This window comes from Eretmochelys imbricata, chromosome 23, assembly GCF_965152235.1.
Source record: "Eretmochelys imbricata isolate rEreImb1 chromosome 23, rEreImb1.hap1, whole genome shotgun sequence".
Lineage (NCBI taxonomy): Eukaryota > Metazoa > Chordata > Testudines > Cheloniidae > Eretmochelys > Eretmochelys imbricata.
The window spans coordinates 1,213,891-1,282,520 of record NC_135594.1 but is presented as its reverse complement, the minus strand read 5'-3'; the positions used below and the strand labels follow the sequence as shown (position 1 = coordinate 1,282,520).

Genomic DNA, 68,630 nt, shown 5'->3' with positions numbered 1-68,630 from the left:
GCTGAACGCTCGGCCGGGGAGCCGCTCGGCCGCTCGCTCCACGATGGAGTGGCGAGGCAGGAAATCAGGGTGCTCCAGGAGAGGCGACTGTACCACTCGAACCCGCGAAAGGGCGCTTCCCTAGGCCAGGCTGGAGCCCGGCGCGGTGTAGGGTCACGAGACCCGCGCAGGAAGGTAAAAACGTACAGGCACAACGCCTGGCTTCCACGGCCCAGCAACAGCACCACCGGCTCCTGGGTCTCCAGTCACTTTGGGCCTGGGCCTTCCTCCCCATGCCATGCCTTGGACATGCCTTTTCAACTCAGCACGACACCGGGCTGGTGGAGCAGAGGGATCCTCTCCCCCCACATCAGCGATCAAAGCGTGACAGGCTCCCTCGCCCCGGACTAGCTACTTCGGTTGAGTGACCACGCAGCGTGAGCCGCCAAAGCCGGGGAGTTCACACGCTCTGCTTCAGTCCTAGCTCCGCCCAAGGTAGCAGCCCCAGCAAACAGCAGGACTGAAGTAGGAAAAGTACGCACGATGGTCATCGGAACGACAGGACTAGAATGAACAGAGACAAGGGTTGAAATAAAACTTCAGGTCACTAGAAAGGCGGCTATCCCAGCGTTGCAGGGTGTAAAGCTGCCCCATCTACCCTGGCTATTTCTGATGCCCTCGCATATCCGTGCTTTCCTGGAACCACTCAGGAATGGCCAATCACAGAACACCCCGCTAATTTTCAACACCCGCTGTGCTGCTCACTGTCCCCTTTCCTTACAACTCAGCTGCTCCTCATACGGGCCTCGCCATCCGGCTTCTCCCATGTCCCTGCTGCCATTTGGGGACGGGAAATTGCAGAGGGAAGTTCATGTGGAGACGCAAAGGGTGAAACGTCACGCTGCTGGCGGTCTGCTTTGGTTCCAGGGCCGCCTGAATAGGAGCAAGTGGAGCCAGGACAGGGCCCCAGAAAGCTCCAGCCCATTCAGCGGAAGAGGTCAGATCGCCTGCCAAGAGTTCCTTGGTGTTGAAGACCTGTTGGAGCTCGGGCATGCTGCCCTCTAGCCAGCTCTCCTATTCAACTCGAGTGCCCTCCAGTGCGCACCCCTCTCGGGAACTGGGGTTCCTCACTCGTGCCCTATCACGGATGCGTTGCCCGCTCTCTGCTGGCCGGGCTGAAGAAGGGATCCTACTTGCCCTGTTTTCCTCGGAGATCTGACCAGCCCAGACGCTTGGCCAGAGCTCTCTCTGCTCCCATCTCTGCAGCCTGTCCTCCCGCTCGGGAGTGAAGCCCACACATCTGGACTCGCCCAGAACAGCCACTGGGGTAACTGAGGTTGGAGACCAGGGGACCAAAGCTCGCCCCGTAAGACCACACTGGCAAATGCCCAAGAGGCAACGTGTAATATTGCGACCCAATGCCAGGCCAGCCTGGGGGCGTACACAGAGCAGGCGGCTGCGCCCATTTGGAAATACCCGACAGGCACTTTAGCAATATTTAGCCCGCGGCATCACAGGGGCTTTTCAAACAGATCTGCCAAACTCCTGAGTGAGGCACCCTGGACACAGGCAAAGAGAGCAGGAGACATGCCAGCGCGTTTGGGAAGGGATTGGCCTAAGGCCTGAGCGGGCGGCGGCCAAAGGGCCGGACTCCAGCGCTCCAAGCTTCCAGTTCGATGCGCCGACTGTCCCCCGGTTTTACAGAACGGAACGTCAGAGAATTATGGTCCACACACCAGCAGACAGCGAGCGGGCCGGGCGCGGGCTGCATGCGGCCACAGAAATGCCACACTTCTCCCTGCGTGCTCCAGGCCTGAGCTAAATAAACCCTGCACAAATAAGGCGATTTAATCTACATGTATTTTCATTGGCAAAACTGAACAGAAACAAGACTGGGAGAAAGACGACATCACTCTGACCCCAGCAGACAAGTTTATACAGAACTATGATTGCAATCCTAGCTAACAAACAAAGCCAGCGTTGCAACTGGATTTCACTCATTTACATAACAGTGCTAAAGGTCCAGCAATAACAGCATCTTCCCGTCTTGTGACCTGTGGCACAGAGGGCCCTGTCTCGGCATAAGACAAGAGAGAGAAGCCACTGCAGCTGCTGACCCCAGATGCTCCCACGCAGCGCAAGTGCGAGGCTGCGAACGCATACCCGGGTCTTCCTCCCGCGCAAGACGAAAGGTATTTGCAATAGGCTAGAATGCAGGTGAATGGATGGCAGCTGGAAAGACAGAGCCATGTGATTAGGGGACAGCAAACAAAGTGAACCTGGTGGCATATGGAGAGAATCGATTTCCAAAAGGAACCATCCCCTTGCCCAGACGACTTCAGAGGATCCTGTTGGCACCAGAACATAACCCTTTCCCTGAGTGACCTCGTTAGAGGCGTCCTGTCGGTCTGCGAGAAACCCCCCGGGGAATAGTTTATAATGAACAATGTGTGGGTGAAACAGGCCAGACCAACAGCCCGGTGGCTTACTGCACCCTTGGCAGAAGAACTGACTTCCTGGAAGCGCCCATTCGCGCCTCTTGTTTTCCCCACCAACGACTTCTTTGGAGCTTGGCAGAGAGGTGGCGTCAAGCCCACAGCCTGGCTGGGCTCGCTTTGATTTAATAAGAACCCCTAGCTTTTCATCCAGAGAGCTCAAAGCTCTTTACAAAGAAGGAAAGTAGCATCATCCCTGTTCGTAGAGGGGAAACTGAGGCACGGGGACAGGAAGTGGCTCGCCCACAGTGATGCAGTGGGCCAACGGCAGAGCTAGAACAGGACCCAGGTCTGCTGAGTCCCAGTCCAGAGCTCCACGCAGCCCTCCTCTTAAATTCCACTAGCAGCGCCGGTCAGACAAACGGCAAACGTGGATCCTCACCTACCAGTAACATGCCCTTCACCTGGCCATCTCCAAGCGCAGGAGGTAACATTACCTCCATCCCAGGGCCGCAGGCCAAGGCAAGGAGAGGCTAAAAAACAATGTTCCTCCGAGAAGAGCCTGGAGCCCAGGACTGAGCAAACGTTGTGGCTCTAGCTAGAGACAAGATGCAGTTCCAGCATAAGCATAAATCTTAGCAGATTAACAACCATATTATCAAGGGCTGGAATTTCTGTAGGGTCCCACAGGTTCTCAGAGTGGCCACAAAGCCTGCAAACTGCCATCTGGCGTGGGTACACCCGCCAAGAGAAACCATTTGGGGAATGCCAACAATTCTGAGGAGTTGAGAGCGATTCTGAGCCCGCAGGTGGAAAGCACTGTGGGACACGGCACAACGGTGAGGATCCACCTTCCGGCGAACATCATATGCCTTTAACAGTGACTAGATCACCTGTATTTGTGACTGCCGCATGCTCAGACCAAGCTGGAGCCAAGAGAACAGCAGAGACAGACCAGGCCTTTGCAGATAAACCATGGCTGGCTCTGACCCAGAGGGAGAAAACTAAACCTTTCTCCAGCTGTCTTTGGTGTAAGGCCACGGGGTCTGGGAATGCCCCCATCAGATGACACAGGGTAAGGTTTTCAGACGGGTCAAAGTCACTTATGAGCCAAAGCACCACTGACCTTCCTGCTGGCTCCTCACTCATTTAGATGCTTCTGAAACGTCTCCCCCAAAGTCTCTTTCCTGAGGAGTTTTCAATCTAAGAGCGGCTCGGATCGACCCGTCACCTGACCCGTCCTCACCGCTCCGCAATAAGTGCCATCAAAGCCCAGGGTTCCACACACGCTCCTCAGGGACAGAACAAGTAGTGGAAAGTGTCGACGTCCGGCAGCATCCTGAGAGCGGAGCTGATCAGCTTACCCCTGGGGAGCATTACGCCCCTTAGCACAAGAAATGCTCGAGGCATTTGGAACCCACCCTGGGATTCGGTGACTTTACTGGGCAGCCAAATGCAATGAGAGAGAGCAAAGTGATGTCCGGGCAGGCAGCGTCCCTGCTCACATGCGCCAGCTCTCGCCTGCCAGGACGGTGGTGAGACTGACCCTGCGACCTTTAGAAATAAGTGAGGAGAAGCCAGGCAGCACGAGCCTTGGAGCCTCAGGGGATGCGATCACTTCACGGTGGCCACTCGAGCACTTCTTCAGACTCCGAACTCAGCGCTGGCCGGGGTTGGCGGGCTCCTGCAGGAGAGCAGGTGAGGAGCCTTTCACCTGGAGGTCACCAGCTGGAAACTGAGTGAGCTCAGCAGCAGCCAGGCCGGCACCGCCATCCAATGGCAGGCTGACAGGCCCCCCCACCCCAGAGGGCCAGACTTGCCAGTCACCTCCTGGAGCGGGGAAGGGCTAAACGGGCTACAGAACCTGAGCTCCTCCTGTCCTTCGCTCTCACTCACACACACACAGCTCTGACCAGCAGATCTCAGAGCGCTTTGGGGGACCCCATCCCGGTGCATGCGTAAGCTTCTCCCTGCTACTATAAGGGCTGTACCCTGAAGATTTTGGGCCCCAGGAGGGTCGATCCAGCACCTTCCATTATCCCTCTGCTCACTTTCACTAGATCAGCTTCCCCTGGCACCCCCAGTTCCTTGCCAGGGAACAGCCAGAGCCCAACGGTGGTTACAGTGCCTCCAGAGATGCCTGGAGTCTTAAGCTGAAAATCCGTCTCGGGGTAGGAGGACTGCCCTCCCTAACCAATCCCTGAGAAAGCCAGGCTGGCTCATGGCACTAGGTGTAGCTCGCCAGAACCAGCACGTGACACTGCTGAGTGAGAGCTCCGCTTCGGGGCCTGCCTTCTGGGTGATCGTAAGTTTCCCTGCTGGCCTGGAGATAGGAATGGGCCAGGTGTGAAAGGACGGCTCTTCTGAGAAGGTTCGCTGCAGCTGCATGACGGAAGGAGCGCCCAGTGGTTAGCACATTAGTCGGGGACTTGGCAGAGCCAGCTTCAAGTCCCTGCTAAGACGCTGTCTTCCTGTCTGACCCCAGCGCACCAGGGTGTCCGTTATTCAGCTGCTTCCCAGGCCCAGTGGGAGAAAAACCCATCTATTAAAGATGGCGAGTTGCAGACTTGCTGGGGCCCCGGGGCCATGTGAGAACACCAGAGAGAGGCAAGGGACAGCAAACAGACAGATGCAGCAGGGACTGGCCTATCGATTTTCTGACTGAGCTTTCAGTACTTTAGACCCTTGCTCTGAATGCTCAGTCCGGCAGGTCACAGGTGCCCGGGTCGGCGTGCATGGACAGCACCTGTCTCCGCAGAGCCCTGCCCTCCAGCAGAGATTCTGCACAGGACTGGAGTGCAAACAGCATAGGTTTGGGGCTGGGGCACTAGGCCTTGCGGGCACGCCCACAGAAAGCTTGGTTCACTGGAAATAAAGCCGTTGCTTCAGCGACTTTGAGGCTGGAGGAACCATTACATTGAAGAGTCTGACCTCCCGCTCAGCGCAGGCCAGAAAACTGCCCCCAGGCATCCCCGCTTCTAGCTGGTTGAGCGGGAGCAGATCTAAATGAGCAGGATTTTCGACACTGCCTCTCTGTGCATTTTCCAAGCTAAGGCCCAGGAGACCAGAGCATCATCCCCTTGGGGAGGTCGGCTCTTCACTCGGGGCCTCAGTTTCTGTCAAATGGGACTTACGTTAGGAACCTAACCTCCCTGAGCAGCACTGGAAGGGTTAAATACTTGCAAAGTGCTCTGAGATCCTCAGCTAGAAGTAAAATATATTCCATTTTCATGGAGAACAGGTCCATCAATGGCTACAAGCCAAGAGGGTTAGAGACAACCCCATGCTCTGGGAGGACCTAAAGCTCTGACGGCCAGAAGCTGGGACTGGACGCCAGGGGATGGAGCAATCGATAATTGCCCTGTTCTGTTCATTCCCTCTGAAGCATCTGGCACTGGATTGATTGGTGGCTTTAATGTCAGAGGTGGGGCGGGAATCAGCTCCCAGCAGCAAAGGGCTAATACTCGGTGGTGCAAGGCGAGATCTCGAAGAGAGACTGACATGCAGTGCTCTATAAAGAGGGGCCAGTGGAGCAGCTCAGATGCAGACAGGTCTGCTACAGACTAGCCAGAAGGGGTCTCTGCTCGGTACCGTCCCACCGGGGCACTGTGGGGAGCGATGCTGCCGCTCAGACCCAGCTCTGGTCCGCCCCCCCACCCCGTCCCCACCCCAGAGGGGGGCAGGGAGGCCAGCCTGTTGACTAGCTGGCTGTGAGACTCAGCTAAGTACACACTAGGTTGTTTACTCCTTTCAGGATGTGCAGAACGGGGAGAAGCAGAGGAGGGGCTAGGATGGAAGTGTATAAATTAAAGCTCCCCGGCAGAGAACAGTCCTAACTTGTCGGGACCCACAAGAGACCCCAGGCTCCCTGCAGAACCTTGGGGTGGCATCCCGTGCCAGGGGAGCGTAAGCGTCCCTGGGAAACAATGCCCCTTCTCTTCTCAGGCACCCGCCCAGCCTGTCTGCGGATTGGCACAGCCCCTCCCCAGGTTTACGTTTGACAGACACGGGAACAAAAGGCTCAATAAACATTAGCTATTCCACTTGGTTGTCTGACATCTGACATCCTTCGGCAAACCGCTCTGGTGGCTCAAGAACTACAAACAAGTGCTTATTGCATCCGATCAAATGCACTTATACACCATGGATTTGGCTTGCTGGGCCACACCGACGTCCCAGCGGGAGCAGGGAGATCATCCGTACCGTTCAGGTACACAGCAGAGTAGAGGGATGGGCGAGCCACGTACACTGGGGCACAACCCCCCGAAAGACCCAACAAGTAGCTCCACCAATCCACACAGCGAGGGATGAGTTTTACCCTGTGCGCGCGCGAGACGGTTCAGTTCACCACACGTCACCACATCCTGTATTTCTGCCGAGTCTAGTATTTTGGCTGGTCAAACATCAACAAGAGAAAAGGAGGCCCCCGAAGTAAGAGAAAACCACATGTGCCGGGGTGACAGAGCTCCAGCCCCGATGTGGCCTTGATTTCACCTTTGAGATACGTGTAACGGGCTGCGTTCACCTGTGTCAAAAGATGCCTGGTGGGGGGGACGAGGGGGTTCCCAGTGACTCATTGCTGGAAAACAAGCTAGAGGGAAATAACACACATCTACAGCTTCTCCACTGAACATGCAGCTCCTCCCGCCTCGGTGCGCTCCCCGCTGCGCCGGCTAGTCTGGCAGACTATGATTTCCCGGAGAACCTAGGTTATTAGCCATGACTTTGGCACTAGGCACGGCATTGTTCAGTCGGGGTGTCTCACTGGCACTACGATCGCACGGCCAAGTCTCAGAGGGGCACTGTACTCATTGTCCCAAAGCACCTACAATCCAAACAGACAAAACAGAAGCAAGATCACGACCCCCCACCCTCCCCCAGTTGCCAGAGGGAGAAGTGAGGCCCAGAGGTTTGAGTGACGTGGGAAGAGCACGGCAGAGTGACGGATGAACCTGCATTTCATTCTGTAGCCAAGTTTTTTTAAAAAACCAACATGTTTTATGTAGGGGCCACGTCCGATCTGAGAGTCAGGACTCCTGTGTTCTATTTCTAAAATCACTACTGGCTTTGGCAAGTCACTGCACCTCCATGCCTCTCTTTCTCCAGCCGTAAAATGGGGATAGCAATTTCCCAAGCTCAGAGGGATTACAAAGTCTCAAGTCAGCCTGGAACAAAGTGCAGGATCGTGGCTTTCAATATCTCTAAAGCACCAGGCTCCTGACATGAAAGGTGCAAAGGAAGTTTTAACTGTCGTGTTGCTTGACTTAACACTCAAGCTGTACCAAACTCATGAGCCCAGTGGATTTTTTTTTAACAGTAAGATAAAGGATAAATAGCCCTGCCAGCACAAAGCATTCTAAAACCCTGAGAAAGGCCCACCAAAAATCATGGAATTGGTTTAAGTCACACAAGTATACAAAATAACAGACATTGGGTTATTTTGATTTGCTTTCTGGGTCACGTTTTCAAGTGCTTCTCCACAGCCACAAGGGCTAGGAACTTATTTTAGTTTAAATGAAGGCCAAGACAATCACCAAATCTTGACTCCAGGAGCTGGGGATTGATGGAACATGGCAAACCTCACAAGAGTTGGCAGCACTGTATGAGAACCCCACACCTTATGGAGACTTCACTACTCCCCAGCGCTGAGTAGGGCTGTTACAGGCACCGCGTGCTGTTCATGGTAATACAGCCAACACGAGATAGAGGTAAACGCCAGCACACGGCCCGGGACAAGCAGAATCTGAGCCTTCCATTCCATCACTGAGCTCCATCAAACATCACTTCCTGGAAGCCTGAAACAAAAATCTTTCATACTTTCATTTTGTAACCCCCCCCGAAAAACCACAGACTAACCCAAGGGAAGAGAAAAACAACAACAGGCCACACTACAGGTTCCCCGGAGGTCCCGATTAACACCTTGCAGAACTGAAAGCCACACTGACTGATGGCTTGTCTGGATGTCACCAAAGCACCGACACTGAGCGTGATCATGAACAGCAGCTTCGAGCGAGACCAGGACGCGCATGCTTCCCCTTCCTCTGTCACGAATCTGAGCATTAGCATCACGACCAGGGAACTAGGAGACAAAGCAATTCCTGCAGCACACCTCCAGAAAGTATACATGCGCCATTTCCAACAGAAATCTGAGCTGCAGACAAAGGGCAGATTTAAGAAACGCTTTAGACATACATATTAATCACCCCATTTATATGGATGGGATAACTGAGGAAGAGATCAAGTGACCTGACAAATTCATAGGAAGAGTTAGGCCTTGTACCTTCAAAGTTGCTTCAGTTTAAAAGCATGATTTTAAACTGGTCCCATTAAATTGACGTGAACTCCAGTGTGGACATTTTTAATTAGATTTAAACCCGGTTTATACAGATTTTGCTTAACTCTATTCCTAAAAATCGAAACAAGCAGAGTTTAAGAGTGTTCACAGAGGGGTTTGCACCCCAGTTCAAAGTCAAAGTGGGGCAACTCTGATACCAGACAAGGCTGCAGAGTCAAAGCCAGCCTTTGAACTTCAGAGTTCACAGCTCTTGGCTCTAGGTTTGCTTCACCACATCATGCATCCAATTAAGGAAAATATATAAATCTGCCTCTGCCAGACAGATTGCAGGGATGGGTGCAGACATGTGCAAAAGCCCGATGGAATCCATGTCAAGCCGTATGCAGGGGCCAAGGAGGATTTCTGTCTCAGAATAAGAAAGAAGGTTCAATACTGAATAAAACGAACCTAACACGGATGCTTTCTTTTGGATACAGAAGCTTGTCACCCAGTGGCACCCCCGGATGCTACACAGCTAATACTTGGCACTTCTGCTTGAGCATGGCATTTCCTTGGTTGGGTTTTAAAGGCTGCTTGGGTTGCTTGAATCGCTGCTCCTCACTTACTGTCAAACAGCCCATGCTCACTTCCAGGCAGTTGTAAAGCCTGGCATGAACTTTACAGAGGGGGAAGATGCTAGGAATAAAGGGATATCTGCTCACTAGCGAGCAGCAAGTCACTGGAGGTCATGGCTGCAGCATCAGCTGAGTCATCGGACATGGGCATGAATGACAGATGCCGACAACTCACAACAGGAAACGGACAATAGGCAGTGAGTTGGGGGCAGGCATGAGAGGGGCTAAGGAAGCACTTTGGCTAACGCAAAGGAGCAGCACCTCCCCTCTCCTTGTCCCTGGGAAGCAGAGGACACTGCTTCGCGGTTTTCTCAAAGTCTGCAAAGAGTCACTTTCCCTGTTCGAACCCTCCTCCGCAGCCCAAGGCAGCTGGACACGCTGCAGAGGGTTGGTTCTGTTTCTTGCCTCAGACAGACAGCGTCAGCACATTTCACCCTAAGGGCTGAGAACACAGGAGCTCAATCCCACAGGTGGGGAGCCACTCCTGGCCATCGGCAACCTGGAATTCCACAAGCAACTTCCATGGGACTCAGAGGTCTCTGGACCCACACGCCTATGTCTGCAAAAAAAGCTTTGATGTTAAACACTCCAAGTGTTACTCCAGGAAGGTGAAGCAAGGCCTAGTTAAAGCATAAGGCTGGGAGCCAGGACTCCCCTGTCCGGCTCACGTCTGGGAGGGCGTGTGGGCTACGAGTCACAACACCGACTGGAACGGTGGCTAGACACTACCAGCAACAGGCAAGATTTGTGGCTTCTGTGATGTCCTGGGTAGTCACTGTGCCTCACGCTCCCCATCTTTAAAGTGGGGCCAGCGACACTGACGCACCTGACGAGGACTCTGAGCGGCTGTTCCAGCTGCAAAGCAGAACGCGCCCTATGCTGGCGAGTTACTGATCAGTCTCGGAGTCGCACTAGGATAGACATCCCCACAGCATTATTCAGCGAGTCCAGTACAAGTGTTAAACACAGGTAAACATGCGGTTACCATCTCCTCCGACTGCACCCGCCCTGTGCACCTGCCCACTTGTTGGTACTGATGACCTAAGAACCCAAGCAATGGCAGGGACCAAACAAGGGCCAGGTCTACCCTCAAACGTTGAGTCGACCGAGCGCTGTCGCTTGGGGGTATGAAGAATCCACACACCCCAGCGATGCAGTTAAGCCGGCCTACCCCCCCCCAGTGCAGACAGCGCTAGGTCAATGGAAGAATTCTTCTCTTGATTTAGCTCCCGCCTTGCAGGGAGGTGGACTTTCTGTGACCACAGGAGAAGCCCTCCCATCACCGCAGTAAGCGTCTACATTGACGTGCTGCTGTAGGGTTTCAAGTCTCGCCAAGCGCCACGTGTCATTTCTGACTGGTCACATCACAGGACAAGTTTGTTTTCTAAGTCAGCTTCTCAGGACCATTAATAGACATGCCTCCTCCTGCACCAGCCCGTCAGATAAAGGGACTTCCACCGGGAAAGCAAGCCACCCACACCTCTCCCTTCGAACAGCGCTGAACAGAACGACAACTGAACTGCCCCAAGAGGATTACCCCACTAACCCATTATTTCAGATCTGCTGGAATGACCACATGTCTCTGCACCTTCGTTCCAAGCTCACTTCCTGATCAAATCCAGAGCCGTGGAGATGGGGATGCCTCACTAGCACTGGCCTGGTAACCCACTGACAGATAACGGTAGGTACAATTCATACCACACACGTAGCAGCCGTGGTTTACATTCCTCTGGAAAGACAATGCTCCTACAGAGCGTCAATAACCCGCAAGCTCAGACCACACAGCATGTGCAGGCTGATATGCAGAGTGCAGGGGCAGGCGAATTCCTGGGGGCGGGGCAGGACAGGTATTTGGAAATGATCCTGTGCACAGACCTGCACAAAGTTCCTACGAACAAAACTGCATCGTTTAGAAAGGGAGGGTCTATTTTCCCATTTACTCCTTGTCCTGAAAATTCACCCACCCTAATCGCCAAGTCTGCTGAGCAGTTCTGGCCCCAAATTGATCACAAGTGGCTCCATGCTGCAACAGGGAACATTTCTGAAAAATGTCGTAATCTGACCTTGAACCTGTTCTCTGATTAAAGCACATTTCTGTTCTCCAGACAGAAACATCTTTCATTACAATTCTTCCTTTGGCTCAGTGCTCCGCCCAAGATCCAGGGCTTCTCAGCAGGTTCCCAGGTATCCGCTAGTTAATGGTAATAAGTAATCACAGCACGTGGCCTTTCTACAGCCCTTGTGTCAAACAATCTCACAGCTTTCCACACATTAAGCAACCCAGGCACCTCTCCTTGGGAAGCAGATGTTAACCCCCGATGGTAAAATTAAGATGGGACAAGCCACGTGACCTTGGGCAAATCAAATCAGTGGCAGAGCTGGAAATAGAACCCAGGAGTCCTGGCCTTTAGACTTCACCATCTAACCATTAGACTTCATTCCTCTCCCAGTGCTGGGGACAGAACCCAGGAGTCCTGGCTCCCAGCCCCCCTGCTTTAACAATTAGACACCACTCGCCTCCCAGAGTGGGGACAGAACCCAGGAGTCCTGACTTCCATTCCCTGTTCTATTAGACCAGACTCATTTCCCGGACAGCTGTCATGCTACCCCATGCTTCAGGAGGAGCGCGGGGAGGTGAGCCTTAGTAAAATGACCATGAAGAAGCTGTACAGATTTCAACAGCTTTACCTGTTCCAGTGGAAAGCCGAGAATCCCCTCGTACATTCCGTCAGGAAGCCCTGACTGCCCGTTTCTCACCAGGCCAGCTCTGGTTACATGCTCAGCTCCTACTGGAAGGGGACAGTCTTGAATGAAAAGCAAACAACCGTAATTGCTTACAACTGAGCCTTGACTAAGTTTGGGGCAGACACTGCATCTGGCAAAGGAGAGCCTCTTCCCCACACGAACAGCCCCGTCACCTGAAATTCGCCTCTACTCTTCTCTGCAAGATTGCACTACACCTCCTTACCCCCTTGCAACTCCAGCCAGCAAAGCCGAAGGCTGGATAATTATCCGGAGAGCGGTGTTTTTAACCACCCTGCAAACACTGACAAAAGAGCGTTTTGCTCAAAAGCGTCCCACTGAAGACATTGCCTTAGAGCAGACAGATGGACACAGTTAATCTTTGAGGCAGTGCAGTCCATTGGTGGCGACGCTGGACCAGCAGTCAGAGAACCTTGCTCCCGTTCCCAGATCTGCCACTGCCCTGCTGCAACTTCAGCTGAGAAGTTATTTCGCCATTCTGGGCCTCAGCCGCCACTTGCACCCTAGGTCTATCTTGTCTTAGCATCTCTGCTGTTTGAGGCAGGGTCTGTCCAGCAGGATGGAGCTCTGACCTCAACTATAATCAAATCATATTGCCTACAAAAGTGATAGCGTTAAAACATTTCTAGAGTGGGAAATCCAAGCAATCGAGTTCCAGGAAGCTAAGATTAAAAGCTCAGTATTAACTTAACCTCCCTCGTATTTTAAGGCCTATGGAAATCTGCTTTTCTATATTTTTCAATGCCAACACAAGCTGGGATTTCTAATACAACCTTACGTACAACGCAGAGCAAGATTGCACCTGCTGCCCAAAGCACAACGGAAGATGGAAACAACAAGGAGAACATCAACTGCCCACTTGCCAATTCTAACTTACCAGCAAGCAAGCAGACAAACCTGTTTTCAAAGCCCCGAATGCTATTCTAAGTTATTTTTAGTATATTGCCTTGTTATTACCCAGCTTTCCCATATTGACAGCAAACCATACTGCTATCGAGGGATTCTGATGACAAGTAAGAATCCACAAGAGTGAAGAGCAAGTGGTTTTCAGCCCTGTCACTGGCATGCAGAGATAAAAATACAGCCCTACAACTTGCACAGTTTGGGTGTATTTTTAAGTGTTTATGGTTTCCAAGTGGCAATGAAAAACAGAAGCCAAACACTAGTTTCAAAGATTTGCATCTCTACGACGTCCTACATCCTGTCCTGTGGATAAAATGGCAAGGAGCAGATGCTTTCAAAGAAGTCTTAGTGACAAACAGCAAGACATTCTCGGTGTTTTGGAGGCACAAGTTACACAGGGATTCTCCAGGAGGAGACGACACCGTTTTGGGTCTCAGCATTGTCCCGTAAAGCACAAGGGTGAAAGCGCTAAGGACAGGTTCGAAACACACATTCCTAACAGGATATGCCCTTCCCCAGGGCCCCCACACTTTGTACCAACCACTGAGATTTTCAAAGGCGATCAGGGGAGGCAAGTGCCTGGGACTGGGGCAGGAGGGTACCGGTGTCACAGACGCTCCAGCCCCGAACCTGCAGGGCGTGGAGCCGCACAAGAGGAAGGGGCGCCCGGTGGCCTTCGGACAGGAAGGTGCCTCCGAGAGCAGCCGGACAGGCAGAAGCTTGCGCTGGAGAAGGGTGACGGCGCAGGGGGGCGGGTGCCCGGAGAGCAGAATCACCTTCCAGAGCCCCCTCCCCCAGATCCTCCCCCTGGAGAGAGAAACCCCAAGCCAGGGTCCCTGCTGAACTTTCAAGGGAGACGCCCCCCAGCCCAGGCCCGCCTCCCAGCCGGTACCCCCGGGGACAGACCCCCCCCAGCCTGGGCCCCCCAGGGACAGACCCCCCCCCCCAACCCGGGCCCCCCCCCCAGCTCGTCCCCATGGGGACAGACCTCCCTCAGCCCTGGGCCCCCCCCAGCTCGTCCCCATGAGGACAGACCCTCCCCAGCCCTGGGCCCCCCCCAGCTCGTCCCCATGAGGACAGACCCTCCCCAGCCCTGGGCCCCCCCCAGCTCGTCCCCATGAGGACAGACCCCCCCCCCCAACCCGGGCCCCCCCCAAGCTCGTCCCCCTGGGGACAGACCCCCCCCCAGCCCGGGCCCCCCTCTCAGCCCGTCCCCCTGGGGACAGACCCCCCCCAGCCCGGGCCCCCCTCCCAGCCCGTCCCTCTGGGGACAGACCCCCCCCAGCCCGGGCCCCCCTCCCAGCCCGTCCCCCTGGGGACAGACCCCTCCCAGCCCGTCCCCCTGGGGACAGACCCCCCCCAGCCCGGGCCCCCCTCCCAGCCCGTCCCCCTGGGGACAGACCCCCCCAGCCCGGGCCCCCCTCCCAGCCCGTCCCCCTGGGGACAGACCCCCCCAGCCCGCGCGCCCCCCCACGCCCCCGGGGAGAGCCCCCCCCGCCCGGCCCGGGGGTTCGGGCCGGTTCCATCAGGGAGAAGGGGAACGGGGGGGGGTCCCGGCAGGTACCATGACGGGGGGGGGTGAGGACAGGGGCCCGGGCGGTACCATCGCGGGAGGAGGCCCGGGCGGAACCGTGGCGGGGGAAGGAAGGCGGGGGGCCCGGGCGGTACCATCGCGCGGGTGCGGGCAGGGGGGCCCGGGCGGTACCATCGCGGGGGGGGCAGGCTGGGGGCTCGGGCGGTACCATCGCGGGGGATCGCTCGGGGGGGGGCCGCCTCCCCACCTGTCACGGGCGCCCCGCGCTCCCTCGGCGGCCGCTGCTCATCCCGGTGCCGTCTCCCTCCCCGCGGGGCCCAGCTCCACCGCCGCGTCAGGCCCCGCAGCACCCGCGCTCCCGGAAACCCCGCCCCCCCGGGTTCCAATACACCGGAAGCGGGGGGCGGGACGGGGCCCGCCCAGGGGCCGCACTGCGCAGAAACGGCGGGACAGGGCGCGCTGCGCATGCGGCCAAGCGGCATCGGCAGGCGGCGCCTGACTGCGCCTGCGCCGGACTGGAGCCCAGTGCGCATGCCCCCCGCCTCTCAGTCTACCACGTCCGCACGCTGGCAGCGCTTTGCAACCGCTGGTGGGCGGGGCGCCCTGAGAGCCCCGCCCCTCTGGCCGCTGCATAGATTTGCATAAATTTCCATAGAGCATAATTGATTTTGGAGACGCAAACAGTGGGGGGTTAGGCTTAGGGTAGAAACAGGAACCCCGGGGTCCGCGGGGGGGCCTGATCCCCCCCCAGCTGCCAGCAGAACCCTGAGTCTTGGGGGGGGGGGGGGGTCAAGGCCTGATTCCCCCCCCCCACCAGCTGCCAGCAGAACCCTGAGTCCTGGGGGGGGGGGCACTAGCCCCACGCCCTCAGACACACATCCACCCTGCAGCAGGGCTGAGCCCAGCTCAGCCTGGTGCCTGCAGGACTCCTGGGGGTGTGCTAACCTCCCCTGGCTGTGCAGACACCTAGAAAGCAGATTTAGCAGTGAAATCAGCCTAGGGGTCCAGCCTAGGCGCGTTTGCTAGAGTGTATTTGCAACACACATCACAATTCTTGGGTTGCATCCTACACACTTTACAGTGTATATATTCCATACATCCCCTCCTCACCCCCACCCCAGGGCAGGGGGGAACACAGCAGCTGCTTACCAGCGCTGCTACGCTACCCCTTGGCACAGGAAGCAGAGATGGCAGTATCCCCACGGGGGGAAAGAGGGGGGCAGAACGCAGCAGCATCCTCAGTAAAGACCTTGCTGAGCGAAGGAAGCACAGGGCGGGAAGGATGAAGCAACAGCAGTGAGGGCAGGTGGGTTAGACAGGTCAGACCAGCCGATCAGAAAGCTCCCTTCTGGCCCTGGGATCTGGTGAAGAGCAGGAGCAGGAAGACAAGTGTTAATTAAAACCCTCGGATTTTCTTTTGCCAGGCGACAGAGGAGAGACTAGCAAAACAACAGTGTCTCACAGACGCTGTTGGGCAGCACCGTGGTAGTTTTGCCCCAGGGAACAGAGTCAATGGAAAAACAGGGTACCTGCTACCGCAGATATTCAATACAAGCACAAACTCCCTGCAAAACTGCTAGGGGTAAAACGCTTTGAGCACCCTGGGCAGGAGGGGGCGGGTTAGTCTCTAGGAGCCAGAGTCGGACATCTCAAACTGGGACGAGGACTCCGGGTCCTTGCCCCCGGATTTGCCATGACCCTTCCTTGGGCAGGTCACCGCTGCACTCTGACTAGCAGTTTATCTGCAAGAGGGGGATAACGTCCACCATTGTGCAGCCCTTTTCACACGGAGGCTCTGAAGGTGCTCAGTAAGTCGACAGCACTATCCCTATCTGCAAGGCCACCCCAGACCATGACTTCTGCTTTAAAAGCAACCAAAGGGATTTCCGAGCAGCAGAGATCCATTACAGCCCAAGGAGGGATGAGAGGAGTATGTCTTTTTTTATGCTTTATTGCAACAGCACGTTGAATCCTTGAAGAATCATGGCACGTGCCTTGAGTGCATTACACAAATCTCTACTGCCTCCTGGCCGCTGACTACACAATGTAGCCTGGGTGCAGATTTCATTCTCCTCCTTAAAAAAGTGTTTTGCCTCCAACAGTGTAAAAACATTCAGAACACTTACCCCTCCTTTCGCAGGCACAACGAAAATGCTCAGTAATGGATTATGCCATCTTTCCTATTTTGTCTTTGGGGGGGAAAAAAACAAACTTCCCTTTCTTGGATCCAATAACCCCATCCCCTCCCTTCAGAAACACCCTGCAGCAAAGATTCTCCTCCTCATCTCCGTCGCACAGCTGAACACTCCTGTTTTAACCCCGTTATAAAGCCTAAGGAGCCTGCAAAGTGGGCGTTTCACAAGAAAAGTTAGCACTTCAGAACAAACAAGAAGACCAATACAGGCAACCACTGAAAACCAGATTATAAAATAGAAAAGCTAAAGGGATGCAGTAAACCCACAGCAAAAAAGGCGACAGGATCTCCTTCAGGAGGAGGCCTATATCCAGAGACATTAAACCGCCTGTTTGGCTTAATAAAGAACAGTAGATAAAAGACGGAGGAATCGTTGTTTGGATTAACAGTCAGTCCTTCAGTCCAGCGCCTCAGCTGCAGTACCAATAGAGAGAGACCTGACACCGCACGATGACATAGCAGGCTAACGCAGCATTGGTGTTAGGGCAGAGGTGGTCTACAGTGACAACCACACTTAATCAGTTGGTAAGGAAGCCAACGGCAGCCACTCATCTTTGCTCCGGCGCCATGTCCCACAGATGCTCCCAGCATATCCGGCTATGCCAAGATGGAGCGTTGCCAGCTGGGGCCTATCTGGCAGGTTACACTCTCTTTAGTAAGATAACTCACTTAGCGCTAACCTAGTGCTCTTTACCCGAATATCCTGCAGCACTCACCAAGGGAGGGTGCGGCTGCACGCCATGCTCCAGGTCTGTGGGCTGCATGTGACCACCTTAGTCTGGTGTTCCAGCAGGTACAGAGCCAGGGAACCTCTCTCGGGACACTGCCAAGCTTTGTCTGTGAACTCCAGACAGCTGCCCAGCTAGCCTGACGGGCATTAACCTCTTCCCCGTCCACCCAGTACCTACTAGGGAGGAGTAACCCCCTTTAGGGAGGGGAAGAGGGGAGCACAAACTGCCATTGGAACTAGCTGGCCCACAGCCCTGTGACTACCCTCTCTTCACGGAACAGGACAAGCTGCCCGTCATATGCTACGTTCTGACCGAGATGGGAGAGAGGACTCGGTCCTCGGCCTTTCCCCCAGGAGTGACAGCACCAACTGCACCCGTGGCTCTTCGATACAGGCACGTGTCCACTCGGAATGGGGCTTTGCGTGGGGTCCACCACACAGCATGGTAGCGACCCTGGCTCCTGTCCCAGGCTGGACACAGCAGCATAACCGTCTAGTCTCCCTACAGAAAATAATGTACAGGAGTCCTGCCTTTTAGGAAGGGGAGCAAGGCCTGTTGCCTTCCCTGGGGACAGAGAAGCTGAGACGTAATCAAAGCCAGACATCTGCCTTTGTATTTGCACATGTGCAAAATTACTTCACTGCTGAGTCTCCGGCCTACTCAAAACCAAGCCACTCAGCACGAGGGTGCTGAAATCCCTTCAGGAGAGGGCAGCTCTGCTGCCTCCGGGAAAGCAACGCCAGTATCTAGCCTCTGGGGATGAGGCTGATCGATCTGACCTGGGAAATCCGAAGAGAAAGCTGGCCCTGTGCAGAATTGGACAGCCTTTACAGTTTAGGGCAACTGGCCACTGAAGTCTGAACAAACTCTCTCCCCCTCCCCCGCAAACAAAATATTATTTCTTGAACTGACCAAACACATCCAGGCCACGCATACGCGTAGCATGCTCCTGGCAGACACTGGAGCTGCCCACGGACCTGTTAGAACCCATGCCACACCTCTCAGAGTGCAATGTCTGCACAGAGCCGGGTGGAAACCCAGCCTGGGATACAAGTGCAAGGCTGTACTGGGAAGAGGCAGGTGGAGCGACGCTAGCAAAGGTACTAAGAAATGTTCGCACAAGAGCAGGCGTGAGGACGGAAGGAGAAGAGACATTCCCCGTGGTTCTTAGATTAATACTCTTGGACTGACAACATTCAAACACACGTCTGCGCAGTGTCCTGGAGCCCTTACGTTTGGTTTTATAGGTTGCTAGGAAACCCTCAGACTCAAGAGTTCCAGCACAGTGTCCCCACTCCATATTATCTCTGTACGGAGACCTCGAGATGCTACTTCCTAGATACAGGCAAGAACCTGCAGAGGGAAAAAGATAGAAAAAAAGAATAGAAAAAAGCTTTCAGTGAACTTTAGCGCTGGTGAAAGGTGCTCGGACAACAGCCTGGGAGAAGAAAACCCTCCGTTATCCAGAGCCCAGGCTTCCGCCGTGCCGCAGACCCACTGAGGGAGTAGGGGCGTAGTCTCCATGGCCCATTCTCGCCTGGTCGTCTCTGCTGAGGCCTCCAGACAAAGGGGCTCACAACTGACACCAATTGTGATGGTTCTGTTTTGACGTAGGCACCCACCATGCAAGAATCCCAACTCATTTCACACAGCAGCTCGCACCCTTTGAGTTTAATGGTAAGGAATGAGCCAGGATCAGAGCAAACGCACACTCCACTCAAGCCAAGTTGGGTGTGGGCCAGGTGCCCCGATCCTGCCGAAGGAGACAGAGACGGGTCTCGGGGAATCCCCCACAGAGGGTTTCACGCACGTCAAGAGAGTGGTAACAATGCAGACGAAGGACAAAGTGGTTCGGACGCTAGCGGCCACAGAACCAAACCTTCCAGGCGCTTTTCACGGGTCAGTTTGCCTTCTTGCCCAGTCTTTTAAAGACACTAACAGTCCCTGTATTGTCCATCTGAGCGCTATAGATTTCACTGGTGCTGCTTACCTTAGCACTACCCAAAGTCCTCTTTAGAGTGACCCTGAATTGTGGCTCAGCTTTGTTCTTCGTGCTGGTGACGCTGCTGTCCTGGGCCTCGGTGGGCAGGGCGGGCTTGCCCAGTCTCTGTACGACACTGACTTTGGACGCTGATTCCGGCTTCTTTTCCTTCGCCGCCAGGCTAGTGCTCTTGTTGCCAAGTCGCCGAATGGTCGTCACAGCTGGTTTTGCCTCCGAGCTCGTGGCTTTTGCTTTGATGGTTACTCCTGGTTTGGCACTTTCCTTGCGTAAAGGCTTGGAGAGCTTCTTCAGGACCCCAGCATACTGCAGGACGGAGCAGTCGTCGTCGCTCTCTGTGACTTTATCCTCCTCTGCCTCCAGTGTGTCCCCCAGGCGGCTGAAGACCCCTGTAGGCTGCAATGCATCCCAGGCATTAGTCACACATGCGCAAAAGGAATAAAAATGGGAAGGCAGTTTGGCCTAGTGGACTGAGAACTGGACTGGGACACAGGTTCTGTTCCCAGCTCCGCTATCTGCCTGCTGGGTGACCTGGGGAAAGTCCCCTTTCCGCACCACACCTCAGTTTCCCCAAATGGGAGAAATTATATAGCCCTCTTTTGCAATGTGCTCCGAGATGCACTGAGAAAAAGTGCTAGATCAGAGCAAGGGATTATTCTTCTCCTAAAACGGAGCATGGTCGGTAAAATATTCTTCCACTTCATGTTCATTGGAGAGAGCCATACAATTCTGGAGGGTTAATAATCACACGACCACCTTGCTCTGACGTAGAAATTTCTGTCTCTAGATCTCAACACGAGATCAGTATCTAGCCCATAGCAGAGTTGGGGAAACTGAGGAACAGGGGGGCATGACTAGCCCAAGGTCACCCAGAGGTTGGTGGCAGAGCTGGGAACAGATCGCAGGATTTCTCAATCCCAGTCCAGCACCACCTCTCTGTTTCAGGTGCGCCTCAGGTTTTGATGTGAATGTGCTAACAGTGACAGGTGTTACGTGTCAACCATAGAGACCCAAGTCCTTCACCTCCAGAACAGGCAGAGAAGCATCAGGGCACGTGCTTCCCCCCTCCCCCGACATGCACACCATGGCCCAGAGGGGACCTTCGTTTCCGTGGATCATTTAACACCCTCTCTTGGTTAAGGCGGCCAACAAGGCCGCTAAGTATCGTGGTTATTTCTGTGACACGAGCACCTGTCCACTAGGAATGGATCCCAGACCTGAATCTTTTCACAGAGGCCGCAAACGGCCAGGGAGCGGAGGGTTTGCTCTCTCTGATTTAACGAACGCCAGCTGTAGCAGAAATGACCTGACCCCTTCTCAGCCTTTCAACTGTGGCTGCGGATCCTGAATGAATCGACGTGAAGGCAATGAAGGCGGCTGTGAGAACAGGAACGCTCAGGTTGGGAGCCCAAGTACACCAGCGATGGGCCACAGAGCGGTAACACCGAGCTGGAGGAGAAGGAGCTCCGAGACCCCTCCACCAACAGCATTTCTGCCCTGTGCGTGCAAAGTGTACACGCCTGGCTATGACACCAGGAGCCAGACTGTCCCATCCTCACGGTGAGCCATGCCCTGGATTTCAATGGAACACAGAGCACAGCAAGGGACTTCTGGCCAGGACGCAGGGCGCTCGCAGCCCCTGTGCTCTCTCACAAGCTAGTCAGGTTCCACCACCATGGAAACACCCTTCCCTCTCACCTTATTCCCAGTGGTTGTGTCTGCCTTCATCTCAGCTCCCAGCCGGTCAAACACAGATGTCCTGGGCACACCTGGCAGCAGCAAAGATGAGAGAAGGGCTTTCAGGCTTTCAGAAGAAGGAAACTGGGGAAGGTTTTAGGAAACCCACAAGGGGCATCACGTCGGATGTGAGCCAAGTTCAGCAGGAAATGGCCACCTTGCCTCTATAAATACCACCCCCCCCCCCCGGCCCGTTGGCAGCAGATGCTGCAAACCCCACTGCAGACGGTACCCACACCGACATCCGAAGGAGAATATTTGACATGCCTCTCCCACTCTTCCTTCCAAAGGCTCACAAAGAGCTGCAAAGACTTCGTGTGTGCACAGCACTCCTAACATGCAGCCACCTCTGGAGTGGAGCACAGCGGCCAGGGTACAACATGCTGCTCGACGTTGCGGGAAAGGAGCACTTGGCCAGGACTCTCACAGAAACCAGCCAGGTGCTCTCGGGCTCTCCGCATGACTCTCAACAGGACCTTGGCTTTCAGGCCTCCCTTGAAAGTCCCACATACACGAAGGCCTTGTCTAGGCTAAAAAGTTGCCCCACTTCAACTATAGCAGCCTAACTGAATGTCCACAACCCCTCATGTGGACGCAGTGCCCAGATGCTTTACCCCAGTACAGCTATTTCCACATGGGGAGAGGAATAAGCTGTGCCAGTACAAGGCACCTCGGTACCCATAAATGTTTCCACACTAGGGGCTGTACCAGTATAACCACACTGTTAATGATATCACACCCACTAGTACCAAATCCATGTCTAGATCAGGCCTCATGTGTGTGACCCCTAGTTTGTCAGTCTCACAGGGCTGGTTCGATGTGGCTCGCCCCCCTTCCCCGTCACACGACCTCGTTGAGCAGGTGTGGAAGTACCGTTCACCTTCTATTTTACAAGCGTGTCTTAAGTACTAGGTCTCTGCTAATCACCAGCAGCCACATTCGCTGTAAGACATCAGGGGGCAGGCAGTGCAGCTGTACCCATGTCAGACAGTAGAGACAAGGGGAGTGAGGTAATAGCTTTTGCTGGACCAACTTCTGCTGGTGAGAGACAAGCACAGAGCTCTTCTTCAGGGCTGGGAAGCGTACCTGGAGCGTCACAACTAACTACAGGGTGGAACAGATTGTTTAGCATAAGTCGCTAGCACAGATCGTAAGACTGAATGTGCTAAACTCTGTTCCGCCTTGCACTTTGCTGGGAGTTCCTTCCCAGCCGTGATGGAGGGCTCTGTGTGACTTGAAAGCTGGTCTCTCTCACCACCAGAAGTTGGTCCAATAAAAGATATGAGCTCCTCCACCTGGTCTCTCTTGATGCGGGGTTCGTCCATGTGCCAAATGGATCTGGGGAAGGCACAGACACACACTTTGCCAAGGGGCTAAGAACATACCAGTGGTACCTTTTGCTGCCTGCTGTTCCAGGATTTTCTTAGTCCTGGGCGTGGTACCTTTTGGCATGTTGATGATGTACTTCCCTTCCATCTCCGCTGTAACTCGTCGTCGCTTCACCGGGCCCACCAGGCTCTCGTCCGCTGGATCGCATAAAGCTGGGGAAAAGCCAAAGGGGAGAAGAGATCAGACTCTGCTAACTCCAGCTTTACCCCATCAGCTCCCGCACTCCGGGGACCCTGCTGGATAAAGCGTTTTGCTTCCAGAGGCTCGGGGCAGAGGAGTCAATATTTAGGGACGGATTAAGGCAGACAGCTCTGCAGCCCCACCAGTCACACTTTGTGGCCAGAGTTGAGTACCCTAGAGCAGCTGTGATGCACTCTCTGCTCTCCAGAAGGCCTGCAGAGAAGGCAGCTGCTTGGCCTCAGTGACTGCCAGATCCACTGCAGATGAACAGTTTGGGGAAAGAGAAAGAGACCCATCAAAGAACACTACGGACACTGCATCCCATGCTGCACTTGGTTCCTCTCCTGGGCTGTAGCGTCACTGGTGACCACACCGCACTGCTCAGGAGTGGATCTGGTAGAACTAACTGAAGTCTCCACAAGGAGACCTCACTCCAAAGCTCCCTCCACTGCTTCATCCCCAGAACTGGGGCAGGGCTGCCAGCTGCTCTGGGTGTGCCAATTCAGCTATCCGTGAGGCCATTTGCTCTGTTCCAGCCGGTCTTCCCACGAACTAGTCTGAGCTCCCTGTTCCATCCAAAGAGCTTTTGGGAGATCATTACATGACCCAGAAGGTTCCCTGGTCACCACTTCTGCCCAGAGGCCTTTATGCAGTGATTTAAGAACACGGTTGGGTTTATTTCTGTGGCCCTGTTTTTCCACCATATTCCTTTCATACAGGACCCAGCTAACAATGAGGCAACTACAAAACCAGAGTTGCTAAGTACATTTCAGTGCTGGACTTTGGATCAGAACAACTGGCAGAAATATTCCCCCAAAGTCCCCGTGCAGTGCAGATCACCTGTGACCCAGCTGCCATTTGAGTAGGACTTTATCATTAGCAGGCCTGCCAGCCGTGGGACTGACATCCTCTATCCAACAAAGTACATACAGGGGGTAGCCCTGGAGGGAGCCCCCGCATCCCCCAGGAGAGCTCGCTCTCTGCTGATCATGCAGCCCTTGGCTCCCCTGCTGGGAATATTGACAACCACTTATTGTTGTTAGTTGTGGGGGTGGATTTCAGCGAAGGGAATATCTGTCCTCTGGGACCTGGACTGAGACCCCCATTGATGGATTTGGAGTTGCCTGTAACGATCTATGAATTTTATATGCTCTATATGTTTGTCTGAGTATTGCAGAAATGTTTACTGTTATGCACACACTGCATTAATTAAGTAACCAGGGGGACAGGAAACTACCTAGGAAAACAGACAACAGCCCAGATAGGAGCCCCATAGCAAACACCCCAGACAATTAACTGTGATATGCTGCCGCCAAACCCAGCTTTCCCAGAACTGGGACACACAGAGTTCAGGAATGGGGAAGAGCTCAAAAGCCTGAGGTGGATTTAAAGAAACATGCTCCGTGGAGGGGAGAGAGATTGGTTTGGATAGACAGTTAACGGGGAGAAACTGCCCCCCGACTTCCTGAGGCTGAGGGTGATGAGGAAGCTGAGTCTGCTAGGGTTTCTGCCAAAGGAAGACGAGCCTCTAGGCAGGTAAACACCCATGTGGGCTTTTTTCTGTTTTAAGCTCTATTCTCTTGTTAGGCCGGGTTCCTCCTGCTGAGATTAAACAATGCTCTGTTTTAAGAGGGCTGGTTGGGGTCACTGTGTCCAGTGCTGGTCACAAGCCCCAGAGGAACAGACCTGTGGCTTCTGAGGTCAGCAGCACCTGCTGGGCATAAGCACAGTGCCATAGCCTCGTATCCCAGTCTGAGAGCGGGAGAATCCTGAGGGAATAGGTGCACTTGGACAAGACCACAAGAGGGGACAGAGGGGCAGAAATTCCTGAACCATGACCACCACCAACAGCGACTAGATGGCAGCACCTCTAGACTAGGCTGGATCTGAACTGGTGACCTGGAAGTGGGAGGTTATGAATATAATGGTAATTTTGAGATTCCACCCCCTCCAATTATTTAGAACGGTAATTTACATTTACACAGCACCTTACAGGTCCATATCACAAAACATAATCAGTAATCACACAACCAGGCAGAAATCACCACGCTCACCACTGAAACGCAACCAGTTCTGGGGTGGAGCACAGCAGCGGGTAAGTAGCTCACAGCAACAGTACCTAACACTTTAGAATAATGAGAGAAAAAAAAGCTCCCAATGCTGCATTTCAGAGGTTTCCCTCATACCTGCTTTTGCATTCTTCACAGCCATTTTGTTGGACACAGTAACAGAGATTTTGGACGTACTGGTGTCGGGTCTACGGACAGGGGTAGCAGGTGGCGAATCTCGGCTTAAACTGTTAGCGATCATACGGGTGGCAGCTGGAAGGCAAGAATAGCTGGTGACAGAGCAGCATCAGGCACCGGTGACGTATTCCTAGCGTACATGATGGAGCGGGGCTCCTGTTCTGCTCCCTAGCTCCCAACCCCCAGGGGCTTGGTCAGGCTGAGAAGGAAAAAGCATCCCTGTGTGCTAGCCCTGCCCCGTTAAACAACGGAGCGGTGCAGAGGACGACGGGTATTACAATTGCTGCCTACACCCCAGGAAAGCAGGAGAGCCAGCAACGAAGTCATTTCCCAAGCAATTCTAGTACCATATTCATAAAGACAAGAGACTGCGTCCTGGGAAGCTAAAAGCCACTAAGCTGAGAGTGGCCAAAGCGTGGCCCAGACAACGGCACCCTCCTTTGAATACAGAGGAGCAGCCCATAGGCAACATCAGGCCTAGTGGGAATCACCAGACTGACAGAATCAAGCCAGCGCATCTTCTGCTGGGACCTGAGGTCTCCATGGGCTACAGATCAGTACTGAAGATGAAGACAGCTGCCACATGCTCCAGCATATGTAGATTAGGTGTGAGACTCCCTTTCAGAGGAGACGCGAGGCGGAACACCGGAGCTTAGGAGGGGGAAGGAGAGACCCGATTTACGGAGCGTGCCGAAGCCCAGGGTCGGTCCCGCGGGCCCGTACGTACCGCTGGTGGCGCTCCTGCGGTGCTCGGACTGCGCGCCTGGCTGGTTGGAGGACACCGATTCAGTAGCTGCCTTGCACATCTCCTAAAAGAGACCAAGGCGATTTCCCGTTCGACAGGATCTCCCGTCACCCTTGCTCTCCCTGACAGCGTGGAGGCAAAGTCCCAACGCAATATGAAGGCTCCGTTCAAGCAGAGCAAACACCCGCATGGTTCTCGGACTCCCCTCGGGATGGTTCTTAGGGCTGAAGCAGCATGGACACCCGGCTCCCTCAGATGGGCCGGACGGCTCCAAACAGGCCAATGCAGCGTAAGAGCCGCTCTCTGCCCAGGGTTTGGCATAGGAATGAGCTTATGTCTAGCACTTTCCCCTCACCTCTCAAGTTCAGCATCCGTCGGGAAGCGAGCACTGTCTAGTGCTCAGAGAAAGGGGCCAGAGTCAGAACTCCTGGGTTCTGTTCCAAACTCTGCCAGTAACTTGCTATGTGACCCCAGTCATGCAGCCTTACGTCGCTGCCTCGCTTTACTCCATACACAAAACGGGGGCATAGGCTCCCCTCCTACGCCACTGGACTGTTGTCCAGCCTGGCTGTGTGGGTTCAGAGCAGGCGGAGAGCTTTAAATGGAAGGTGCTATGGGAATGCGTTAGAACACTAGGAAGGGTTTCATGGGCTGCCACATCTTTAAAATTCATAACTATTAAGGCCAGAACAGACCACTATCATCCAGTCTGGCCTCCTGCACAACACAGGCCAGAGGGTTTACCCCAGTGAGTCCTGGATCCAACCCAGTAGCAGGCAATTGAAAGAAAGAAGAATCCAGCCTTGAGCTGAAGTCTCCAAATCCTGGAGACTCCACCACACCCTTTGGAAAGCTGTCCCGATGGTTAATTATCCTCACTTCCCAATGTAAGCCTTGCTTCTGGGGAAATCCAGAGGCATTCCCAAAGGGCAGAAGTCACTGAAGTTTAGAAAATTTGATTCCTAGACTATTTTACACCCTGTGGTTCAAAAGCCTGGCACCAAGCTCCGGCTGTCCACACAGAAAAGCCTACTTGAGCTCACACTGATGAGGAAGAGTGCAAACCAACCAACTGGTGTGACCAGTGCAAACCAACCCACCGACAGACAGATTACCTGTCTGTAAACAACTTTAGCGTGCTTGAGGATAGCGATAATATCCCCCACCACCGTGATCCCTAGCTCATTCATGATCTCCTTGTTCAGGTCCAGCAGCATGTTCTTCTGGATTCTGTAGAGAACAAAGCATGGAGAAAATACTTCATCAATGGGTAAAGACTTTCCACACCCTACACTGGAGGATCTCGAAGTGTTTACAAGTTAACTGACCCTCATGAACCCCATGCAAGATAATTAAAGTACAAAAAGATCATATCTCAGCTCTGCGATGGAGGGCAGCAGCTGGTAACAGAACGCAGCTAGGCTTCACAATGCTGGAAGGGAAAGAGAATCAGGTATCCGATTAATATTAATGTAACTAATTAAGCAGACTGGAATTTGGCTAGGACACCAGGGCTAATACCCTTTCTTTCTCCTGCAAAATATATCATAGGATCTACATGCCCACAAGTGCTGGGAAGCTCAGGGTCAGATCATCTGACAGAAGTCTCATGTGTCACCCCTGCTGGGTGACCAAGGAGCGCTGCTGAAAGGCTGGAGCGAAGAGCTATGTCCATTCCTCCCAGCAAAAGAATACTGGTGCAATGTGAGCAGCATCCTCACTGGGGCTGCAGGGTGTGGAGCTCAGGACTCCGCACAGAACGATGGGGACTAGAACGGCTAGGAGCAAGATTCCAAGGCCAGAAGGGACCATTGTGAACACTAGTCTGACCCCCTGCAGAGCACAGGCCAGAGACCTGCCGCGCATGTTTAGAAAAACATCCAATCCTGATTTAAACTGGCAGTGATGGAGAATCCCCCACACCCCTGGGGAAGATGTTCCAACGCTAATTATCCTCCAACAATTAATTACCCAAGAGATTCTTTAGTGGCAAACTTGTCCCTCCCACCCAGAAAGGAAGTCCCTATTCAACTCAAGAGACGTTTAACTCACCCTGAGACAATTAATACTTAACATACACAGGGCTATTTACACCTGCAAGGTATTCTAAAAGCAGCATGTCTTCTCACCCGCTGAGGCAGGGAGCAGGGACGTGAGCTGCCGTAAGCACAGAGCGCGCCCGATGTTTAGCATGTATCCCTTTCCTTTAGCCTGGGCTAATGAAGAAATAAGTCTGCCGCTGACACTGTGAAGCATGTTCAGTTCAGGATGTTCATGTCCACTATTTTATTTTAAGTGATGGAAAATTGTTGCCTGTGTCTCGCTGCAGCCTCACCTGTTATCCACAAACATAACCGCATAGTTGACAGCAGGGCCTGGAGGAATCCCAGCTTCCTTAAAAAACTGAATCCACTCAGATGTTGCTGAAAGATGCAAGACACAAAACAGATCCTAAGTAATGTGATTAAATTAACAGCAGTTTGCTCTGTTGCCCTCGAACCAGGCAGAGATCTGACAAGAGCTGCAGGCCCACAGAGTAGTCATCCTGCCAGCCAATACATGCAGTGGCAGTGACAACTGCTTGAGACACAGGGAGAGAGAGAAACAGACAAAAAATAGAGAAATCATAAATCACCATAACGCGATAGCCTGTGGATGATCAGAAAACACTGCCCATTGTGCTGACCAACATGGTCTCATCATTGCCTGATACTCCCTGGCTGGCTGTCGACTGGTTTGACACTTCCATTGTTTACTCATTGGGGCAAGCACCATCTCTCTGTTGTGGCTGTACAGTGCCTCCCACAGGGAAACTACAACCTGATGCACTATAGGTCAGTTAGATGCATCTCCTGGGCTCCTGGCGAGTCACTACTCTGGCCCTCAGGCAAACCTTTGAGTCCCCACAGTGCTACTTGGAAAGTCCTGAGACTCCCACACAGCAGCAGGGTAAATCAGTACCAAGCAGATGCCTTCCTTCCCTCCCTCTAGCCAGTTTTGTGTAGATTCAACATTATTCTTTCATGAAGATGTTGGTGTTACTTCTCTGGGGGGAGGAAAAGAATCAGTGGGTGGCTAAATCTTTACGAGCCACAAATCATCACACAGCTATTACTGAAAATGCTTCACTGCAGCTTCCTTATCCATCAAATTCTTAGTCATTTGGAAACACAGAGAGGAGAGAGAAACCTAAATTAAAGCAGCATCACATCATCAGCTGGTACATTCAATCTGAAAGCATGGAATGTATTCTAAGCTCAAGCTTCATGAAGTAAAGTGAGAATGAAACAAAACTCAGAATTAAAGTACGAACTCTTCATAATCCACCCTCAAGTTTATCAGAATTGCAGAGGACTCTAAACAACAGCAGGACATTATGCTCTATGTGCTGCAACAGGCAGTGGAGTCACGAGCTTTATCTCTGGATTTCCTGGCCTTTGGAGGTTTCAGTCATGATCGTAATGTCACTTCAGTATCTTTTCTGTGGTTTAGCACACAGATCCCTGGCACCACATGCCGAGCATTCACAGCTGCTGTCACACATCAGCCTGGCTGCTCAAGCACCAGCCGCTGAATTCCTCTGACATTTAAATATGCCACAAAAGTTAGCGATAAAATCTGCTCTTCTGAGCACCTTTACGCCGGGGCTATCGTCTTACTGAGATCTCTGTTTACACAAGAAGGGGGATACCTTCAAAAATCAAAATAGCCTCATTTCAGACTTACCCATTGTAACTGACACCATTGTGGGAAATCCAGAAAGACCCCGGCGGGGCCTGGCTATCACGTTGGTGAAAAGCCTGCAATGAAGCAACATATTATTAAGGCAACTGTGCTTCACAAATGACGCAGGCAGAATTCCATCGCTGGCATTCATGGAACAAGAATAGCCCATTACCCACTCCCAGGCCAGGAGTTTAAAGCACAACGCCCCCAGTCTGGTTCTACAATGGCGGTTCTTATGACAGGAAGGGATTTTTGACAGACCACGTTAGGCTCTCGTCCTTTGCCCTGGGCTACAAATACTTCAGTGCTTTTTAAAGAGGCAGCCGCAGAGGGCAGTGGCAGCTCATGGAGACCATGCAGACGCACATGGTGACAATGGTGGTCAGTTTCCTGTATATCCTGTCCCTAGCTCATTACTTGAGGGCATTTTTAGGATCATGATCTGGTTGCTAAGATTTCCTTCTCTCCTGCAGCTTGTCTCCCCCTCGAGGTCATGATTCTCTGTCATTATCCCTCCAGGGTCTTGTTATCATGCACTGCTGGAGCAAATGAACATCTACTTCGGACCCGCGCTTCCAGAGGGTTCAGAGCGGGGCCTGCTGCTCTGGCAGCGTACGGTGACTTGAGTGGGTGCTTGGTGAGCATGTTCGCTTGCCTGGCTGGGACTATTTCCCTATTAGAGAAGGGGACAGAGATTTCCATGCTTCAGCCAGCGAATGAAAGTTAAAAAATGGACGGGCTGCGGCCACAGGAACCAGTAACTAGCAGCTGCTCACCAGGCTTTCTGAGGGCTGGAATCAGGGCTGGGACCTCGAGAGCTCGGCTAGCCCAAAGCCCTGCACTCAAGGCAGGAGGGCTGGTCCCACCATGATTCCAGCTGGACCAGCAAGAGTGGCTGGTTTTGTGGGGCCACTGCCTGGGTTCAAACTGCCCCCCCCACCCCGCTAGGGACACAAACTGCTTAGTCTAATGCAGGAGATCAGGAACCCACGACCCCTGCCCCACGACCCCTCTCAAATCCCCAGGAATTTCTCCCCCCTAAAATCCTCAGTAGCCACCTCGCCCTCCATGTACTGATCGAATTCCTCCCCGATAGTCCCCCAGACTCCCCACAGTCCCATCCCCAGCCCCCCCACTCTCCCTCAGACACCCCCCATGCCCTGACACCCCCTAGTCACCATGGCCCCCGCCCCATCCCCTGCCCCCCAACTCTTCCCCAGACTCCCCCGCGCCCCCCGTCACCACTGCCCCGCCCCCATCCCCTGCCCCCCAACTCTCCCCCAGACCCCCCCCACGGTCACCACGGCCCCGCCCCCATCCCCTGCCCCCCAACTCTGCCTCAGACCCCCCCCCGGTCACCACGGCCCCGCCCCCATCCCCTACCCCCAAACTCTCCCCCAGACCCCCCCCGTCACCACGGCCCCGCCCCCATCCCCTGCCCCCCAACTCTCCTCCAGACCCCCCCCGTCACCACGGCCCCGCCCCCATCCCCTACCCCCCAACTCTGCCTCAGACCCCCCCCCGGTCACCACGGCCCCGCCCCCATCCCCTGCCCCCCAACTCTCCCCCAGACTCCCCCGCGCCCCCCGTCACCACGGTCCCGCCCCCATCCCCTGCCCCACAACTCTCCCCCAGACCCCCCCCGTCACCACGGCCCCGCCCCCATCCCCTGCCCCCCAGCTCTCCCCCAGACCCCCCCCGTCACCACGGCCCCGCCCCCATCCCCTGCCCCCCAACTCTCCCCCAGACCCCCCCCGTCACCACGGCCCCGCCCCCATCCCCTACCCCCCAACTCTCCCCCAGACCCCCCCCGTCACCACGGCCCCGCCCCCATCCCCTACCCCCAAACTCTCCCCCAGACCCCCCCCCGTCACCACGGCCCCGCCCCCATCCCCTACCCCCAAACTCTCCCCCAGACCCCCCCCGTCACCACGGCCCCGCCCCCATCCCCTACCCCCAAACTCTCCCCCAGACCCCCCCCCGTCACCACGGCCCCGCCCCCATCCCCTGCCCCCCAACTCTCCCCCAGACCCCCCCCGTCACCACGGCCCCGCCCCCATCCCCTACCCCCAAACTCTCCCCCAGACCCCCCCCCGTCACCACGGCCCCGCCCCCATCCCCTGCCCCCCAACTCTCCCCCAGACCCCCCCCCGTCACCACGGCCCCACCCCCATCCCCTGCCCCCCAGCTCTCCCCCAGACCCCCCCGCTCACCGCCGCGCCGGCCCGGCCTCTCCGCTGCTCCGCGGGGCCCGGAGCCAGGCCCAGCCGGAAGCGCCGACCAGCGAGAACAGGAAGTGGCCTCCCCTACGGCCCGCGCAGAGCCGCCTCTAGGCAGCGGGAACCATAGAGCGCGGGGAGGCCGCGGCCTCGGCCCCGCCCCCTGGGCCTGGCTGCGCACGGTCACCCCTGTCCCGCGCCTGCGCGACCGGAGCTCGGCGCCTGGGTTCCCTCCCAGCCCTGGGCGGGGCTGGGGCTCGGACGCCTGGGTTCTCTCCCGGCCTTGGGCGGCGAGTGGGGGCCCGGACACCTGAGTTCTCTCGGGGCCCTGGGAGGGGGTGGGGGCCCGGACGCCTGGGTTCCCTCCCGGCCCTGGGAGAGGAGTGGGGGCCCGGACGCCTGGGTTCCCTCCCGGCCCTGGGCTGGGGGGTGGGGCCCGGACGCCTGGGTTCCTCCCGGCCCTGGGAGGGGGAGTGGGGGCTCGTGGTTAGGGCTGGGAGCCCGGACGCCTGGGTTCTTGTCCCCAGCTCTTGCCACAAACTCCCTAGCCCAGCACCCTGTGTCATCATAGAAGATCAGGGCTGGAAGGAACCTCAGGAGGCATCTAGTCCAACCCCCTGCTCAGAGCAGGACCAAGCCCCCACAACTCATCCCAGCCAGGGCTTTGTCAAGCCTGACCTTAAAAACCTCCAAGGAAGGAGACAAATGTGTGGCCCAAGGAATCTTCTCCACTCGCTCAGCAGGGTGGCAGCATTTCCCAGCCCTGGGTGCAGATAATGCCCCATGCTGCAAAGCAGGGGAGCGGCCAGCCCTTGTGTCTTTGGGGCATATCCCGGCACCTCTGTGCCTCAGTTTCCCTCTCTGTAAAACAAGGATCCGCACCCCTCCTCCCAGGTGCAGCAGGCCTGATCTTGAAGTACGTGACAGACACTGTAATAACAAGGGGCTTTGCTTGCCCTGTCCCACCTCTCTCCATAAGGGGGAGCAACCACACAAAAAAACAGCCTCATGCCGGGCTACAGAGCTCGGTGCTCCAGCCGGCTGCAGGAGTCAGATCAGGAGACTCTAATGGTCCCTTCCCGTTTGGCTTCAAATCTGAGACTGTGCAGTTCACATGGTGGCCGCAGACTCCGCACGCTGTTGGCCGCAATGGAACCATATTGATTGATACCAGCTGAGGCCCTGGCCTCTGACCTGGAAGGAAAGTTGGGGGTCCATAAATCCTGCCTACTTCTGTCTTACAGGAGGGCCCTGGCCGGCTCAGAAGTGTCGGTCCATTCACCTCAAGGGTGCTGGTTTGAATCCAGACTAAACTGTTCCTGTTGCATGGCTCAGTTCAGTTCCCATGTCATCCCTGGACGCCACAAGCTTGGGGGGGCTGGGATGCCTCCATGGCTCATCCAGCCCTCACCCTCTCTGCTCAGGGGGCCCTGATGGGGGGGCCGGGTTTTGTGAAGGCAAGTGACATGCACCCATGGGGGTTGAGAGTGTCACATGATGGGTGGGGCTGGGAAAAGAGGGGCCAGTTTCAAGGGAGACCTGGCTACTTTGGTGTGATACCCAAGGGCCCAGGAAGGAATGCAAGCTGGGCCCTGGGGCTACCAGACCAACGCAGGCCTCTCACTGCGTGACACCGGCCTCGGTGCATGCTCAGTAAAGATCTCTTTCCTACAACTTGGCTTGCTGTGGGTGTAACCCGGAGTTGCCGGGTCAAATCCTGACTCCCCAGGTGTTGCTTAGTCCCCGGTGCTGTAGTCATTGCTCAGTCCAAACCCAGAGCAGATTTGGGTGCGCTGCTTCCTGAGCTATGCCCAATAATCGCCCGGTGCCGAAGTTACGAAGTGAGCCCAGTCATCACTTGGACTGGGTCAAACAGCACAAACGGTGGGACCGGCTGCGCGTTCCTCCCTGGGAGACAGCGGCCTATGCCCGGCGTGCTGGGGCCATGATCCCTTCGTGCTACTGCAATCAGTTCTTAACGGTAATCCCAGTGGGAAAGAGCTTGCTCTGTTCATTTGGGTCAGGGGACCACACCAGCCGACTGACCCAGGCAGGCCGTTGTCTCAGGCTCCGTCTAGCATCCTCCCATCGGCCCAGGACACCAGCCTCCATTGCCCGCCTGTCGAAAGTTCAAACAACCCCTTCGCGCTTTCTCCGGTGTCGCTCCTCCCCGTAAAGCTCTGCAAAGCAGCCTCCTTTGCCCAAAAAAAACTTGACAGCGGCTAGGTGGCCGGTGGGCTGAGAGCCCTGCCTGGGTGCTGGCCAGCATCGTCTCATTCCCTCGTGCTCTCCCGCCTGCCAGGATCCAGCTGCCATCTCTTGACTAATACTCAGAGTGTCCTTTTGTCCTGGGTCTGTACAGCACCGGGCGCAAGGGGCTCCTGGGCCATGCTTGGGGCTCCTAGGCCCAACTGTAACTCAGCCAGCAAAGAAGGAGAGAGCAGTGGTCTATGTAGATCGTTAGTACTTGAATTACGGTGGACCGGCCGGGACCCGAGCTGGGATCAGGCCCGCATTGTGCCGGCTGCTGCACAGACAGAGAGGGGGATGGTCTAACTAGCCCAGACAGCCTAAGGGGGGGGAGAAAGGAAGGATGATTCCCTCTGCTACAGACGGGGAAACTGAGGCCCAGGGAGATGCAGTGTCAGGGGCAGAGGCAGGCATTGAACCAGACCCGCCAAGTCCGTGCCCAGCGCCTTCCCGAAAGCCCCCCCCGTCCCGCACCCCCCAGGAACCGCTGCCGATGGCCGGGGGCGGCCCAGGGGCCACGCAATGGGTGGCCGGGGCAGAGCGCAGCGATGCAAAGCGGGTCCCGCGCCCCCGGTGCACCGGCGCCGGCTCGGGGGGGTTCCGGGCGGGGGCAGGGAAGACACAGCTCCCGGCCCGGGCCGCAGGAGGGGCAGGCTGGAGGGCGGGCGAGGCTCCACCCCTGGGCGGGGGAAGGCCGCTGTCTCCTCTCCAGGGCCCGGGCTTCGACCTGCTGCGCGCCGGGCGGCGAGGGGACCCAGCCGGAGGGAGCGTGGGAACCGCTGCTCCTGCAGGTAGGTGGGGCAGCGGGGCCAGGGCTGGGCCGGGGAGCGGGACCTTGGCGGAGGGGGGCGCTGTGGGTAAGGCCCACAGGACTATTCTGGGGGGGCTCGGGAGGCAAACCCTCCAGGACCTGAGTCACGGGCGCCCTGCACCTTGTGTCCTCAGTGCCACCCGTGCAAAGAGGGGTCAGCAGTGCCAGGCGTGGCGGGAGGTGTGGGGCAGCCCACCCAGAGCAGGAGCCTGGCACGATGCCCACGCCGGCTGGCTCTCGGGCCCAGCTCCGGCATCAAAACCCTGCAGCTATGGCTCCCCCAGGAAACACACAGCTGGACTCCTGCCACCGGCCCCCCCATCACTGGGACGTGGAGACGGTGAACCCCGAGGGAACAGCTAACCTGCCAGGAGCACACTACCAGGCCTGTCGCTACAAATGGGCCAGGGCGAGGACCGGACGCTGCTCTCCTGTCCTGGATAAACAACGCATCAGAGCAGCAGAAAGTACAGCAAAGCCACCGGGGATTTTCATCTGTCCCTCTGCAGCCCGGACGTAAGAGACCCTGAATCCTGGAAGTTGCAGACTTTGTAGAGCAACTGACCCATCTAGAGTCGTGAAGGCCACCTGGCTGTTGTGGGACCTGCCCCAGCTCACGCTGAAGTCAATGGAGAGCCATGTTGATGTCGGTGAGCGCCGAATCAGGGCCCGCAGCACCCGGTGCCTGTGGGTATGGTGGCCGACGGTACGGCATGTTCATGTAAACCGGACACGCTGTGTTGATACGAACTCACCCTGACATGGCATTTTTGGGACAGGAAAATCTCGCAACAGTAACAACCCGCCCTGGTGCTCATGGACTCGGTGTGTTCTGTGTTTCTTCAGGACCTGAATTGGAGAAGTGGAAACAGAGCATCGGATCCTCAGCTGTGTAAATCAGCAGCGCTCCGCTGAAATCCAGGGAGCGACCTCAGTTTGTGCCAGCTGAGGGGCCGGCTCGCAGTGTGAATTATTCTTAGGAACTGGCTGGTGACTCTTGGGGAAAGTCACCAGCTGTTCATTCGGTGTTGGCTTTGGAGAAGTAGGGTTCCCTAGTGGCTAGAGCAGCGGACCAGGAGCCAGGAATCTCGGGGTCAGTTCCTAGCTCTGAGAGTGAAGGGTGGTCTGGTGCTTAGGAAGTCGGACTGGGGGCTGCCAGGATACCTGGGTTGTAGTCTTAGTCTGCCACTTCTTGACCTTCGATAACTCACTTCAGCTAATCCAGAGAGAGAGACCAGGTGGGTGAGGTAAGATCATTTATTGGATCAAGTTCTGTTGGGGAGAGCGGCAAGCGTTCAAGCCACCCAGAAGTTGGTCCAATAAAAGCTATTACCTCCCCCCCTTGTCTCTGTTATATCCTGGGACCCACACGGCTGCAACTACACTGTATTAACCAAGGCCATTTAGCTTCTTCTGCTGAGCCCAGCATCATGGTATCTGACGACCTTGCAGGTTTATTAACATGACTATCAGGCAGCCTGTCTCTCTTTGCTCGCTCCTCTCTGCCTTAGTTTTCCTGGTTGTGAAATGGGGACAAGGCTAGTCAGTGCATGCCAGTGAGGGCAGCTGGAGGCTGGCTGGGAAGACACGTTGGGGACGGCTGGTAAAGCAGGTTGGGGACGTGCCAGGCTGTTGGAGGGCCAAGGAGCCGAGCGTGTTTCCTCTCAGTTGTTCTGTAGGAAGTTTTGCAAGAGAACAGGTTCAGCAGGATCTTTGCTGGGCTCTCGTCCCATTCTGGAGGCAAAGTCCTGCCAGGCCTGCCAGGGCACAGCCACCAGGGCAGGGCGCCAGGCTGCACAGATGGAGATCTACGTTCCCCAGGCCCTCAGAGACCTTGCACTCAATGGCTACCTTGGCCAGCCCCAGCTTCTCTCCTCGGCTCCCCGGGACAGAGGCCGTGGGCCAGCAGTGTGTAGATTTTGCGGGAGGGGCTGGCAGAGTGGAGCAGGGGGAGTGGGGATGGAGAGAGAATGAAAAGGAGTAAGAGAGCGAGCGGGGGATACGCTGAGGAGAAATGGCCACAAACCCGGAGAGACGGAGCTGAGCGCGTCCGCACCGGGGCAAGGAGACCGGGTCGTTCCCACGGGGCTAAGGACTCGCTGCAGTGAGGGAATTCCATGCCTGGATACTACAGGGAGCAGCACTGGGATTTATTAGGGTAGCACCGGGATTTATTAGGGTAGCGCCCAGGAGCCACAGCCCTGGAGCAGGCCCCCGCTGGGCCAGGCACTGAACAAACACACCCAGAAAATGGTCCCTGCCCCAAACTGCTGACAATCATTAGACACAGGTCAGCGGATGGAGACCGATCGACCCACGGGGGAGCACAGGAAACCAGGAGACTGTTTCAATTGGCCTGAGGGGCAGGAGCCTCGGCCCACCAGCGGCCTAACTGCTGTGAAGGAGTCCCGGCAAAGGAGTGCTTCCCGGCGGGTGCAGGAGGACGAGGAGGGAGCTGGGCCGATGTTTATGGGCGCGCCTCCCCAGTACAAGGGGCAGGAGCAGAGAAAGCACAAAGGGGCAAGTTTGCACATTTAACAAGTTGGAGATGGAGGCTGGGGGTCTGGGCTGATGGGAGCCAGGAGTCGGCATCTAACGAGTGAGGAGAGGTAGGGTGGGGATAGTCCATGGAGAGCCCTGAAAGCAAAGACTCGCAAAGGGAGGGGGATGTAGTCAAAGCCACAGGCTGGACAATCTCTTTACAGCCACTCTCTGAACGGGTGTGGGGGGGAAGATTGCACGGGTCAAGCCCAGAGAGAAGGAGTTTGCGGCAATCCAGCCGCAATGAGGAGGGCCTGGCTGAGAGGGTTAGCTGTGCGGATGGAGAGGAGAGGCCAGATCTTGGAGATGTTCTGCAGAAAGAGTGGGCAAAGTTTCGATCTAGCCTGGATGTGAGGACCTAGAGAGAGGCCCAAGTCAAAGGGGATGCCCAGGTTAGGAGCCGGAGTGACAGGCATCATGGTGGGGTTGTCCACCGTGAGCAAGAATGGGGGTAACAGGGAGGACTTGGACGGGGAAGATGAAGAGCGGTTTTAGCCATGCGGAGTTTGATCTGCCAGCTGGACCTCCACGAGGAGACCTCACAGAGACAGGCTGAGATTTCAGTTTGGACAGAAGGTGAGAGGTAGGTCAGTGAGACGGTAGCTGAACTGAGGTGTGTAGAGGAGATGGCCCAGAGATAAGGTGTAAAGGGAGAAGAAACGGGGACCCAGGACAGAGCTCTGTGGAAACCCCACAGGAAGTTGGAGGAGGGGGCGGATCCAGGACGGGACAGAGTCTCTGAAGCCAAGGAGGGGACAAGATTTCCAGAAGAGCAGGGCTGATGGTGTGAAAGGCAAAGAGGAGAAGGATGGAGCACTGGGTCTGATGTGGGCTAGCAAGGGGTCATTAGAGACTTTGCCACCACCTTTATGTGGGGGCGGGGGAAAGGTCTTTCCTGACCTCTGCAGGCAAGCGTCACAGCCCTGAATGTGCTACCTGACCACTCCTGCAGTGAAACCTCCTTCCTTCTTTCTCATTGCCCAAGTCCCCAGCTCGCAAGACACACGACAGCCTCCCCCACGCTGGTGTCTCCAGCCTTGTGACCCACGACGCACGCCCTTGTGACATCCAGCCCAGAAGCCACGAGGCCTGGGGCAGGGAGGGCGATGCCTGGGCGGGAATTCGGCACCCTGCGATTCCTGGGGCAGCGACTGTCTGCGGCGGAACCGGAGAGGTGCGGGAGGCGCTCAGCGCCCATGCACTGTGCCCGCCGCAGGAGTGGCTGGGTCAGAAAACCACGTCCTGCTGCGTACGCTGGGCGTGCGAGGAGAGAAGAACCTGGGGACAGGCAGCTGGGAGAGGAGGGGCTGCTCGCTAGTGAGGGAAGCGGTATGTGTCGGGGCTGAACGGCCGGGGTGCAGGGAATGGCGAGACAGGTCGCTGGGGGTGGGCGGGGATGGATAGCCCAGTGACTTTTTCCTAATTTCAGGCCCACCCAGACTTTATAGGCCACAGCCTCGGCTGGGGCACGTCTTAACTTCACAGGAGCGGAACCACTGACTCTAGCTGAGGACCTCTGGCTTTAAAGCCCGATCCGAACGCCCCAGGTCCTGGGTTTGGGTTCTGCCTAGGGGAGCGTGTGACTAACTCAACCTGGCAGCTTGCTAGTGGGTGCCTGCTCGGGCCCTCCCAGCTGGCTCGGGGGCTCAGAGGCCAGGGCTAGGAAATCTAGGAAAGTGTGTGTGTTACTGAGTGACTCACCCGGGACAAAGGAGAGCAGGCCAGGGGCTTCACGGGCAGGAAGAAAGGTTCCCAGACCGCGGCAAGCACAGCGCAGCCGGGAACTGCCCACGGTTCTGCTCAGAGCCACAGCTGCTGTCATGGCAAGACCCAGGTTACTGCCCAGCGCTAGCAGCCAAGCCCTGTTCGCTGGGGTGCCATCCTGTTTCACCCAGGGACAGACATTTGTAGAGGGGCCCTGAGCTCCAGGCCCCAGCGGAGCTGTCCCCCTTTTCCCCCCTGGCACTCACAGAGAAGCCACAGAAACGCCAGCCCAGGCCGGAGTGCCGAATCCGAAGCGCTAAGGAGGATGTGGAAGGGAGAAAGAAACCAGCTGTGGTTCTGGCTCGCAGGGGGAGTTGGCAATGCACGCCCCTCTCACTGGTGAGCGGATCACGTTTGCCCTGGAATCGCGGAGAGAATCCATGTGGCGGTCACAGGGTTACTTACAGCCAGTCACCTTCTCGAGTATAATCCAGCAGGACCCGATTCTGATCTCACTCCCGCTGGCTTAAGTGAGGTGTAACTCCAGTGAAATCATGTTCTGCTCCCATTTGGCCTTTCCCAGGTTTGCTGGTTCGTTCTCCTGCTGCGTGACTCAACCCTGGCTCTACGAGGTTCTGGGAAAATGAAGCCCTCTGTGACCCCCAACAAGGTCTGCCTTAGAAACGGACACGAACGCTGCGTCTCCTCCTTGGTCCCTGCCGTTGGCTGCGCTCGGGACGGTCCCATGTCTGTGTGGGCTCAGGTGAGAATGTCCTGGGGTCTCTTTATCCTGTTCTTTGTATACACGCGTGAGGGTAGGGAAATGCTGAGCCCCAACATACGTCCCTCGGTCTGCGATTAACCCAGGAGGAGCCTGGCAGATGCCTGAGGGCTGCCGTGCCCTAGGATTCTGCAGCAACATTACCCTGCTTCCGCGTTTTCCTGAACAGGGCTGTGTTGGTGCTCTGGCCGGAGGCAGCTCTGAGGACTGGAGCAGCCAGGGGTCATGGAGTAGAAGCATCTACCCGGCCTGAATCTAGCTTGCTCTCAGCCCTCCGTAGAACAGGGGCATCCACATGCATTCGTGGTGCGTGGTGCGTTCTGCAGCCAGGGGTAACGGCTGGGACGGAGGCAGCTGGGCCTGGGCCAGGGTCGAAGGGAAGAGGCAGGGCCCAAGATGAGGTCTGCAGCAGCAGCAAGCCGGGGTCAGCTTTGCTGCTCGGGAACTTCTGGTTTACCCGGCTAGTGCGGCTGAATTGGGCAGCCCCAGGGTGACGTCGCTCTGCCTCACCCTCCAGTAATTGGTGGACATCACTTCGCTGAGCTCCCCAGAGGCAATGTGGTGCATCAGTTACCCAGGTTCCCACAAGCCTGGGTTCTAGACCCCCAGACCCTTACAAAAGGGGCCAGTGGCCAAATTCCCAGCAAAATAGCAGGACTGAGATTTGAGCTGAGGAGATAATTTTGCCAGATACCCTTAATGCAGGGATGGGCAAAGTACAGCCCAGGGCCACATCCGGCCCTCCAGACATTTTAATCTGGCCCTTGAGCTCCCGCCGGGGAACAGGGTCCAGGGCTTGCCCCGCTCCAGCTGGGGAGTGGGGTTGGGGGCTTGCCCCACTCTGTGAGGCTCCCAGAAGCAGCGGCATGTCCCCCCTCCAGCTCCTACATGTAGGGCAGCCTGGGGGCTCCCCACACTCCCCCTGCCCCAAGCACTGCCCCCGCAGCTCCCATTGGCCGGGAACCGCAGCCAATGGGAGCTGCAGGGGTGGCACCTGTGGTCAGGGCAGTGTGCAGAGCCCCCTGGCTGTCCCAACGTGTAGGAGCTGGAGAGGGGACATGCCACTACTTCTGGGAGCTGCTTAAGGTAAGCGCCACCTGGAGCGTGCCCCCCTGCCCCCCTTCTGCACCCCAACCCCCTGCCCTGATCCCCCTCCCACCCTCCGAACACCTCTGTCCCAGCCCACAGCAACCTCCTGCACTCCTAATCCCCCAGCCCCATCCCAGAGCCCACACCTCCAGCCAGAGCCCTTCCCCCAACCCCCTGCCCCAGCCCGGAGCCCCAGCCCGCACTCTGAACTCCTAATGTCTGGCCCCACCCCAGAGCCCACACCCCCAGCCAGAGCCCTCTCGCCCTCCTGCACCCCAACCCTGAATTTTGTGAGCGTTCATGGCCCGCCATACAATTTCCATAGCCAGATGTGGCCCTTGGACCAAAAAGTTTGCCCACCCCTGCCCTTAATGTTTGGCTGTGATAGTAAAATGCTCACTCAAAGGCCCGGGAGGCCTTGCTCTGGAATCTTCCCTCAGCTGAACCTGCACAGAGCCCCTGGGTTAGGTTCTCCCTGAGAGCATCTGGGACACTAAAACCCAACAGTGGAAAAAACCGACAGAGGAAGGCCAAAGGTTACAAGGCAAAATGTGAACGCGCTTTATTCTTTTCAGCCACTGCCAGCCCAGGCTTGTGATTGCAATTAGTCCCCAAAGCAAATGGGCTGTTTCCATACTGTGACAAAGCTCTGTCCTTGTCTCCGTGGGTCCCGCGTTTCCTGGCGGATTTCGCTACCCTCAGAGGCTCACTGTGACCCTCCACGTAACCCTTCTTTCTCTAGAGACAAGGGTCACAGTCTACTGAGCCATTTTCATCATAAGCCAGCGAGGGAGGTGAGGAGAAGTTATCCTCCCTTGCACAGTTCCTGTTGTCTCCCAGTCTCAGTGATTAATCGGGGGAGGGGGAGAAGGGGGGAGCCCGGGCCCACCCTCTACTCCGGGCTCCAGCCCAGGGACCCTAATAGTATCAGCTATGGTAGCTGACCTTTTAGAAACATGACACATACAATTCCCTGGGCTACTTCCCCTGCAGCAGCCCCCACTTCCTCAAGCTCCACTTCACCCTTACCTCAGGGCCTCCTTCCTTGTGCCTGACATGGTGTGTACTGCTCAGCCTCTCCAACAGCACAACTTCCTCCCACAGCTCCTGACGTGCACACCCACCTGACTGACTGGGAGGCTTTTAAACTAGTTTCAGCCAGCCCCAGCTAGGTGTCCTAGCGTTCGCCCTGCCTTCTGGAAAGTTCTTAATTGGCCCCAGGTGTCTTAATTGACCTGGAGCAGCTGCCATTTCACTTATCCTGGTACCAGGGATTTGTTTAGCCTGGAACTAATATATCTATCTCCCACGACTTTTCTATAGCCATCGGGCCTTGCCCCGTCACAATACAAAGTCATTGGTGCATGGGGTCCTTTGAATTGCAGAACTGTCTTTCTTCTCCCTTGGACCTGAAAGGAAACAGAATCCTCTGTTTCCCCATCATTGTACACACCACATTCTGCTCTCAGTGAAATGAGTGAGATAGGTGCGCTCCTCATAAAGTGAGCCAGACCAGTGGTTCGATTTGCACCAAAGAGATGTACTGTGCAGTCTTTACATAGCAACTCACCACAGGCCATCTGCACCAAAGTACAGACCTCTCCCGCTTGAGCTAAAGAGTGACTTCTTTAGTCAGCAGCAGCCGTAGGCTGTTGTCCTCTGTGGACCAGCCACTTTACAAGCATCAGGCAAAACCCCAGGGACGCCATGGACTGCAGGATATGATCTAATAATGCATGGCAACTTGGGAGGAGCTATGGCCCAGACACACAAAAGTATTTAGTCAGGCTCCTAACTTCCACTGAAACCACTGAAAGCTAGGAACCTAACTACTTGTGTTCATCTGGGCCTGTCACCCCCACACACACAGACCACACCCTGCATGCCCCCACTGCACAAGGTGCATCCAGTCTGCAGGGGAGATTTCAAAGCTCTGTTGTTTCAGATACTGCATACAGCTGTCTTTGCTTGTCCCCTCACAGCTGAACGCTCTAGAGAGCCGGGAAGAGCTCCTGCCATCTGAGCAGCCAAACCGGCTTTCCCACAAGGTAAGTTGTCTTCAATGGGCTGAGCTAAGCCAGAAAACCACGGAGTCAGCAGAGCAGAACGGCCCCATAAAGGAAGCGCTTGTTCTGCATTCCCCTTGTCATGCTGGGCTGGTTCTGCTTATGTTTGCATCACGCTGCCGGGGGTGGTTTTAAGAGGCGTGAAGCTTACAGCTTGTGTTCGCTGAGAACTGCCAGAGCAGGGGACACTTACGGGTTACTTCCAGAACTAGCACCGTGACCACAGCCCCCACTCGCCATTCACACCGGATTTGCACTGGAGCGACTCTCTTTGGCCAGATCCGCAGCTGGTGTAGATCAGCAGAGTTCCATTGACTTCGGTGCGGCAATTGCCAATTGAGAATCAGGCCCCCTTGGCTTCAGGGGACTTACTCCCAATTTACACCTGCGTAAGTGGGCACAGAATCTCGTCCAGTGTGTTCTCTGGATTCCATTGCACCTGTTTATGACCCGCTGGGTAGGTGTCTTGTGTCAGTCAGACTTGGCTACACCTGGGCATGAGGGAGGAGGAATGAGTGCCTGGGATCAGAGGGCCTAATTCTTCTCTTACTTACACTGCAGTCAACCAGGAGTAACTTTATTAAAGACATTAGAGACACACCAGTTTTACACTGGTGTGAGACCAGAACTATTCTCTGCGGGTCTAACCATTGTCTTCTTGTGCGGTCATTGACACCCGTGCAAACAGTGTATGGGGTGCAAAATGCTCTGTGATGCAGTAGCATTTCAAACCCATTTTGCACTCGTGTAAACGGCTGCACAGGCACAGGGCAAAGGCGAATCAGGCCCAGGCTTTGGCTCTTCAGCTGATTGTCTCAAACCTGCGTGTGTTGCTGCCTGCCCGTCTCCATTTCGTTCTCTCTTTCCGCCCCCAGTACTCCCGCTGTGCCCTGCCGGCCATGATCCTGGTGGGCATGCTCTTGGCCGGGGTTCTCACTTGTCTCTTCGTTTTTCCGTTCGGTTCCCCTCTGGAAAGAGGGAACGTTGGGCAGGATCCGGACAACACATGCAGTGACCCTTGCAGGTGCGTGAATATTGTAAGCATGGGCTTTTTAACTATTGTACGTCAGGGCGCCTTGGCTTTTGCTCACTAGCAATCCCCAGCCATCTGCTCCGTTTCTCCCGTGGCGTGCGCTGCCAGAATACTGCGCTGCCTATCCCAGTATCCTTCGCACCCATGCATTCATGTTCTCAGAACAGGCCCAGTTCATTGTCGTCCTGTACTTTGCGCAGTCATGTACACACCAGTGCAACACACCACTCTTGTGCCTCACCCCACTTTGCACGGCTGTAAGTGACAGCAGGAGGCCCAGGGCCGTGATGAGCTGGGCCCAACTTGTGACAGTTCAGAGGTTAGCAGTGCTGTCGTCCCTGCTAGGATTGTGCTGGTGGAAAGCATCCCCGAGGGAATGGTGTATGAAGACAACAGCACGGTGAACCCATCCACATTTCAGGCCTGGAGGAATCTGATCAGAGGTGCTAAGAGCAGCTTGGACATCGCATCTTTCTATTGGACCCTGACAAATGACGACACGCACACTCAGGAAGCCACGGCTGACCAAGTAAATAGCAAAAGCTGAATTAGGGGCTGGATCCTGCCAGGGCCTGATCCCGCCTCGGGCTCCAGGCCGGGAGCCAACCTGCTGAAGTCAGTGGAACTGCTCCCCTGCTCAGCGGGAGGCACACATGCTTTGGTGGATGGGGCCAGAACGCTCCTCGGCCTGCAGGGCTGGCACCAACGTGACGACATTGTATGGTAACGTACAGGAATACACTGTACTGATCCAACTGCATCTGTGCCGATTTCAGTCCATCACTTCCAAACCGGCCTGTAGAAGAGTGCCGAGACTCTTCTTGGTACCGCTGGATTCATTCCCTCTGCCACCACTGTGTCAATGCGAGTGAAACGCACAGGAGCCAGCTGTCCCCCTGCTGGGGCAGAAAACCGCAGTCGAATCAGCTAAATCCACCCCCAAATTAGCGTCTAATTACCCAGCCAGTAATGGGTTCCTCTTCCCAGGCCGTCAAGGGAGCCAGTTAGGGAAGGCTGTTGAGTGGAACATTGATTCGCCGGAGCTTGAGCCTCCTTTTGCAAAGCCTCTTTCATGGCTTTGGTTAGATCAGAGCGGGTCATGATCAGAGTTGGCTCGGATTCTGGCAGAGAAAAAACCCAGGGCGAGACTGGAAGGAGATGCAGTGAGTCCCCCCTCCCACACAGGGAGCACGTGAGCTGTGAAGGCAGAATTAGCTTGAGCAACCCCAATGCACAGCCTCTGCCCCATGCGGAGAGGCCGGCACAAGTCAGAGGAGAAGTTCCCCTCATCAGTGTGATCCCCATGGGGCTGTATATGTAGGCACAGGCACGTCGCCATATGAATCATGCCCACTTTGACCTGGTGAGGAGGCAGCATTGGCAGAGAGTCCCTCCTCTGGACTTACTGGCATTTTTAATTGCTCTTTTTAAAAACCAGGGTGAAGAAATCCTGGCAGAACTGCTGCAGTTACCCCAGCGAGGCGTCTTGGTGAGAATCGCAGTCAGCAGCCCGTCCTCGAAGCAGCCCCTGGACGACCTCCAAGCACTGGAGCAGAGCGGTGAGATTCCTGAGTGCTGGGGCCCAACCTGAGACCCCAATGGGGCCTGATTTCCAGAAAGAGCTGAGCACCTGCCCTCTGAAAATCAGGCCCCTTCGTGGTGTTACACTTTGGGGACCCAAAATTCAATAAGCATTTTTGAGTATCTTGGCTGTTCTGACACCAAAGCAGCCCGCGTAGCCCCATCAGTGTAAGGGACCGGGGCGTAGGCGGTCTGGCCTCACAGTCATCACTGGGTTGAGGTCTGCCCACCAGGACAGGAGTTGGAGGAATCACAAGGCTGGATCCCATAAACAAGAGTCAAGGTCAGAGTCAGGCCAGGGTCGGAGATCGGGGATGAGGGCACTGCAGCAGGCCAAGGCCCATGTGGTTGCCCAGACAAGTTCCTGGGCCAGCCCCTGGGATTCAGTAGGGGCACGTGGCCAATCAGAGGGCTTCAGGGTACTGTCACTCAGGGTCTCTTGGGCGGTACTTCTTGCAGCACCGTAGACCCAGGTTCTAGTCCCCGAGTCCTTACAGTCAGCGCCCAGGAGCAGCCCTCTGATAACGAACCACTGGGCACCGCCTGGCCGTGTCACGAGAGGCTCTGCGGTAAGGAATCAGGAAACGGAATCACCAAGGCCCCCTCTGGACGGTTTCTCCCCGTTCGATCCACTGTCGCCTGTGCGGCTCTCTGAAGGGACCGTCCCGCTTGGCACAAAGGGAAGACCCGATTCCGGGACCCTGGCCGTGAAAGAGCTCCATGTCCTTGACACACCCTAGGGGCCGCTGTCCGCAAAGTCAACATGCGCAGGCTGACGGACGGGGTGCTGCACACCAAGTTCTGGATCGTTGACAAGACCCACATCTACCTTGGCAGCGCTAACATGGACTGGCGCTCCCTCACCCAGGTAAACGCCTCCGAGGGGCAAGGGGGTCTTCGCCTGAGCTGGGGTGCTACGTACGCTTGTCCCTTTGACTGCCTGTTCTGCCGGCCTGAGGGGGCAGGCGCTGGGCAGGCTCTTAGCTAGGACTGAGGCGGGGCTGGTTCTGGGGTGTAGGGAAAGCTGAGGGAGTGTCGCTTAGTGCGGAGAGTAGGAACTGGAAGCCAGGACTCCTGGGCCGTGGTCCCAGCTCTGTTACTGACTTGGGCCCCAGTCTCGCAAAGAGCAGCACGGAGGCTGACCCCATCCCCATACAGACCCCACTGATGTCAATGGCCATGGTAGGAGTCCAGCCACACGGACCTCGCTGCAGAACTGGGGCATTGGTCTCGAACATCTAGGATTCTTCATGCCCAAGCCTGCAGTGGATGGGAATCCTGGGGGCTGCCGAAGACCCTTCCTCAGGAAAATCGAAGCATCTCTGTAGCAAAGTGCCCAGGGCTCAAGGTCAGACCTGCCCCCCCGTGTAGCCTCATGAAAATGTTATTTCCAGGGCTGGGGCCAGGATTTCAAATCCCCAGGAGCAGTGTGGACTGGTTCCAGCACCACTTTGATTGGCTGTTCTGGGGGTGTGAGAATGAGCCCCTGCCTTGTGCCAGCAGAGACACGGGCAAGGCCAGCGCTGTTGCTTAGATTCTTTGGGGTGCCAATAAAAGAGAGAGTAGCTAGAGAGAAAGTGGGGGGAGGCGTCCCCACAGGCCCTGAAACCTCCAGCCAAAGAAACACGTGGCTTGGACAATCACAGCGCTGGGAGTTCCTCACGCCAACGGGCTGCACGTGACGGAGAGTTCTGTGCTGCTTGCCCTGCAGGTGAAGGAGCTGGGTGCAGCTGTCTACAACTGCAGCTGCTTGGCCAAGGACTTAGGGAAGATATTTGAAGCCTATTGGGTTCTGGGGGTGCCGGACTCCACCATTCCATCACCCTGGCCGGCCAATTACTCCACCACATACAACAAGGAGACGCCTCTGGAGGTGCAGCTGAACGGGACGGACGCCGGCGTGTACCTTTCTGTAAGTCGAGGCACGTCAGGGTAACCCTCTTCTGCTCCTTATTGGTTTCATGTAGGATTTGCCGTAACCAAACAGACCTTGTTCTGGTCAGTTAGCTTGCCTCCTGCAGTGGCCAGTACATGCTGCTTCAAAGTGAGTTAAACCCCGCCGTGTTGCACCTGACCAGTCAGGCAGTGCTGCATATGGAAGGAAAATTTCCTTCCCGGCTGTACAGCCGTCAGCTTGACCCCTCTGTGCTGTGCCCAGAGCTCCCCGCCAGCCTTGTGTGCCGAGGGACGGACGGAGGACCTCCATGCACTGCTCAGCATCATCGACGCCGCCAGCCAATTCGTGCACATCGCCGTGATGAGCTACCTGCCAACCATGGAGTTCTCGCACCCCCGGAGGTAACGCCTCAGCGGCCCGTTGCGAAGCAGCTCTCAGGCCGAGCCCGCTCTGGGCACAGGGCTGTGCTGAGTTCGCTGAGCAGTGTGTGCCAGTGGAGATTTTGGGGCATGAGCTGTGTCCGAGTTGAATTCAGTAACAAGGGCAGGGGGGTGTTATCCTCATCCTTTAAGGCTCTACCCACCTCCACTGCCCGTCTCTCAGCCTTTGTTTCCTCCTGGGCCCTATGTGCTGCTCAGATTTCTCCCTTTAACACTCCTGTGTCTGCTGCCGATCCGCTCCATGCCTTTTTCCGGCCACGCTCCCTCCTGGGAACCGCTAGGATTGCTCAGAGTAAAACCCATGGGCCCCGTTTTCAAAAGGGACCTGTGGTTTTAGCAGCCCAAATTGAGATGCCCTAAAGGGACCCGATCTTCATCAGATGCCCTTTCTTTCAGGCATCACACATGAGGCACTCAAAATTTGCTAGTTCATTCTGAAAATTCAGGCCAATATATTTGAAAAATTTACTTTAAAAGGACACCGGGCAGCCACCACTGTAGCTAGTAACTCAGAGAGGCACCTGGGCAAGCCTTGTTTGTTTCCCCAGGTATTGGCCAACTATTGATAATCATCTCAGGAAAGCAGCCTACGAAAGGCAAGTCCATATTCGACTGCTGATTGGCTGCTGGGAGCACTCCAAGCCAGCCATGTTTCCTTTCCTGAAATCTCTGGCTGCCATGCAGGACAATGGGACGCACTACAGTGTGGAAGTGGTGAGTAATGCTCCGATTCGCACAGCAGCAGGGGTCAGGAATCCTGGAGTTCAGATCTTGCCTCTTATACTCATTCCCCTTTTTGTGGCTTTTGGCAAGTCACTAAAGCCCTGATCCAGCAAAGCACTTAAGCCCACAGTTAAAGCTAAAATATGTAGTCCTGAGCTCCATTGAGACTGCTCCTGTCTGGACTGGTTTCCTCATCTATAGGATTCTGGAGCATTTGCCTGAAATATTTCTCCAGGATCGTATTTGTGGTAGGAGACCAGCTGGATCCAAAGGGCCTTGCTGAGGCTAAAGGGACCATTGTTCCTCATTCTCCAAGCCATGAAATCAACCCGGCCATGTCCAACTAGGAACCTTGCTGAACACTCAGTGCTGCTTCTGAGCAAGGTTCTCTGGGGAAATCGGCTGCACACTCCCAGCTGGGAGTGCCTGTCCTGGAAGCAGCTGTGAGGGGAGCCCACCTTCCAGGGAAAACAGCAGAGAAATTGGCGGTGGCAAGCCCCGGTCAGTGCTGTGGCTAGGAGTCGGTTTGGGGCAGATCTGCTCAGTCTGTTCCAGAGCAGCCGGATTCTTGGGTGAGCTGCACCAGAGACACATGGTGTTGCTGAGACCAGATGGATCAAATTGTAAGGGTTGATTCGCTCCTGTTGCCCTGTGCGTTGTGCCGCCATGGATACCAGCACAAAGAGCGGGCAAGGTGGGTGCATCTTACCTTCCCTCTGCAGGGGCGCCAGTGACTGCACATGGTGCAGGGGCCAGAGAATCAGGACCTAGGGCTTTGTCCACCTAGGCCTCGTCTCCAAACCACAGGCTATGGGTTCAGAGCGACTCTTTCCATGGCCGCTGTTTGCAGTGCACTGATGCATTAGGACACTCATTCTGTGGGGTCTTTGTTTTCCTCCCTTCCATCTGAAGAGACTCTTCACAGTTCCAGTCAATGAAACACAAGCTGAGATCCCCTATGCAAGAGTCAACCACAATAAGTACATGGTCACCGACAAGGTGGCCTATATCGGTGAGTAGAGCCTGAAGGATCGAACTGCCACTGCTGACTCCTCCCTACCGACACTATTAAATATGTCCTGTATCCTTCCTCCTTGGCTCACTGACAAACCGTCTCCCCGCACACTGGATAATATAGTTAAATAACCCAGAGCGCGGGAGAGCCCAGGAGCTCTAGGCGGGCAAAGGCCGTGATGTGTCCAGCCAAGATTTGACAGGAGATGGGGAGGCAGCGCGGCACGCACGCTCCGACTGCCTGCAGAGGAGACCACCCTTGCATGGCCGGCGGCGGGAAGAAGGTGAATCTAGCTGGCCCCGGGGAACGAGGAGGGGGGCAGAGCGAGAGGCATGCCAGCAGTACGATTCTCAGCTACTCCGCTCCTGCGTGCGGGGAGAGACCCTTAAAATGGTGTCAGTTTGCAGGGGCCTAAGTCTGCTCTCATTTACTTTCTGCTTCTCAGAGCCTCTGGGGAGCAGAGACTAGCCCGGGCGCTGTGCACTCTGCCCGCACTCCGAGGCCAGGGGCTGAGACCGGCCGGGGCAGACACCTTACACCAGCCCCACCCCAACTGGGATAGCACCCACACAAAGGGGGCTGCTCAGGGGCCCTTCCCACTCGCTTTAAGGCTCTTTTACACACTGCCAGAATGGTTTAAAGGGGCCTTTGTGTGAGTGAGACTCGGGCCCAGGGGCTGTAGGGTCAGGACAGCTGGAACAAGGTCGTGAAGGAGTTTAACTGTAAAGTAGGCAGCTTTCAACTCAAGCCTGAAACACACAGGGAGCCAGCGGAGGGGCCTGCACATGGCAGGTCTGTGCTCCCCGTCAGTGCACATGGGAGAACAGCAACTGCACGCGGTGATGCTGGACTCCGGGGGGGCCGCTAGGACTCCGGGGCAGGGAGGGCGTGTTCTTAGTTAGGACAAGAGGAAAGGGAGACCTGGCTGAGAATTGCAGGCTGGTGGCGTACCCAGGAAATGCTGGGGCAGGCTGCACACCCAGAAGAGATTCTTCGGGCCTGCCTAGGTTGATAGAACAGAAGTGTCCGATATGGGAGAGCCCAGGGCTGCCAGGGTCATGACGGCATTTGGGCCGGCAGGTGCGATAAGCTCTCTCCTTCTTCTCCCTGAAGGTACCTCCAACTGGTCAGGAGACTATTTTGTCAGAACTGCAGGATCTGCGCTTGTGGTGAACCAGTGCGACGCAAATGCCCAGGGCGAGCTCACAGTGCAGGAACAACTCCAGGCTGTGTTCGAACGGGACTGGAACTCCAAATACAGCAGGGACATCAGCACCTTGGGCCAGTGGGAAAACATCTGCAGAGGTCACTAGGAAGCTACGCCGCTGAAGACTGACGGAAGGAAATCCTGGCATCACAGAATGACCTGGCTACAGCATGTCAAGAATACACGTCATGGCAACATGGCCACCCCAGCACTGCAAACATGGTGGGGTTGACATGTCCCTTCCAGAGCCTGAAATATCCGGTGTTCACCTGGTTTCTTGCTAACCCATTTGGTTTATCTGCAATGGCATTCATCATTTTTTGAGCCCTGGTGTCTCTCTGGAACACAAGGTCACCCCACCTTCAAACACTAACAGCTGAGCCAGGCCATGAATTGACATGATCTTCCGAAAATTCACTGCAAGGCAGGGATCTGTAGCATGGTCTTGCAAGGAACAAGGAAAGCATTAATTCAATAGCTGAAAACTTGAGGGGGAGAACAGCAGATAGGCTTGAATAAAGTCACCAGCTATGGAGCTGCAGGTCACAACACTCAGGTAAAGGTTGAGTTCCATTTTGTACTCAAAGCAGGGATGCAGCATCTTTATAGTGTCAGAAAAATGCAGAGTGCCCTCCTCAAACGTACCGTATTTCCTCTCTGAGCGCAGAATGACTCGAGGCTCTGTTGGAAGCAATAGGTTGTAATGAAGCAAAATGATTAACACCTGGATCTAAGTATGGTGATTAGATAGGCTACAGAGAGGCATCCGATGAAGTGAGCTGTAGCTCACGAAAGCTTATGCTCAAATAAATTTGTTAGTCTCTAAGGTGCCACAAGTCCTCCTTTTCTTTTTGCAGATACAGACTAACACAGAGAGGTTCAGGTAACTCTTAGCTGGGCCCATCGTGATATCGGGGTAACTCCACCTTTCCTGTCCAGGTAGTTTGCAGCCAGGAGACTATGGGAGACTGAGTGATATTAGGGGGCTGGAGAAGTGCCAAAAACCACACAAGTTGGTCCAATAAAAGCTATTATCTCACCCACCTTGTCTGGCTAATATCCTGGGACCGACCCGGCTACCACAACCCTGCACGCAGCGTTCTTGCTGGCAGATTCCTTGGCCCAGTGGTCACTGCTCTTTGAAGCTTCTGTAGCTGCATTCTGGCTTTGGCAGCGGTGTTTGGAAGGGTCTGTTGCACGTGGAGGCAGCAGCATGGACATACTGGGACACAAAGATGTTGCAATTCTCCTCAAACCAAGCATTATGAACCCCAGCAATTCACAGCTCACGTTACACTTCACAGAAATCCAAACAGGTGCAGATAAGAAATACACTGTTAAGGCACCTCCGCAACCTTTGCTTTGCCCTGCAGTGATATCAGGAGGGAAAAATATGCAAAAAAATCCCTTCATGTGTCAGTTTAATGTAATCTGGGCCCACAAATGATCAAATGTCTTAATCCTAATCATGTGGCTATTGCACAGTGTCATTACAAACAGAATTCCCCACTCACACCAGTCTGTATCGGCTTTGGACCGGTGTAGACAGTGACACAAGGTATAGGGCACTGGAAAATCTAGACTGACCTGGGTTGGGGCTTGCACTGTGCTACTTGCCAAATGCTCGGACTGCTGCAGATGAGCCTCAGCAAATCCTGTTGAAATAGTTTTGCTGGCTGAGATCACTGGACCTGGCTCTCTCCTTAGCCTGCACTTGAGAAGTCAGGAACACCTGAGTGAGCAGGTGTAAACACCATCTCATCAGACCTCTCCATTTGCTCAGCATTTTGTAATCACTCTGCAGAGGTTGTAAAGGACTGACCAGGGCGCAAGGCAGAGGAAACCAGCCAGCCCTGGGTAACTGGGAAATTCTGCCATGTGCGATCGTTGGGTGCAAGCCATTGTGTCATTTGCTTGCACCTTGTTACTCAGCTGCTCGCTCCAGGGCTTGCGCGGCTCACTCAGGAAACATGGAACAATCTCACCAACCTGAGCCTGAGCAATTCCACACGACCCAGGAGAGAGTCCAAGCTTGTGGCAGCAGGGCCTGCGGCAAGGAGCTGTTGCTCTGTGGTGAATTCAACCCCAAATGACCCTCAAGATCTTGAGAAAACGCAGTTAAGTTAGGGCAGGGGTCCCCAACGCAGTGCCCGCGGGCGCAATGGCATCCGCCGGGGCAGTTGTCTGCGCTTGCAGGACACCGCGCCACCGAAATGGCACCGCCGAGCGTGGCCGCTGGAGAACCGCCCGCCCAAATGCTGCCGAGAACCATTGCCGTTGCTCGGCAGTATTTCGGCGGCGACGTGTCTTGCTGCTCCCGCGTTTCGGCAGCGGGGTGTCTGGCGCCCACCACAGTCTTCTGGGAATAGGAATGTGCCATTCCCACAGAAAGGTTGGGGACTACTGAGTTAGGGTGTGCCAGACCCCAACATGCAAAGCAGCCTCCGGCCCTGCCCCTTCTAAGAGCGAAATGAGGTCCTCCAGGAGTCCTGAAGCCCTAGCCCAGAGGTGGGCAAACTACGGCCCGCGGGACCCTCATGCCCAGCCCCTGAGCTCCTGCCCTGGGAGGCTCGCCCCCGGCCCCTTCCCCCCTGTCTCCCTCCCGGGCAGCCTCAGCTCGCTCTGGGTGGGGGGGCTGCAAGCTCCTGGGGCAGTGCAGCTGCCGAGCCTGGCCGGACCCAGTACCCTGGGCTGCACGGCGGCATGGTAAGGGGTAAAGGGGGTTGGATAGAGGGCAGGGGAGTTCGGGGGGTGGTGGTGGTCAGAGGGTGGGGGCGTGGATAGGGGTCGGGGTGGGAACAGGGGGTTGAATGGGGGCAGGGGTCCTGGAGGGGCAGTCAGGAATGAGAGGAGGGGTTGGATGGGGCAGCTGGGGGCAGTCAGGGGTGTGGGTCCGGTGGTGGTTAGGGGACAGGGAGTGGGGGGGTGTGGGGCAGGAGTCCCGGGGGCGGGGGGAGGCAGATAGGAGGTGGGGGCGGGGCCACGGCCGGCCCTCTGTACAATTTCCGAAACCCGATGCGGCCCTCAGGCCAAAAAGTTTGCCAGGCCCCTGCCCTAGCCACTTGGGCTCACAGTGATGACATCACTGCCCCCAATGACATCACTGTGACATCATGTCGTGACGATGACATACTGTCCTGATGACATCACCATGACACCACGGTGGCCTGGTTCAGCGACAGGCCAGCACAGCGAGGCTGCCCCAAGACCCAGGCCTGACATGGCCCCTTCCCTCGGGGCAGCGCCCCGCCCGGCCTCGCCCACCCAGGGCCCCGCCCCCCAGCCGCTGTGAGGGGAAGGCGCCGAGCAACACAATTAAATAGCGCTGGGAAGGTACCATTCCCTTGGAAAGGGGGAGGGAGAAAGGTGCCTTCCCCCCCCTCAAAAAAATCCAAGTTTATTTAAAAACCACCCTAAGCACACAGTGTAGACTAAGTAAACAGACTGGGTAAATAATAAGATAATACCAATAATAATGTCAATTCGCTGATCAGTTCTGGTCAACTCCTCCGAGCGCCCCCACCAAGGCAATGGTTCACTCCAGCAGTTTGACACTCAGGCGTCACTCGGCCTGGGAAGGAACCATTTCACTGACGGGGGGAGCGGAGCGGGGCTGGAGATAATAAAACTCCCTTAGTGATTTCCCGGAGAGCAAACAAAGCCCATAACTTTGCCTCAGAGCGTCTGCTGTGGTTATTTGCTAACCAGGGCCGGTATTAAAGCCTGCAGGTTTGCGGGCCCCCCCCCATCCAGGCTGAGAATGGTACATCCCGGCCCCCAGGGGCAGTTGGTTGTTTACCAGCTTCTCCTCCACTCAGATGGGGCAGGGGGCGGGGCAGATGTGGGGCTGGGCCCTGGGCCGGCCTTGCCTGAGGGCGGGGCAGATGTGGGGCTGGGGCGGGGCAGATGTGGGGCTGGGCCCTGGGCCGGCCTTGCTTGGGGGCGGGGCGAGGCAGATGTGGGGCTGGGCCTTGGGCCGGCCTTCCTTGAGGGTGGGGCAGGGCGGGGCAGATGTGGGACTGGGCCCTGGGCTGGCCTTGCCTGGGGGCGGGGCGGGGCAGATGTGGGGCTGGGCCCTGGGCCGGCCTTGCCTGGGGGCGGGGCGGGGTAGATGTGGGGCTGGGCCCTGGGCTGGCCTTGCCTGGCGGCGGGGTGGGGCGGGGCAGATGTGGGACTGGGCCCTGGGCTGGCCTTGCCTGGGGGCGGGGCAGATGTGGGGCTGGGCCCTGGGCTGGTCTTGCTTGGGGGCGGGGTGGGGCGGGGCAGATGTGGGGCTGGGCCCTGGGCCGGCCTTGCCTGAGGGCGGGGCGGGGCAGATGTGGGGCTGGGCCCTAGGCCGGCCTTGCCTGGGGGCGGGGCGGGGCAGATGTGGGGCTGGGCCCTGGGCCAGCCTTGCTTGGGGGCGGGGTGGGGCAGATGTGGGGCTGGGCCCTGGGCCGGCCTCGCCTGAGGGCGGGGCGGGGCGGGGCAGATGTGGGGCTGGGCCCTGGGCCGGCCTTGCCTGAGGGCGGGGCGGGGTAGATGTGGGGCTGGGCCCTGGGCCGGCCTTGCCTGAGGGCGGGGCGGGGCGGGGTAGATGTGGGGCTGGGCCCTGGGCCGGCCTTGCTTGGGGGTGGGGCGGGGCGGGGCAGATGTGGGGCTGGGCCCTGGGCCGGCCTCCTTGAGGGTGGGGCAGGGCGGGGCAGATGTGGGACTGGGCCCTGGGCTGGCCTTGCCTGGGGGCGGGGCGGGGCAGATGTGGGGCTGGGCCCTGGGCCGGCCTTGCCTGGGGGCGGGGCGGGGTAGATGTGGGGCTGGGCCCTGGGCCGGCCTTGCCTGGGGGCGGGGTGGGGCGGGGCAGATGTGGGAGTGGGCCCTGGGCTGGCCTTGCCTGGGGGCGGGGTGGGGCGGGGCAGATGTGGGGCTGGGCCCTGGGCCGGCCTTGCCTGTGGGTGGGGCGGGGCAGATGTGGGGCTGGGCCCTGGGCCAGCCTTGCTTGGGGGCAGGGCGGGGCAGATGTGGGGCTGGGCCCTGGGCCGGCCTTCCTTGAGGGTGGGGCAGGGCGGGGCAGATGTGGGACTGGGCCCTGGGCTGGCCTTGCCTGGGGGCGGGGCGGGGCAGATGTGGGGCTGGGCCCTGGGCCGGCCTTGCCTGGCGGCGGGGCGGGGCGGGGCAGATGTGGGGCTGGGCCCTGGACTGGCCTTGCCTGGGGGCGGGGTGGGGTGGGGCAGATGTGGGGCTGGGCCCTGGGCCGGCCTTGCCTGGGGGCGGGGGGCGGGGCAGATGTGGGGCTGGGCCCTGGGCCGGCCTTGCCTGGCGGTGGGGTGGGGCGGGGCAGATGTGGGCCTGGGCCCTGGGCCGGTCTTGCTTGGGGGCAGGGTGGGGCGGGGCAGATGTGGGGCTGGGCCCTGGGCCGGCCTTGCCTGGGGGCGGGGGGCGGGGCAGATGTGGGGCTGGGCCCTGGGCCGGCCTTGCCTGGCGGTGGGGTGGGGCGGGGCAGATGTGGGCCTGGGCCCTGGGCCGGTCTTGCTTGGGGGCAGGGTGGGGCGGGGCAGATGTGGGGCTGGGTCCTGGGCCGGCCTTGCCTGGGGGCGGGATGGGGCAGGGCAGATGTTGGGCTGGGCCCTGGGCCGGCCTTGCTTGGGGGCTGGGCGGGGCAGATGTGGGGCTGGGTCCTGGGCCGGCCTTGCCTGGGAGTGGGGCAGGGTGGAATGGGGCTGGGCCCTGCGCTGGCCTTTCCTGGGGGCGGGGTGGACGGGGGCTGCGCCCTGGGCCGGCCTTGCCTGGGGGTGGGGAGTGGTAGAAGGGGGCTGGCCCCTGGGGCGGATGGGGGCTGGGCCCTGGGCTGGCCTTGCTGGGGACAGGGTGTGGGGAGAGAAGTGAGATAAGGGGGCTTGGGTGTTGATTTCCATCCCATAACAATATACATTCAACGGTCTGCCACTGATAAATCATTTATTGAAACAGAAATGAGCCGGCCCCAGGGTGACGCCCACATGCCCCCAGCTGGCTGCTATCCCCGTGCAGTCGTGGCCTTGGCCTTCCCTTAGATGGACTTTGTGCCCTGGGATGGCATCATGGCCCAGCGGCCACTGGACAAGCCGGGTTTGACACTGGTCAATAATAGGGAGGTAGCTTTGGGTTTCACGAGTAAACGGCATTGAGGTGGGAACACTCTATAATTTAATGGCTACAAAGGACTCTGCAAAGGGGGGTGTGGGGGGTGTCTCCGCCTGGCTTGTCCCTCCTGCGGGCTGCCCTGGGCTCAGTGGTGGCTCGTGATGTGCTGCAGGTAGGGCTGGTGCCTGTTCGGCGTGAGGTGGAGCGCGTTCTTGATTGGGGCTCTCTCCCCACTCCTCTCAATCAGCCAGTCATCACCGCCCAGCCAGGTGCTGGCACTGGGCAGCTGCAGCTCGGGGTCGGGCAGGTCCGGCTGGGCTCTCTGTGGGCGAGAGAAGTAGAGGCTCAAGAGGAACACCAGGCCCAAAACCTGACCTCACTCCTGAGACTGGAGAGCCAGGTTGCTCCTTGGGGCGCCGGCCTTGTCTACACAGGGCATTCCAGCCCCTGGTGTAGCTGTACTAAATCCCTAGATCTACAAAGCTGCATTGACTTCAATACAGCTCTGCCTGTTCACACAAGCTGAGGGTTTGGACACTAGCACAGCCAGGCAAACCCCAAGGTCGCCAAGCCCCTTGTCTCAGGGACAGGGCAGCCCAGAGTTCTCGGACTCAGCTGTTTTCCCGGTTTGGACTAGTTTAATTTCACATGAGGCCATATAGCTCCCAACAGCCCCGTTTGAATGAATGTTAATTAGCATCTGTATCTCCAGCAGGGACAAGGAAAGCTTCAGCCAGGCCGCCAGTCAGGACAAAGAGGAGGGAAGGAGGTAGTCCCTGATCAGCCAGTCATGACTCTCAAGAGCGCGTCATCTGCAGGGTAAGCTTTGAAGTAACATTTTGGGTTAAATGAAGCTTCTCCCAGCCTCCCTGCTGTTGTTGCATCTCTGGCCATGGTTCAGCTGTCCTTAAATACTAATAAAGAACAACCCAAATGACATCAGAAACTGCAGGGGAACTGTGTGAGTGCAGAGGTAACCACGCATGGAAGATGGGTTTTCTACAACATGACTCGTGGCCACTGTCTGTTTTGTTAGGGAAGCAGATCTTTGGCTGATGGGACCAGTCGTATCCATCAAAGATCAGGCAGGGAGGCTGCAATTGGTTTTGTACACAAACAGCTAATCAATCAATATATAATAATCATACATTAGCTGCAGACCCTGGCATGCTGATGAGTTACCATCACAGTCCATCTCTTGGCAAAGTTTGTGCAATCCTGGTTTCAGGTACAGCAGCTTAGACATGAACAGACTTAGAACCTGATCCTGCAACCAAGTCCATACAGGTTGACACCAACCTAGTTGAGTCAGAGGGGTTCCATGCAAGCACAAGGCTCTGCCAATGCTAATCCCATTGCAGGATCCAGGTTTTATTTGGCCCTGATCCTGCAAAGACACTTGTGCTTAGCTTCATGTACGGGAGGGGTCCCGTTGAAGCATAAAGTGAAGTGTGTGCCTAAGTCTTTGCAGAACTGGGCCCTTAGATTGTAAGTTCCTTGGGCAGGGACCCTTCTTCGGTGTCTTCTCTGGGTTAAGTGCAGGGCACTTGTGGGCATTGTAGAATAAATAATATTAACCATCATGGAGTCCTGAGCTCGGCTGAGGCCTCCAGACACTACCACAGTGCACATCATAAATAATAAGACTTCAGTTTTAGGGCAGAAGCCAAGGCTTAAATACCCCTATGCTTTAGAGGTACACCACCCTGTCTCCAGAACTGATTGCTCTGCCTGCTGGCCTCAGTCTGACCCAGAGCGATCACTGAACATGCCCTCACCCCAAAACTCCAATCAAAAGTAACCAACTTTCTGAGCAACTTCTCCCCTCAACCTCCTGTGAATGTCTGATCTTTGGTTGCACACAGAATTGGGTTGAGGTTGAATTTGTCTGCCTGTTGGCCTGTCAGACCATCAGCTATTTGTAGCACGGATCTGCCTTTCTCTTTGAGTAGGTGCAATCCGTAACACAATGGGCCTTCTGTCTATGTTGACACTTCTTGGCACTATATGGTGATAATAATAATTGGGATGGTATCTAAACGATAAATAAGAAGAATGAGATATCTACTGGCAGCTAGGTGATTGGTGTAGATATACAGATGGATAGATAGAGGAGGTGTATGGAGATAGATAGATTAGATGGGTGGATGGATGATAAGGTGGTTGAGGTAATATCTATTATTGGACCAACTTCTGTGGGTGAAAAAAGAAAAGGAGTACTAGTGGCACCTTAGAACAAGCTTTCGAGCTTACATAGAGCTCTTCAGGTCTGGGAAATGTACTCAGAGTGTCACAGCTAAATAGAAGGTGGAACAGATTGTGCTCAAATAAATTTGTTAGTCTCTACAAGTGCCACAAGTACTCCTTTTCTTTTTACGGATACAGACTAACATGGCTGCTACTCTGAAATTTAGCATAGTAGTTAACACGTATTTCAAGGGACCATTCAAGGTGAAGTGGCCCCCTCCAGTCATAGGGGAAAAAGAAAGGGAGGGAGAAAAAAAAAAGGCAACTGACGGTGGGTTGTTAGTGGATTGCTGTGATAAATTCAGTGTCTCTATTCAGTCCATGATTTTAGTGTCTAGCAAAGTTAGATAGATAGATGGTGTATGGGGATAGATAGATCAGTCATCACAATGGGGAAGGACAGCTAGTGGTCACTTAGGGTCAGATTTTTAAAAGGTATTAGGCGCTTCACACCCATTGCAATCAAAGGGAGTTAGGTGTCTACCTTTGAGGTCTTGGCCCATCCCTTGTTTCGTTGTGGGACTATCAAGGTAGATCCCTGTATCTACTGTGCTCAAGGATCTGCCTTGTAGATCTTCCTCATAGATCCAGGTAGATTCTTGCACATCTCGGGTTTATCTGTAAAGGCCTGGTGCAAACCCTATGTTAGCTGACCCCAAGAAGGGTGACTCCTAATAATGAAACAACACAGCTCCTGCCCAGCCGAAATGGACGTGTCCCTGGTACCTTAGTGGTAGGAGAAAGTGGATGTCTCTGATCATCCAGGCTGCTGGGCTCTGGGAGGGAGGAGGCAACAGGGGAGATGCCAGCATTGCTCTCATTTTCCCAGCTGACAGTATCCCCAGGAGACTGCTGTCCCAGTAGGATCAAGTTCCCAAAAGTGGGGTCGGACTTGGTGTGACGAGGGTGCTTGCGGTGTTTGGAGCTGCTGTACCGGCTCCTGTAATAGGCCTGGATTGGCTCCTGATGCTGCTCGTGGTTTAGCCGGGGGTTCCGGTAAGTGCCTTTGTGCACTCCCATGTGGCCCAGGGTCATGCTGGCCACTTCAGCAGGAGTGGAGGACTCATACGCTCCCATCCTGGCACCTTCTCCTAACAAGTTCATGGCAGCCTCCCTGCCTGGCTCGGTAATGCTCAGATCATCCATCTGGTCGATGGTCCTTTGGACGCTGGAGAGGCCAGAGACGCCGTGTACATGCTCCTCCTCCTTGAAATACTCCTGTGCTGGGTAGAAGGTGTCCTCTTCCATGGCGTTGCAAAAAGCCACTTCCTGCTTGTCCTTGCTCTCCCGCTTGATGGACTCCTGGAAGCCCCGCAGGCAGAGCTGGTAGTACTGGGTGAGTTCGTAGCTCAGTCTAAGCAGCTGCATGGAGATAAAAGGGTGCTTCAGGGCTGCACTTGGCGTGATCCTCTCATGTGAGTCCCAGGTCAGCATCCTCTTGATCAACTCCACCATACTTCTCAGGTCAAAGTACTCAGCCAGGGCTTCATTGTCTGGGTAGATCATCTTGTGGATGTTCACCGACTCCATCTGTTCCAGGGACTTGAGAACATACTTCCTCCTCTCCACAGATTTCACCTTGGTCTCTGCCAAGTACTCGGACGAGGATTTCAGCTGCCACTGGGTTACCAGTTCAGCATGCTGGTTTCTCTTGAAGAAGTGGTGAGCTTTCCTGGCTACATTGAGCAGGCTGTGCTTTGGCATCCCTTGGGTCTCGCAGATGTACCTGATTTGGTCATACTCATTGTTCCCAGGGTAAAGGGGCCAGCCTAAGTGCAGCTCTGCCATAATGCAGCCCAGAGACCACACGTCCACCTTCTCACAGAAAGGTAGGCCCAGCAAGATCTCCGGTGCCCGGTAGAAACGGGATTGGATGTATGGCTCCTTGACATAGCGCACCTCATTGAAGATGCTGGCTGACCCAAAGTCAATCACTTTGACTCGGAAAGGGTACCTCATTTGGTCAACCAGCATTATGTTCTCAGGTTTCAGATCCGTGTGGATGATGGAAAGCTCCTTCAGCTTGGCCAGGGCTTTGAGCACCTGCATGGTCACTGTCCGGATGTGCTTGACAGGCAGAGGAGAGAAATTGTTCTCCTTCTGGAAGTCAAATAGATTTTCCTCCAAGAGCTCAAAGACCAAGTAGAACTTCATCTCGTCATGGAAGAACTCGTGGAACTGGATAATGTGTGACTCCTCCGAGTCCACCCCCGCCATGGTCTGCAGCAACTTCAGTTCATTTTTAATGATCCTGCGCCGATAGGCATCATTCTTCAGAATTTTGATCGCCACCATCTCCCCCGTGCTCCTCCGCCAGCTCTTCACCACTTCCCCAAATGTGCCTTTCCCCAAAATCTCTATGACGTCAAAACATTCACTGCCCAACTCAATCGTTACCATGTTCTGTTCGTAACTGCCCCCTCCCCGTCGGCCGAGCTCAGAAACACAGGGGCAACTGGCCTCTTGCAAAAGAATGCTCTGCCTCCGTGGAGCAAAGAGAATCCCTCGCTGCCCTTCTGCGGAACTGGGGCTGATGCAACAGTGCCCGTCATTCCAAAGTTGCCAGGCCGAGAAAGTTCTATTGTGGGGGGAAAGAAGTTACTCCAGTTTTACACCAGCAGAACCCCATTATGCCGTGTAAAACTGGAGTAGTGCACTGGGAAATCTAGCCCACATTGCCCAGCAAAAACCAAATGCCCTCATTCTCATGTACACTGAGTCCCCTTTGTGCCACTCTGGCAGAGCAAAGGAGCCCTGCAAGTGGGTGTAAATTACCTTACAATGAAAATCAAGAGGCCTGTGTTTGTCCATCCGAGGGCCATCCTGGAATAGGGGTTCTCAGCCCTGATCACCCAGTAAGTGTTGTGCTGTGTCATAGGTCCAGGCTGCAAGTGCCATGAACATGGACAGAAGAGCAAAGTCCAACCTGTGGGCAAATCCTTCCACGCAAGCCTGCATTGAGGCGTGAGCGTGGCTGGCCTTTCTGGTCATATGTGAAAGGCTCACCAACAGGATCAGGAACAGAGGACTTGCCATAGAGCAGCTCAGAATCACTGGTCCAGCGACTCCTTTGTCCCACCCCTGCAATACTAGATCGGAAGCACTGTGCGCTCAGGGCTCACTGCGGAGCAGACAATTGCCCCTGCCTGGGTTAGCTAGCTAGCGTCCTGCCTCCCCAGTTCACATCACCTGAGTCCAGCAGCTTGTGTCTGCCAGCCGCCGTTGCCTGCTGCTTTGGTGGGAAGCAGCAAAGACCCATGAGACACCCAGTGTGCTGCAGCCCCTGGGGTGGGGCTGACACTCACAGCAAGGAATTTGTCACTGCCCCTTAGCTCAGTTTGTGTCGCTAAGCCCCACAATTTAACCCATACAGCCAGGATGCCAACTCCACTGCTCAGTTCCGAACGCCCCGCGCCCCGGGGTTCTGGGATCTGGGGCTCTGCTTTCCATTTGAATGCTGAGTCCATCCCCGCAAGTTACCCCTTCTTCCTCCCCTCCCATCCCCCACAACCTGCCTGAGACATGGGAAGCAGAGACCCCTTAAGAATGAACAGAAAAGCTCCAGCCACTTCCTCTGCACACAGAGCCTCTGGGCCAACTCCCTGTTGCCCCATCCCAGGCACCGCTCTGCTCCTGCGGCCCCGGTCACGGGCCTGGGCCCTGGGTGCTCTGCAGAGGTGCTCGGCAGGCAGAAACACAATGGTTGCGTGTGGATGCTGTCCCTTTAAATCTGAAAAATGGGCATTAAAAGCCATCATTTTGTGTTTTCACCCCACAGTCCCTTACACTTGCTCCTGCCATAACGAGACATGCCTAACCAGCGTGTATGGCTTTGGCATTAGATATCTGTGTGTAGCGGCCCCCCTGCCTCCGGTTCTGCACTGCCCACCACCGCTTAGCTGTGTGAGTGAGGCTTTCGGGCGTGAGGTTAAGATGTATCAGCAGCGCTGAGGCATTACCTGAGCCAGTTCCACACGTGTTAAAGGCCTTGGCTGCAAACAGGTGTCATGTCACACCTTCACATCCTAACCTAGACCTCACTGAGCCAGCCGTTCCGTGCCGTCGGGCTCACTGCCGCTCACACGCCCGCTGCCCTGGTGAAGTGACCGCGTGAGATTCCCCAGGGGGCTCAGGGCCAGATTCCCAAGGCTACAACTCCAACGCGTGGGGCCCGAGTTTCCAAATGGCTTGGCTGTTCTCAAAATTGCCTCTTCGTCGGTGCCCAACGGGGGCTGAGCTCAGCCTGTTGGGCCCCTTGCACTTTTCCAGGAGTGGGGCCTGTTTCTCCCCACCCCTCTGAGCGGTGGTGCGGTGCTGGGGAGGAGAGTATTTTCAAACCCCTCTGTCCCTGCCTTTTGGCCACCAGAGGGTGCCCTGAGCCTTGGTAAGTGGCATGGAAACCTGGACACTGGCCGTATGCTTGGTGTTATCTAGGGCTGGGGCTAGCCCACTCCAGGGCTCCTATCTCTCTTCCCTGGCTTGCAGCATTTCAGCACCAGGCTCTCTTCTCACCCACTTCTAGAGGTGAAGGGTCCTGAACTTCCACACCGGGGCACAAAGGCTAAGAGGCAGGACAGGTAAGTGACTGTCACGGAGTGAGGGGGAGTCCAGGCCCTGCACCCTTCTTCCTGGGATTCACCATGACTCTCAGCCAGCCAGTAAAACGGAAGGTTTGTTGGACAATAGGAACACAGTCTAAAACAGAGCTTATGGGTACAATCAAAAACCCCTCCAGCAGCCTCACTCCTTCCCCCAGCTCCTCCTCCAGCCTTTGTCCAGTTTCCAGGGCAAAGGTGTCACCTGGGTCCAACCCCCTCCCAGCTCAGGGGACAGGCTCAGGTCTCCTCACTCCTGCTGAAGGGATGGACTCATTTGGGTTCAGTTCCAACATTGGCACCGACTCCCTGTGGGACCAGGAGGCGGACAGTGCCACGGGAGCTGGGCGCCAATTCCCCACCTGTAGCCTGAAGATGTGGCTTGGGAGAAGCAGCTGCCCAGGGCAGACGCTGTCCAGTGCGAGGGGTGGGGGCGCAGCACCCAGCAGAATGGGGCTTTGCAGGGGCATACAAATAATGACGGGAGTGCAGCGTGTGGGGCCAGCCAAAGGTCTGTTCTCAGGCCAGTGGTAGCTGACACATGGACCCTTATCTTTCACTTCCACCTCGAGCGCTCAGCCCAGGAGCCCTGCGGCCCGAGGTCTCATCTGCCCAAGGCCGAAGAAAGACACCGCCCAGGGCTCCACGCAATCACAGATTAATTTTATTCAGACAAACCCAGAACAGAAAGAAAAAGCAGCAGCAGCAGAGTGGCTGTGAGACAAGGTACCCGCGGGGTTACTGGATCTGAGCATCGCTCTGGGCAGGGCAGGGTGAGAGGACGGGGCCCCCCCCAGCTCTGTGGGACTCCAAGGGAAAGGGGCATTTAGCATTAATGGGAATCAGAAAAGCCCCCCTGCATCTAAGCAGTGCTTTTAAAACAGCCCTGACAAAGCGCAGGGGAGAAGAGAGCTCCTCGCTCCAGCTATTGCCCCTGCTCCAAACGCCCTCCCGGCTGGTGGAAATGGCAATGGTTTTGGCTAAAGAAAGCCCCTTCAAAGGGAAGCTGACACACACACAGCAGCTAATTCCTGTTCATCCGCTTGCTGCCGTGGACAAGTTTAAAGAGAGTGGGTTAAATTCTACCCTGGTGTAAATGATACCAAGGGGCCCCATTACCCCTGCCCCTTGCAGGGACTTGCACCAATGCGAAGTGGGAGCGAATTGTTACGGGCTTCACTGAGTAGTGTTTTGCATCCATTTGAAGCCAGGGCAGCAGAGAATCAGGCCCAATGCACATCCCAGCAGGGCTGCCTGTGTGTCTCCTGGGCAGAGAGAAAGGGGAAGAAACCCCCAAGCATGTGTTTGGGGGAAGGTAGTTCTCGCCCTGGGAGCCTTGTTCTGGTGTCTGTGCTGGTCTGGACACAGCAGAGATCACTGAAGGGGACGTGGGTGGAGCTCTAGACTGGAGTGGGATGCTGTGCCCACAAGGCCTAGGTACCACTTAGATCCTGCTTCAGCCTTTGGGCTGAAAAGTAGTACACAGGCCTTGTGCTGGCTTCTTGGCAGCAGGGTGGATTTCATCCCCAGGGAGCCTGTGCGGGTGCAGTCAGTCAGACTACAATGTCCAGGCTGCCAGGATCCAAAAGCACCCAGCCCTCCTAGGGCCACGTTTCCAGATGCTCCACAGCTAGGGAGCTGGCTCTGCAGCCCCCTGGAGCGAGCTTAGCGCTCCATCCCCGCCTTCAGGAAGCTGGCATGAGCGTGGGGTGGGGGTTCTGTGTTACCCACCTTTTTAAAAAAAAATCTCTTTTCCAGTCATCGGGTCAGTCAATCTTGAAAATAAAATGCCAATAATAATACACATATCTTCAGTAAAAGAGGTCAAAGCAACACAGTTCATTAAGTAAGATCAAGGTTTATCTCTTGGCAGGTATGCTGTATATGAGATAATACACGATTAGCTATGAAAAGGCACCCAAACTCCCACCCCCTTATTCCCCTCATCACACAGTTACACATTAGGTACAAGGCAGGAAATACAATGTGACTGCAAATGAGGGCCTGTCCTCTGCCCTGTTACTTCTATCCTGCATTTATCATAACGAAAACCAAGCTACCCTTCCAGTCCATGGCAATGACATCTGCTGTGCTTAACACACCAACCCACCCATGGACTGTAATCGCTCCCGTTAAATACAAGCTAAATCTGCTGCCGGAACACCGAGGCTCAGGTGGGTTATGGCTTCGTTAAGCAATAGAATCTACAGTAGAACCTCAGAGTTACAAACACCAGAGTTACACACTGACCAGTCAGCCACACGCCTCATGGGGAAGCATGCAATCAGGCAGCAGAGACCAAAAACCAGCAAATACTGTACTGTACAGTACAGTTAAATGTTAAATGTGTTAAATGTAAACTACCAAAAAAATAAAGGGGAAGTTTGACAAGGAAACTGTTTCTGTGCTTGGTACATTTAAATTAAATGCTGCTTTTAACCCTCTTTTCTTCTGCATAGAAAAATTTCAAAGCTGTATTAAGTCAACATTCAGTTGTAAACTTTTGAACCTTAACATTTTGTTCAGCATTACGAACAACCTCCATTCCTGGGGTGTTCATAACTCTGAGGTTCTACTGTATGTACACATTTGCCCCCAGAAGCAAACAGAGGAATTTCTGGACAGACTCCTACCCCCACAAAGACAACAGCTAGAAATCAAACTACCAGTGAGGGCGTATTCAATCCTTTCTTTTGGGGAAAATGTAAATAGGAACATTCAAAGCCCCATGATGTTTAATGAGCTCCCTGTTTGTTCCCCTGGGCTGACTGAGGCACTGGGGTGGGATTGTGCTGTAGGGGAAGGGCACAATTGTGTGAGTAAGGCACTGTTCTAGGACTCAGAACACTTGGGTTCATTTCCCAGCTCTGCCACTGACTCCCTGGGAGACCTAGGGCAAGTCACTGCATCTCTCTGGGCCTGAAGTATGGATAATCAGCCTCTCTCTAACTGTCTCATCCATGTAAATTGCAAGCTCTTTAGGGCCGGGACAGTCCTGATCTCCCCAGTAATAATGCTGGGGAGGGGCTCTCCGGAGATCACACATGCAGCGGTGGCTAAGAGGGGACTACAGACGACAGGAGTGTGACGGCTCATTGGCCCTTGGCTCTAAGCACGTCTCGTGGAGGCCTTTCCAGTCATCAGTAGAGGTTCCTGGTCTCTTTCCTATTTGGAAGGTGCTCAAAAAACAAGTGAGGGGGCTGAGACCATGGCCCTGTTGCAACCCTGACCGTCCCCCCGCCCAAGGGAAATGTCTCCTCTTTGCTTTGGTTAACAGAGCCCCCACCAGTGGGGCTGGGCATGGGGACCTGTGATAAATCCACAACCCGTAGCAGTTTCAACAGCCCTGCCCTGCCTGAGAAGGCTCTTCTTTGCTCCCACGCTGGGAGAGAACACGCCAGTTATTTTTAAACCACCTTCCAAGGAGGAACCCTTCGGACTCAGCTGCTATTTGTGTTGATAAAAAGGGCAGCCAGAGGTTAGGAATTTCAGGGTAAACAGAGTGGAGCTGGCCCGGCCAGGCTTTTCAGAACTCATGGGATCAAATCCCAGCTTTCTCCCCATCTAGAATCACTCATTAAAAAGTAGGAACCCGATTTCCACGAAGGCCCCTTCCTACCGCTGGAGCAGTGTAACAGAGTCAACCCCCTGCCCTTTCCTTGCTCCTTTCTTGGAAATGCCTTACCCCGGTTACTAGAATACAAACAAGCTGCGCAGTACAGAGTGAGCTGTGTTTTAAATTTCACGTTATCTTTCCTCTTCCAATCGACTCCTTTCTCTGAGCTTAGCATTATGCTAGTAAGAAGGCACTGGTCTCTGGTTGAAAAGAAACGACTGCTTTAATCTCCTACCGTTATCTTACTGACCATTAGTTTGCAAGCATCTTAATTTAAAAGTGTGAACGGAACAGCCACCCCGAGAAACAAGAGTTAAAGCCTAAGTTAAAAAAAACCAAATCATTCGGAGCCCCTTAGTGCAGTCAGAGCCAGCGAGTCCCCACGCGAGGCAGAGCCTTGTGAGGGACCGGGCCTGAGCTGGACCAGGTCAAAGGGGCTGTTTATTAACCTGGGAAAATGGTAAAAAATACTAAGTGGAGCTTGGTTATTTATTCACATTATTTCCAACAAATTTTTTTAAAAAAAGTCTTGCCCCAAGAAGATCCACTTGGCCCCCATCGGGGAGGAGTCAGAGCAGGGAGGAGCCCACACTGGGGCTGGTTATTAGAACAACTGGGTCCCCCCTACCCCCATTTCCACCCCCAGCCCACGCTGTGGCTTGAAAGCTCATCTTGTGGTTAGTGCATCTGTCACACACAGGAACAGAACTGTACAGATGCCAGCCTGCGAAACTCCCAACGCGGGGGGGGGGAGGGGGGGCTGTTCAAGTCTCTGCTTTCCCTGCACCAGCCCAGCCTCAGATGGGGGACGATTTCCCCACCATCATCTCGCCCTTGATCGGCTTAACTCGGCCCCCTCCCTCCTCCGGGATCTGCTCTTCCAGCTGAGTGGAGAAACCCAGCTTGGGCGTCCGAATCTTGACTCCCTCCAGCACCCCTGTCCCCTTCTCTCCTTCCCACTGGGAGGAGCCCCCTCTCTCCTGCTGCTCGGAAGTGACTTCTAGCTCCCCTCTGGTTTTGGGGCTCAGGGCCAGCTTGGGGAACTTGAACTTGGGGGATTTCTCTCTGCCGTCCAGCTCGCCTCTCTCCACATTGTATTCCCCCTTCGACTTGGAGGTGAAGCCCAGCGAGATCTTGGATGTCTCTGGCTTGGCATCTCGGTCCCTCTCCCCCTTTTCCAACAAGGCCATCTCTGTCCTGGCAGCTGAAGAGACCACGTTCTCAGCTTGTTCCCCTTCCTTCTTCT

The 68,630-nt window shown here is 55.7% G+C and overlaps 4 protein-coding genes across 8 annotated transcripts in view; 1 reads left to right on the top strand and 3 right to left on the bottom strand.

The window, feature by feature from the left end:
- Positions 1-14,877, bottom strand: part of AKT2 (AKT serine/threonine kinase 2) — a 33,106-nt gene extending 18,229 nt beyond the window's left edge. Inside the window, exon 1 of one of the 2 annotated variants that reach the window (XM_077840088.1) lies at positions 14,771-14,877. The gene's annotated coding sequence lies outside the window, so the exon portion shown is untranslated. Of the gene's footprint in view, positions 1-14,694; positions 14,717-14,770 lie in introns of those variants that run through there. The other variant, XM_077840087.1, reaches the window with a different exon arrangement.
- Positions 14,878-16,458: 1,581 nt separating this feature from the next.
- C23H19orf47 (chromosome 23 C19orf47 homolog) lies at positions 16,459-31,755 on the bottom strand. 3 transcript variants are annotated; one of them, XM_077840093.1, is made up of 10 exons: positions 31,684-31,755; positions 29,471-29,544; positions 28,080-28,167; positions 26,860-26,974; positions 25,727-25,808; positions 24,940-25,074; positions 22,570-22,725; positions 21,146-21,216; positions 19,439-19,843; positions 16,459-18,801 (listed from the first exon to the last, which is right to left on the bottom strand). In XM_077840093.1, the coding sequence occupies exons 2-10, from the start codon at positions 29,487-29,489 to the stop codon at positions 18,784-18,786; spliced, it is 1,089 nt and encodes a 362-aa protein (XP_077696219.1). In that variant the 5' UTR covers positions 29,490-29,544; positions 31,684-31,755; the 3' UTR covers positions 16,459-18,783. The 3 variants fall into 3 exon arrangements, with proteins under 3 accessions (XP_077696219.1, XP_077696218.1, XP_077696217.1); XM_077840092.1 differs by lacking the exon at positions 16,459-18,801 and having other exon boundaries at positions 19,105-19,843; XM_077840091.1 differs by lacking the exons at positions 16,459-18,801; positions 31,684-31,755 and having other exon boundaries at positions 19,105-19,843; positions 22,579-22,725; positions 29,471-29,560.
- Positions 31,756-35,634: 3,879 nt separating this feature from the next.
- Positions 35,635-51,866, top strand: PLD3 (phospholipase D family member 3). 2 transcript variants are annotated; one of them, XM_077840089.1, is made up of 12 exons: positions 35,635-35,843; positions 39,579-39,758; positions 42,848-42,913; positions 43,807-43,955; positions 44,310-44,493; positions 45,403-45,523; positions 46,286-46,413; positions 47,257-47,457; positions 47,704-47,843; positions 48,431-48,596; positions 49,518-49,617; positions 50,734-51,866. In XM_077840089.1, the coding sequence occupies exons 2-12, from the start codon at positions 39,639-39,641 to the stop codon at positions 50,931-50,933; spliced, it is 1,575 nt and encodes a 524-aa protein (XP_077696215.1). In that variant the 5' UTR covers positions 35,635-35,843; positions 39,579-39,638; the 3' UTR covers positions 50,934-51,866. The 2 variants fall into 2 exon arrangements, with proteins under 2 accessions (XP_077696215.1, XP_077696216.1); XM_077840090.1 differs by lacking the exon at positions 35,635-35,843 and adding an exon at positions 37,012-37,270.
- Positions 51,867-57,071: 5,205 nt separating this feature from the next.
- On the bottom strand, positions 57,072-61,573 carry HIPK4 (homeodomain interacting protein kinase 4). Its single transcript, XM_077840740.1, has 2 exons — positions 59,900-61,573; positions 57,072-57,248 (listed from the first exon to the last, which is right to left on the bottom strand). The coding sequence occupies exons 1-2, from the start codon at positions 61,571-61,573 to the stop codon at positions 57,072-57,074; spliced, it is 1,851 nt and encodes a 616-aa protein (XP_077696866.1).
- Between the last annotated feature and the right edge of the window lie 7,057 nt (positions 61,574-68,630).

Bases quoted from the DNA above. Each gene is read 5' to 3' on its own strand.
- C23H19orf47 (XM_077840092.1), bottom strand. The intron at 25,809-26,859 runs GTAATCTGTCTG...GGTCTCTTTTAG, and splicing joins CTAAAGTTGTTTACAGACAG to GAGATGTGCAAGGCAGCTAC. The intron at 25,075-25,726 runs GTACGTACGGGC...CTTGCCTTCCAG, and splicing joins CCGCAGGAGCGCCACCAGCG to CTGCCACCCGTATGATCGCT.
- PLD3 (XM_077840090.1), top strand. From the start codon at position 37,049: ATGGAGACCGATCGACCCACGGGGGAGCACAGGAAACCAGGAGACTGT. The intron at 37,271-39,578 runs GCAAGTTTGCAC...GGCCTTTCCCAG, and splicing joins AGCAGAGAAAGCACAAAGGG to GTTTGCTGGTTCGTTCTCCT. The intron at 44,494-45,402 runs GTAAATAGCAAA...TTTAAAAACCAG, and splicing joins AGGAAGCCACGGCTGACCAA to GGTGAAGAAATCCTGGCAGA.
- HIPK4 (XM_077840740.1), bottom strand. From the start codon at position 61,573: ATGGTAACGATTGAGTTGGGCAGTGAATGTTTTGACGTCATAGAGATT. The intron at 57,249-59,899 runs GTACCAGGGACA...TCTCGCCCACAG, and splicing joins CACTTTCTCCTACCACTAAG to AGAGCCCAGCCGGACCTGCC.